Source organism: Erythrolamprus reginae, chromosome 1 (assembly GCF_031021105.1).
Source record: "Erythrolamprus reginae isolate rEryReg1 chromosome 1, rEryReg1.hap1, whole genome shotgun sequence".
Taxonomy (NCBI): Eukaryota; Metazoa; Chordata; class Lepidosauria; order Squamata; family Dipsadidae; genus Erythrolamprus; species Erythrolamprus reginae.
Genome location: NC_091950.1, coordinates 16947435 through 17018430, shown reverse-complemented (window position 1 = coordinate 17018430; position 70996 = coordinate 16947435). Strand labels below are relative to the sequence as shown.

The following is a 70996-nucleotide window of genomic DNA, read 5'->3' as shown; positions in this document are numbered from 1 at the left end:
TGAGGTGTACTGTGAGTATGTCCAGCAACTTTGTGAATGTTCTGGGTGCTGATGACAGACCGAAGGGCATGGCCCTGTACTGGAAATGTTGGTTGTCGAGGCAAAAGCGAAGGTATTTCCTGTAGTCCTGATGTACTGGGATATGTAGGTATGCCTCTTTGAGGTCGATTGACGTCAGCCAATCCCCCTGTCGTATTGCTGCTAATATTGTCTTTAGCGAATGCATTTTGAATCGCCTGTATCTGATATACATGTTTAGTTGTTTCAAGTTTAGTATGAGGCGGCAGCCACCGGAGGCCTTGGGTATGATGAACACGATCGAATAGTAGCCCTGTCCCTCCTGATGGACAGGGACCCTCTCGATGGCACCGATGTGGAGTAGGTGGTCGATCTCTTGCTACAGGAGGTTGCGTTTGAGGTTGTTGAGAATTACTGGGCATTGCAGGAATCTGCTGGGAGGTTTCTGGATGAAATCCAGGGTGAGACCCTGGGCTATTGTTTTTAGAGCCCAAGAGTCTGTAGATATAGCTTCCCAGGAGGCGGTGAAGTGTTGTAGCCGTCCTCCTATAGGGAAAGTCTCGATGGAGTCATTTGTTTCTTCGATAGCCTCCCCTGTTAGAACCTCTGTAGGTTTTCCTTGTTTGTTGGAATTGCCTATTCCGATCTCCGAAACCACCCCTGTCTGCTCTGTATGAGGGTTGAGAGTATGACCCCTGGGTGTATGACCTTCCAACCTGGGGTACATTGGAGGAGGTCTCTGCCCGAAAGGGTGGGCGTCTGAAGTACGGGGTGGCCCGTCTCTCCTGCCTTCTATAGGTTCTGGGTAAGACTTTCTTTTTGTCTTTATCCTCTATGAGGACCTTGTCAAGAGATTCGCCGAACAATTTTGTTCCATCAAATGGGGCTGAGGCCAGACGCCATTTGGATTTGGCGTCAGCCTGCCATGTTCGTAGCCAGAGTAAGCGGCGAGCTGACTGATTTGCTGCTAGGGCCCGTGAGGAAAAACGGGATGCCGATAGAGTGGCGTCCGCGGAGAACTCCGCTGCTGCTAATAACTTGTTGAGGTCTTGCCTCAAGCGACCATCTTCCGGTCCTAGCCTCGTGAGCATGTCCTGGAGCCATAGGACCGACGCCCAGTTAAAAATGATGCTGCTGAGGCTGCTTTAAGGGCCCATGCGGTCATCTGATGGGCTTTTTTGTTTATGCCCTCAGCTCTCCGGTCCTCTGGTTTTAGACCGTCCGCCACCTCTGATGGAACGAGCGCATTGGAGACAAGAGCCGCTACAGGGGCATCGACAGATGGAAATTCTAGTAAATTTTCCAATTCTGGTTCAAAGGCGTAGAATTTCCGCTCAGAGGCTGTTGGGCCTAGAGCTCCCGCTGGGTATTGCCAGGGCCTTTTCACATTGTCCAAGAAGAGTTTAGGGGCATGTATGCAGTCTGCATCTCTCTGGGTTTCAGTAAGTACCCTTGAGGCCGGTTGAGTGGCCACTGCTGGGTCTGTGGGCTTGTCAGGTGTGCCCAAGGCGATGGCTAGTTTAGCCTTGTTCAGAAGTACTCGAAAAATGGAGGGCCTAAAGAGGCCAGCATATGCTGGGGGTTCTGTAGGCACTCCCTCATCTTCTGACAGGCCATCATCTGGTTCAGAGCCATGCTCCCTAAAACCCGGATCCTCCTGAAAAGATTCATGCGTGGGAGACGGGGGGGCTGGGGCTGCCCATATATTCCTCTGAAGAGAGGAAGGAGGGCGAGGAGAAGCAGGAGGGGCACTGGACATGTGCTGTTGGACCCCAGCCACTATGCCATGGGAATAGACCGAGGCAATCATGTCCTGCAAGCCAGGTGGAAGGCGTTGCCAGGTGTCTGGGGAGGATCTGAGGCCAGCCGCTGTAGGGGTGAATGTGGCTGTTGGCATTGGTTGGGATGCCATGTGCCATGCAGAGGAAGAAGAAGAAGGCCTGGTGAATTCTGGCCTAGCTGGCTCTGCCACCTGGGATGGTCCCCCAAACCTATCCGGTGACCAGTCCCTGTCAGTAGCTGACCCAATACCCTCCGGGAGTCTCGGGGGGGTAGTACCTGTTGTTGATGGTACATTCTGACTGGGCACTGTTGGCAGGGCAGCTTGTCTTTGTGCCTCCAATTGCTCCTCCAGGGCTTTGATGCGTCTTTCAGCATCTCTCATTGCAGAGGAGGATTGAGAGCTTTTGGATTTGGCCTTGGAAGAGTGAGGCTTCTCCTTGGCCTTTGCAATTGGGGCTTCTGTTGTCCCCTGTTGAGCTGGGTCGGCCATGGCAATGATTTCAGACCTCCATGTGACAAACAAGTAATTATTGCTGCGTTTGTGGCAATTTAGGCCAGCGAAAATGGCCGCCGCTGTTTGAGCTCTGCCTCTTCCTGTGCTAGACAGGACATCCGGCTGTTTGTATGGGTAAATCGGGGTGTGCGTCAACCCCTCAAAATGGCGCTGCCGAGCTGACTCTCAAGATGGCGGCCCCCTGTGTATGGCGCCCTGATTACAATGGCCGCGCCCACTGCTTTGCCGTTACCAACGGCGATCGCAATCCACAGGGCTGCCCGGCCAGGCGCTTCGTTCGCCGCCTCCGTTTCCAAGCGGCGGCTTTTTGCGGGAGATTTGAATCCTGCCGCCTTTCCTCTTGGCGTGGTCGGCTCTCGATGGTCGCTCCGAACGGAGGTATGGCCGCGCAGGCCGGGGACCCCGTTCACTGGGCGACACCCGGTCCTTGGAGCTGTACCCTCGCAGGGAAGAGGCTCCGACCTGGGGGAAGAGAAGTGGGCATTACTCCGCAGAGCAGGGGCCCAAACCGCCGAAGTAGGTCACTCCAGTATCTGAAAACAAAACAGAAAAGAGACTGTTAGTGAATATTTAATATGCTTTATAAGTAAGAAAATAAAATGAAGTAAATTTATAAGCTAAATAACAGTAAGACTACAAGAGTCATAGGAGGAAAAACTCATGAGTCCCTCCACTATGACTGAGTTTTTTTAGACTGACCCAGAGAGGGCAGCATGGGGGTTGGACCGGTTATTTATGCTAATTTTTAACTCAGTCCCTTCCAATAGGCTGTAGATTAACCCATGTTGGACCCTTCGAAGCAGTGCAAGTGGAGAATAACCAATTCGCGAACATCACATACATTAAACCAGCACCATATAAGGCAAACTTCTCTTATGGCTTCTCTATAGATAATTAACGGAAGCTACAATCTTTGCCCCTTTCCTGGAATGTGTATTTACTGGTGATTAACAAAGGAATGTGTAAGGCATATATTTCATTATCATGATTCTGCAGGATGCTTGCTCAGCCTGGACTTTGCTTCCTGCCTTTCCATAGAGGAAAAATAAATATCTTATTCAGCACATAATTTAGGCCTAGAATATCACTCTCCAGTAATATTTTATTCCCAAATTCCAGTGCTTATAAACCTATGATTACAACAAGAGGAGAATCAGAACTGTAGAAAAAACTTGCTGCCAACCTGCCTTCCATTGAGGACCTGTATACTGCATGAGTCAAAAAGAGGGCGGGGAAAATATTTACTGATCCCTCGCATCCTGGACATAAACTGTTTCAACTCCTACCCCAGTGAAGGGCTACCAAAATTTTTACTACCACATTGTGGGCGTGGCTTATGCAGGACACCCTGCATTTTCTTTCATCATCTTTCCGAGCAAATTGAGTGCTCTGTGTTAGAGCTCCATTTTTGCTACCCCATTGTGTCCCCCCCCCCATCCAGGCAGTAGCCCACCCCTGTCCTAACCTCAAAACGTCGCTACAGAACACTCCACACCAAGACAACTAGACACAAGAACATTTTTTCCCGAATGCCATCACTCTACTAAACAAGTAATTCCCTCAACACTGTCAGACTTTCTACTAAATCTGCACTTCTATTCTACTAGTTTTTCTCATCATTCCTATCACCCATTTCCTCCCATGTTGACTGTATGACTGTAACTTGTTGCTTATATCCTAAGATTTTTATTAATATTGATTGTTTCTTCATTGCTTATTTGACCCCTATGACAATCATTAAGTGTTGTACCACATGATTCTTGACAAATGTATATTTTATTTTATGTACGCTGAGAGCATATGCACCAAGAAAAATGCCTTGTTTGTGCAATCACACTTGGCCAATAAAAAATTCTATTCTATTCTTTTCTATAGTAATGATGGGTAGAGAAGGAGGAGAATGATGAGGTGATGATGATGATGATAATGGTGATGTTCATGATAATGGGAGGATAATGACATGGTAATGAAGATGATGCTAGAAAGAGGGGATGGTAGAGGAGGAGGAGGAGTGGTTTCAGACAGTCTGGGTGGGTGGGTGGGTGGGTGGGTGGAAGGAAGGAAGGAAGGAAGGAAGAAAGAAAGAAAGAAAGAAAGAAAGAAAGAAAGTTCTGTGTTAGCAAAAACTTCAGAAGAAAAGGATTTAGGGGTAGTGATTTCTGACAGTCTCAAAATGGGTGAACAGTGCAGTCAGGCGGTAGGGAAAGCAAGTAGGATGCTTGGCTGCATAGCCAGAGGTATAACAAGCAGGAAGAGGGAGATTATGATCCCGCTATACAGAGTGCTGGTGAGACCACATTTGGAATACTGTGTTCAGTTCTGGAGACCTCACCTACAAAAAGATATTGACAAAATTGAACGGGTCCAAAGACGGGCTACAAGAATGGTGGAAGGTCTTAAGCATAAAACGTATCAGGAAAGACTTCATGAACTCAATCTGTAGAGTCTGGAGGACAGAAGGAAAAGGGGGGGACATGATCGAAACATTTAAATATGTTAAAGGGTTAAATAAGGTCCAGGAGGGAAGTGTTTTTAATAGGAAAGTGAACACAAGAACAAGGGGACACAATCTGAAGTTAGTTGGGGGAAAGATCAAAAGCAACATGAGAAAATATTATTTTACTGAAAGAGTAGTAGATCCTTGGAACAAACTTCCAGCAGACGTGGTAGATCAATCCACAGTAACTGAATTTAAACATGCCTGGGATAAACATATATCCATCCTAAGATAAAATACAGAAAATAGTATAAGGGCAGACTAGATGGATCATGAGGTCTTTTTCTGCCGTCATTCTTCTATGTTTCTATGTTTCTATGTGACTCTGGGGTGGCTTAATATCAAATAGATAAAACACTATAAACACATAACAGATTCATTTTTTCTGGGGGGCCACGTTAATTTAATTTGGAGGCCTCGCTTAGGTGGTGACCCTCAACAGCGGTAGAGTGATCTCTGCAAAGCTTGGGAATTGTTAATTAAGCTCTTTTATGGTGACTCTCCAGTTGGTTGGTTTTGCAGCTAGATGGTAGTATTACTTCACGCTATGAAATACACCACAATCACTTGAATTGATGCATTACATTACAGCACTACACACAGTCAGGATTATCCTAAGGTAAATTCAAGGCGCCTGTGTTGCTACTTAGTGTGCTGTGTAGGCAACAGCCTCTTCAGATCAATAAAGCATCCATGTACTGTAGATACAGTTGAATGATAGCTTGCTCTTCCATGGTTTATTAAACTTGTCTGCATTTCACAACTCAAAATTCAATGGTGCCAATTGGCTAAGCTGCTGCCTAAGCCACACACTTCAGTAAAGGGCTGCAAAAAGTTTTACTGCCATACTATGGGCATGGCTTATTGTGTAGGTGTGGCTTGATAGTCATGTGACCGGGTAGGAGTGGCTTGCTGGCCATGTGACCAGGTAGGAGTGGCTTACCTGCCAGAATACCTTCAGGACCATCTTCTGCCGCATGAATCCCAGCGACCGATAGTGTCCCAGAGAGTTGACCTTCTCCAGGTCCCGTCGACTAAACAATGTCATCTGGCAGGCCCCAGGGGAAGAGTAAGATGATTAAAGGCTTGGAGATTAAAACATATGAGGAACAGTTGTAGGAATTGGGTATGGCTGCTCTAGAGAAAAGAAGAATTAAGGGTGACATGATAGCAGTGTTGTAATATCTTGCCACAAAGAAGAGGCGGTCAACTTATTTTCCAAACAATGAGAGGGCAGAACAAGAAATAACAAATGGACAGAAGCAATCTGGAATTAAGGAGAAACTTCCTAACAATTAACCACTGGAACAGTTGGCACCCATCAATCGTGGGCAGTTCATCACTGGAAGTTTTAAAAAAGAGACTGGATGGCCTGAACAGGAATAGGGTCTCCTGCTCAAACAGGGGGATTGGACTAGAAGACCTCCAAGGTCTCTTCCAACTCTATTCTGAATTAATAAATAATAATAATAATAATTTATTAGATTTGTATGCAGTGGAAGTGATGTGCCGGTGCCTGGAGGCTGTTGGGGTCTGGATGGTTGTCAACAGACTCAAACTCAACCCTGATAAGACGGAGTGGCTGTGGGTTCTGCCTCCCAAGGACAATTCCATCTGTCCGTCCATAACCCTGGGGGAGAATCACTGACCTCCTCAGAGAGGGTCTGCAACTTGGGCGTACTCCTCGATGCACAGCACACATTAGAGAAACATCTTTCAGCTGTGGCGAGGGGGGCGTTTGCCCAGGTTCGCCTGGTGCACCAGTTGCGGCCCTATTTGGACCGGGAGTCACTGCTCACAGTCACTCATGCCCTCATCACCTCGAGGCTCGACTACTGTAACACTCTATACATGGGGCTACCTTTGAAGAGTGTTTGGAAACTCCAGATGGTGCAGAATGCAGCTGCGAGAGCAATCATGGGCTTTCACACCAACACTCCGCAGTCTGCATTGGTTGCCAATCAGTTTCCGGTCACAATTCAAAGTGTTGGTTATGACTTATAAAGCCCTTCATGGCACCGGACCAGATTATCTCAGGGACCGCCTTCTGCTGCACAAATCCCAGCGACCAGTTAGGTCCCACAGAGTGGGCCTTCTCCAGGTCCCGTCTACTAAACAATGCCGTTTGGCGGGACCCAGGGGAAGAGCCTTCTCTGTGGTGGCCCCGGCCCTCTGGAACCAACTCCCCCCAGAGATTAGAATAGCCCCCACCCTCCTTGCCTTTCGTAAGCTCCTTAAAACCCACCTCTGCCGTCAGGCATGGGGGAACTGAGATATTCTTTCCCCCTAGGCTTCTAAAATGTATGCATGGTATGTTTGTATGTATGATTGGTTTTATAACAAGGGTTTTTAGCTGTTTTTAGTATTGGATTGTCACATGTTGTTTTTCCCACTGTTGTTAGCCGCCCCGAGTTCACGGAGAGGGGGCGGCATACAAATCCAATCAATCAATCAATCAATCAATCAATCAATCAATCAATCAATAAATAAATACATACATACATACATAAATAAATAAATAAATAAATACATCAATCAATCAATCAATCAATCAACAAACAAACAAACAAACAAACAAAACAAACAAACAAACAAACAAATAATAAACAAACAAACAAACAAACAAACAAACAAACAAATAGATAAATGCTGCCCCTCTCCGCAGACTCGGGGCGGCTCACAACAATAATAACAGCATACAATAGACTTCTTTTCTTCAATTAAATTGAAGAAAAGAAAGAAACCCACCAATATCTCTGCAGGTGGCCTTTAGAAGCCGTCCCAATGCCATCAAGGCTAAAAGCTTTTTGGTGAGTCTGAAATAAATATCAGTTTTGGGGGGAAAAGTATTCATTGAAATGTCATGTGCTAGTTACTAAACAAAAATTGGAATTTTCTCCAAAGTTTGCTTTGCCACATATTTCGTGGCCAGAAAAATAAATTGCAAATTAAAGAACTCATTACATTTTTACTTCTAGAGGCCAAATATGTCATTGCCAAATACAGTAGTACCTCTAGATACGAGTTTAATTCGTTCCAGAAGGGAGCTTGTATGTCGAACAACTCCTATCTGGAACAAATGGCTTTAGACTTTGTTTTTCCCCTCCAAGATAACCAAAAGCAAAGATGCTTGCGCCACCTAGTGGACGTTCGGCTCGTATCCCGAATTTGAGCTCAGGTCTGGAACAGAAATTTCTCTCCCTTCGTGGCTCGTATCTTGGAATACTCGCATGTGGAGCAGCTCCTATCTAGAGGTACTACTGTAACAGAAAGGCCTAATATCTCATCGGATAGATGGGATACGATTTGGTCTATAGCTCCCAGTGGCACAGTGGTAAGACTGCAGTACTTGCAGGCAAACTTTGCCCACAGCCTGGAGTTCGATCCTGTTGGGACTCAAGGTTGACTCAACTTTCCCCCCTTCCCAGGTCAATAAAATGAGGATCCAGATGGTTGAGGACAATATGCTGACATTGCAAAACTCCCGGAGAGTGCTATGGGGTGATTTATAAGCCTAAATAGTATTGCTGTTGCTATAGCTTTGCTTGGAAAAGATAAAATCCACTCAAGCCAAAATAAATGGTGGCATTTCATAATCTATATAAGAGATGAGCATGCTCAAAGTTGCATGTATCCAAAATTATGGGCACATTAAAAGTTACCAATAGTGTGTTAAAAAAATTCAATAAATAAGGTTCTTCTTAACTCAAATATGGAAGATGAATTCGGTTTGTCTCAGCCTGGCCTGTTGATTAAACCAGAATTAAACTGAGGCCAAACATTTCAACTAAAACCATGGTGTGTAAACCGCAAAGCGCATGTAATTGTTTAGCTTAGCACAATACACAGATTAGACCAGCACTCTCCAGCCTTGGCAACTTTTAAGACTGGTGGACTTCAACTCCCAGAATTCCATGGCCGGCTGAGGAATTCTGGGAGTTGAAATCCACCAGTCTAAAAAGTTGCCAAGGCTGGAGAGACCCCTGAAATTAGGCCCTTGTGTCAGGTGACGACATCAGTGGTGGCTTCTAAATTAGATCCCCACTGGTTTGTGTGAATGCTTGCATGTGCACGCAACACGCTGGCGAGTGAGCTGCGCGCCCAGGAGAATCTCCCTTACACAGCCTGGTGCCAGCTGGCGGTGGCGCGTTGCGTAAGGGAGACTCAAGCGAAGGACGGCGCTGGTCCAAAGCGAGCTGAGCGGACTCCCTTTCCCTGCCCCCGCCGTCCCGAGGCCATGTCCACGGGCTCGCTGAGCGATGCCGAAGACCTCCACGAGGCGGAGATCCTGGGCAGCCTGAAAATGGACCGCTGCCGCTCGCCGGCCGCTCCACGCCACAGCCCTGCGCAAGGCTCGGCCGGCGAGCGGGGCTCCCCGGGCAAAGGCTGGGGTGTGGCGGCGGGCAAGGCGCGTAAGAAAACCCCGGGCAAGAAGAGCCCTCCGGGAACGGCTCCCCCCCCCCCCGGCAATACCCCCTGTGTTTCCCCGAAAGTAAGACATATGTCTTACTTTCGGGGTACGGCTTATATTAGCCGACCCCCCTGAAACCCCCGATACATCTTACAATGGGGGGTGTCTTACTATCGGGGAAACATGGTAGATAGATAGATTAGATAGATAGATAGATATAGTTATAGATAGAGAGAGAGAGAGATAGAAAGGTAGGTAGGTAGATAGATAGATAGATAGATAGATAGATAGATAGATAGATAGATAGATAGATAGAGTTATAGATAGATAGAGATAGAAAGGTAGGTAGGTAGATAGATAGATATAGTTATAGATAGAGAGAGAGATAGAAAGGTAGGTAGATAGATAGATAGATAGATAGATAGATAGATAGATGGATAGATATAGTTATAGAGAGAGAGATAGAAAGGTAGATAGGTAGGTAGGTAGATAGATAGATAGATAGATATAGTTATAGAGAGATAGAGATAGAAAGGTAGGTAGGTAGGTAGATAGATAGATAGATAGATATAGTTATAGATAGATAGAGAGAGAGATAGAAAGGTAGGTAGATAGATAGATAGATAGATAGATAGATAGATAGATAGATAGATGATAGATAGATATAGTTATAGAGAGAGAGAGAGAGAGAGATAGAAAGGTAGATAGGTAGGTAAATAGATAGATAGATAGATAGATAGATAGATAGATAGATATAGTTATAGATAGAGAGAGAGAGAGAGAGAGATAGAAAGGTAGGTAGATACCGTGTTTCCCCGAAAGTAAGACAGTGTCTTACTTTCTTTTTACCCCCAAAAGCCCCACTACGTCTTACTTTCGGGGTATGTCTTACATTGGAAAAAAATTGAAAGGGTCGCGTTTCCGAAGGCATCGCCCCAGAGTCCAGAAGGGCAGCCGCGGGACAGGAGCCTCGTGTGGCCTTTTCCAAGTTCAACCTCAGGGCTCCAACCGGCGTGCACACGTGGAGCCGCAGATGCGTGTCGGGGAAGCGTGTGTCTGGAGGGGAGGAGCCGCTCTGCGCAGTTGGGCAGCCCCACCTGCCTGCCGGAAAGGAGGCAGGCGAAGGAGGGCGCAGCTCCGGCCGCTCGCTTCGGAGCCGGTCGGCCTCGCCGGCCGCTTGCAGCCGAGCCTCAGCAGGACTCGGTTGCTGGGACGAGCGCCTTCGCTGCAAGCCGCCGCCCACTCGGCTCGCGGTGGCGCCGCGGCGAGGCAAAGGCGCGCGCGGGGAGCTTGGAAGCGAGGTCATCGGGCTCCCCCCCCGGCAATTCCCCTTGTTTCCCCGAAAGTAAGACATATGTCTTACTTTCGGGGTACGGCTTATATTAGCCGACCCCCTTGAAACCCCCGATACGTCTTACAATCGGGGAAACAGGATAGATAGATAGATAGATAGATAGATAGATAGATAGATAGATAGAGTTATAGATAGAGAGAGAGAGAGAGAGAGATAGAAAGGTAGGTAGGTAGGTAGATAGATAGATAGATAGATAGATAGATAGATAGATAGATAGATAGAGATAGATAGATAGATAGATAGATAGATTATAGATAGATATAGAGGTAGGTAGGTAAGTAGGTAGGTAGATAGGTAGGTACGTAGGTAGGTAGATATAGAGATATAGAGGTAGATAGGTAGGGAGGGAGGGAGGGAGAGATATTAGGTAGGTAGGTAGATAGATAGATAGATAGATAGATAGATAGATAGATAGATAGATAGAGTTATAGATAGAGAGAGAGATAGAAAGGTAGGTAGGTAGGTAGATAGATAGATAGATAGATGATAGATAGATATAGAGGTAGGTAGGTAGGTAAGTAGGTAGGTAGGTAGGTAGATATAGAGGTAGATAGGGAGGGAGGGAGGGAGGGAGAGATATTAGGTAGGTAGGTAGATATATAGAGATAGAGATACCTAGCTAGCTGGCTAGCTAGCTAGCTAGATAGGTAGGTAGGTAAGTAGATAGATAGAGAGAGAGAGATAGCTAGATAGAGAGAAAGAGAGAGAGAGAGAGGGAGAGATGATAGATAGATAGATAGATAGATAGATATAGTTATAGATAGAGAGATAGATAGAAAGGTAGGTAGGTAGGTAGGTAGATAGATATAGAGGGAGGGAGGGAGGTAAGTAGGTAGGTAGATAGGTAGGTGGGTAGATAGGTAGATAGGTATTTGGGTAGGTACATAGGTAGGTAGATATAGAGATATAGAGGTAGATAGATAGGTAGGTAGGTAGGGAGGGAGGGAGGGAGGGAGAGATATTAGGTAGGTAGGTAGATAGATATATAGAGATAGAGATACCTAGCTAGCTAGCTAGCTAGTTAGTTAGATAGGTAGGTAAGTAGATATATATATATAGAGAGAGAGAAAGATAGCTAGAGAGAGAGAGAGAAAGATAGAGAGAGAGAGAGAGGGAGAGATGATAGATAGATAGATAGATAGATAGATGATAGATAGATATAGTTATAGAGAGATAGAAAGGTAGGTAGGTAGGTAGATAGATATAGAGGTAGGTAGGTAGGTAAGTTGGTAGGTAGATAGGTAGGTAGGTGGGTGGGTAGGTAGATATAGAGATATAGAGGTAGGTAGGTAGGTAGGTATAGATATTAGGTAGGTAGTTAGATAGATATATAGAGATAGAGATACCTAGCTAGCTAGCTAGCTAGGTAGGTAAGTATATACAGTGATACCTCGTCTTACAAACGCCTCGTCATACAAACTTTTCGAGATACAAACCCGGGATTTAAGATTTTTTTGCCTCTTCTTACAAACTATTTTCACCTTACAAACCCACCGCCACCGCTGGGATACCCCGCCTCCGGACTTTCGTTGCCAGCGAAGCACCCGTTTTTGCGCTGCTGGGATTCCCCTGAGGCTCCCCTCCCTGGGAAACCCTACCTCTGGACTTCCGTGTTTTTGTGATGCTGCAGGGGAATCCCAGCAGGGGAATACAGCAGCGCAAAAACGAGTGCTTCGCTGGCAACGGAAGTCCGTAGGTGGGGTTTCCCAGCGAGGGGAGCCTCAGTGAAATTGCAGCATCGCAAAAACACAGAGGTCCAGAGGTGGGGTTTCGAGGACGTCGGTGTTTTTGCAATGCTGCGATTTCACTGATGCTCCCTTCGCTGGGAAACCCCACCTTCAGACTTCCGTTGCCAGCAAAGTGCTCATTTTTGCGATGCTGGGATTCCCCTGCTGGGATTCCCCTGCAGCATTGCAAAAACATGGAAGTCCGGAGGTGGGGTTTCCTATGGAGGGGAGCCTCAGGGGAATCCCAGCAGTGCAAAAATGGGCGTTTCGGCTGGCAAAAGGGGTGAATTTTGGGCTTGCACGCATTAATCGCTTTTCACTTTTCACCTTAAGAACCTCATCACAGAACCAATTAAGTTTGTAAGACAAGGTATCACTGTATGTATGTGTGTGTGTGTGTATATATATATATATATAGGGAGAGAGAGAGATTGCTAGAGAGAGAGAGAGAGAGAGAGGGAGAGATGATAGATAGATAGATAGATAGATAGATAGGCAGACAGACAGACAGACAGACGGATAGAGGGAGAGAGAGAGAGATGAATAGATAGATAGGTAGATAGATAGATAGATAGAGAGAAAGATAGATAGAGAGAGAGATAGAGAGAGAGATAGGTAGGTAGGTAGGTAGGTAGGTAGGTAGATAGATAGATAGATAGATAGATAGATAGATAGATAGATAGATAGATAGATAGATAGATAGATAGAGGGAAAACACCAGCGGATTAGTTTAAAACCTGATTGCTTTTAAATGTTTTTTAACTTTTATGCTTGCCAGTGTTTTCTCAATAGTGTTTAATTTTAAGACGTGTCGACTTCCAACTCCCAGAATTCCCCTGCCAGCATTTTGGCTTAGGAATTCTGGGAGTTGAAGTCCACGCCTCTTAAAAGTCACCGAGTTTGAAAAATACTTATTTAGCCTACCTGGTGTGCCTTTAACCAAGCTGGCTGAGGAATTCTGAGAGTTGGAAGTCCCCAAGTCTCAAAATTGCCAAAGTTGGAGACCCCTGATCTATATAATATCTCCCACCCTTGGAATTTTAAGGTCTTTTTATGTTTTTGGACTTGATGTTATTGCAGATTCTTCCACAGAGGTTGAAAAAACAGTCGGCATCCATATCCCCTTCCAATCCAACAAGAGTATACAGTGGTACCTCTACTTACAAACTTAATTCATTCCATGAACAGGTTCTTAAGTAGAAAGGTTTGTAACAAGAAGCCATTTTTCCCATAGGAATCAATGTAAAAGTAAATAATGTGTGCGATTGGGAAAACCACAGGGGAGGTGGAGGCCCCGTTTCCTCCTAGGAGATTCCTAGAGAAGCCCCACAGAGGCTTCTCCCTGCCTTTTCCATCCGTTTCCTCCCAGGAGATTCCTATAGAGGCCCCATGGAGCCTTTTCCCGCCATTTCCACCCATTTCCTCCCAGGAGATTCCTAGAGAGACCCCATAGAGGCTTCTCTCCACCTTTTCTGCCCGTTTCTTCCCAGGAGATTCCTACAGAGGCCCCATGGAGGCTTCTCTCTGCCTTTTCCGGCTTTGTTTCCTCCCTGGAGATTCCTAGAGAGGCCCCATGGAGCCTTTTCCCGCCGTTTCCACCCATTTCCTCCCAGGAAATTCCTAGAGAGGCTCCATGGAGGCTTCTCCCTGCCTTTTCCGGCCTTGTTTCCTCCCAGGAGATTCCTCAAGAGGCCCCACGGAGGCTTCTCCCTGCCTTTTCCGGTTACAGTTTTGGAGGCTCGGGTTTGTAAGTGGAAAATGGTTCTTGAGAAGAAGCAAAAAAATCTTGAACACCCGGTTCTTATCTAGAAAAGTTCATAAGTAGAGGCGTTCATAGGTAGAGGTACCACTGTAGTTTGCCCAGGAAGCTCGAGACGGAGACAGCTCACACGTTCAAAAGTTGTCCAAAAACTGCTTTTTAATAAGAGCTCCTTAAATTAAGTCAAGTATCACAACCAGCAGTCTTGGGAACCTGGCTTGGCTTTCTATACCGACCCTCCACCCTTTAGTAGCAGACAGAAAAACGAACCACCATCCCCCTCCCCTTCCCTTCCTCTCTTCCCAAAACAGCTAAAAGTTTGTTTATGAGGGCCTTCTTACAGATCAGATCTAGGTGCTACTACTACAACTATGGGGGGTTTTCCCCCCCATTTTTATGGTTATCACCCACGACACGATGAGGGGGCCTTATGTCAAACACCAAAATGAATCGGATACACTTCTGGTGATGGTCCAAATGGAATGACCAAGCTAGCCTCGGCCATCTCCCCTCCCGCCCGACCACCCGCTCCCCAAGTCTAGGTCTCGTGTCCCATCAGAATCCCAATGGTGCTTTTAGCCTGTGGTGCTGGGACCGCACGGTGGCCTGGTCTTCTTCAAGCTGTCGATCAGCCGCTTCCTGAAGAACCTCTCGCTGTATTTGAGTCCGGTCAGGTGTCTCAACATGAGAGGCATTTGTTCCGGAGTAATGTCCACATAAACCGGGATGACCTTCGCCCCTTTCTGGTGTACGGTGTGGGCCAGGTTCCATTCCAAAATGCGCTGGCACCAAGGGTCAGTCATTGAATGGGAGGTCAAGAGGACGATGGCCAGGCGGCTGCTTTGGATGATCTCGCTCACGGAAGCCAACACGGGCTTCCCGGCCACGTGGTCCTGATGCTCGACGTAGCCATGGAAACCGCAGGCGTCCAGCATCTCGCGGATAGAGGTGGCAATGGCATCGTCTTCCATGCAGTACCAGAGAGAGAAATCGTATTGGAGCGAAGGAGAGGTCATGGCATAAAAATTACGCGGAGGGGGGGAATTGCCCCTGGGGGCAAGTGGCGATTTTTTTTTTCTCACCCCACCCCTCCCACAAAGAACCACAGCCTACCCGTGTGTATGTGCGTGAACTCTGCGGAAACTCCCCGTCGGCTTTCCCCCAATTTGAGGTGTTTTGTTCTGAACGTCTGTGCGCGGGAAATAAAACGAGGGCCGACGGAGCCGCGGAAAACTAAGAACAACAGGGAATCTAGGGCCAAAAAAATGAAAACGACGCTAACTGCACTGCTGGGCCTACCAACGTGAGCCCAGCGAAGAGATCCAGACAATTCACGGAACCTAAAAACACAGACGGTGCCGGAGGTGTGTAGCGTAGGCATGCTGGAGTCACATCACAATGGCGAGTCTTTAGTTCAAGCATGGCATGGATCCTGCAAAGGAGGTGGGGCGGTGGAAACTCGACCGTGGTCACTTCCCTGCCCACCCCCACCCAAAAAGAGTTATCTTCACAAAGCCCTCTGCTTCATCTCCAGAATGCCCTGCTCCAGGGTTGCTCCAGCCAGTTTCAGCTCCTCGCACTTCTCCTTGAGCAAACTGCAGGCCTTCTGCAAGCGGTGGTTCATCTCCACGTAGGACTGGGTCAGCCGGTAGAGGCGTTCCCGCTTGGCCTCCGGATCTTCATTCTTCGTCGGGGTGGGCAAATCTGAAGGCAGGCGAAAGCGGGGTGGGGTTGGGAGGGAGGAAAGAGAGACAGAGACAACAATGTTGAAACGAGAGGTCCTTGGTGCTCTCTGAGCTTGGCTTGTTTTGTGGCAGGCTTTTATAGAAACATAGAAGATTGACGGCAGAAAAAGACTGTTAGTACATGGTACGTGGTTATTTGGGATTGCCATGTCTGTTAAACTGCCTATTGGAGTTTATATATTTACAGTTGTAACATCAGTTTAATGTTTCCAAATGTAAAATAATGCACTTGGGGAAAAGGAATCCTCAATCTGAGTATTGCATTGGCAGTTCTGTGTTAGCAAAAACTTCAGAAGAGAAGGATTTAGGGGTAGTGATTTCTGACAGTCTCAAAATGGGTGAGCAGTGTAGTCGGGCGGTAGGAAAAGCAAGTAGGATGCTTAGCTGCATAGCTAGAGGTATAACAAGCAGGAAGAGGGCGATTGTGATCCCCTTATATAGAGCGCTGGTGAGACCACATTTGGAGTACTGTGTTCAGTTCTGGAGACCTCACCTACAAAAAGATATTGGCAAAATTGAACGGGTCCAAAGACGGGCTACAAGAATGGTGGAAGGTCTTAAGCATAAAACGTATCAGGAAAGACTTAATGAACTCCATCTGTATAGTCTGGAGGACAGAAGGAAAAGGGGGGACATGATCGAAACATTTAAATAGGTTAAAGGGTTAAATAAGGTTCAGGAGGGAAGTGTTTTTAATAGGAAAGTGAACACAAGAACAAGGGGACACAATCTGAAGTTAGTTGGGGGAATGATCAAAGGCAACATGAGAAAATATTATTTTACTGAAAGAGTAGTAGATCCTTGGAACAAACTTCCAGCAGACGTGGTTGGTTAATCCACAGTAACTGAATTTAAACATGCCTGGGATAAACATATATCCATTGTAAGATAAAATACAGGAAATAGTATAAGGGCAAACTAGATGGACCATGAGGTCTTTTTCTGCTGTCAGTCTTCTATATTTCTATGTTTCTATCACTTTAAGGTTTTTGGCTGCTTAGCCATAAGAGGGCGCCAGTACTCCCTCCTGACAATGATGCTGGGTTGCTCATTCACCTTTTGCCTTTAGATTAGATTAGATTAGATTTATTGGATTTATATGCCGCCCCTCTCCGCAGACTCGGGGCGGCTCACAACAATGGCAATAACAGTACATAGTAACAAATCTAATATTTAGCAATCTAAATTACAGTTTTAAGTTAAAAAGTCCATAAAAGCAACCCCAATATATATAAAAAAACAAGCACACAATCAATCATAGATCAAAACTACATGGGCAAGGGTGAGATGTTTCAATTCCACCTTGCCTGACGGCAGAGGTGGGTTTTAAGGAGTTTACGAATCTCTAATCTCTGGGGGGAGCTGGTTCCAGAGGGTCGGAGTCACCACAGAGAAGGCTCTTCCCCTGGGTCCCGCCAGACGACATTGTTTAGTCGAACGGGACCCGGAGAAGGCCTAACCGGTTGCTGGGATTTGTGCGGCAGAAGGCGGTCCCGGAGACATTCTGGTCCGGTGCCATGAAGGGGGGGAGTGTATTTTGCTTAGTGCTTGCTATGTGCAGTTTGTAAATTATTTCTGCTTTATGTATGTATGTAAATAATAATTACTCAGCATACTAAGTCTGTGTCCTTATTGGCTGTATCACACATCCACACTCATCCTTAACCTCTGCTCAGTGTATGTCGAAGGTCTCATAGCCTAGCTATACCAAGACATACCAACAAAGACCTAGTGGTCCTTCCAGTCTGCCCTTAAACTATTTCCTGTATTTTATCTTAGGATGGATATACTGCTTATCCCAGGCATGTTTAAATTCAGTGACTGTGGATTTACCAACCATGTCTGCTGGAAGTTTGTTCCAAGCATCTACTACTCTTTCAGTAAAATAATATTTTTTCATGTTGCTTCTGATCTCATGCAGATGAGAATCCAAACCAGAGGTGGGGTTTTCCATGGAGGGGAGCCTCAGGGGAATCCCAGCAGTGCAAAAACGGGCGCTTCGGCTACCGCACGAATCCCAGTGACTGATAAGGTCCTGCAGAGTTGGTCTTCTCCGGGTCCCGTCGACTAAACAATGTCGCTTGGCAGGCCCCAGGGGAAGAGCCTTATCTGTGGCGGCCCCGGCCCTCTGGAATCAACTCCACCCGGAGATTAGAACTGCCCCCACCCTCCTTTGTCTTTCGTAAGCTACTCAAGACCCACCTATACCGCCAGGCATGGGAGAAATGAGACACCTTCTCCAGGCTTTTATACTTTATGTTTGGTATGTATGTGTTGTTTGGTTTTAAATGATAGGGTTTTATATGTCTTTTTCTCTTTTAATATTAGATTTGTTCCACCGTAACATTGTTTTATTATTGTTGTGAGCCGCCCCGAGTCTTCGGAGAGGGGCGGCATACAAATCTAATAAATTATTATTATTATTATTATTATTATTATTATTAATATTAATATTATTGTTAATATTATTATTATTATTAAGAGAGAAGGAGTGGAGGAACGTAGAAAGGGGGAGAGGAGAAAGAAGGTAGAGGGAGGGGATGGAGACAGAGGGAAATGTAAAGAAATGAGGAAAAACAGATTGATAAATAGCAGCATAAAATAGGTGCAAAAACAGGATATTGATTCATGACAGACTGAATAAACATATATAATGATATGTTTTAAGGAAGTGATGGTCGGGTGCCGAAAGTGTGTGTGCCTGGGGATGGTGAAAACGGCCTCCCGCGCCAACCTCGGAGGGACCTCTGGAGGCCTGAAACAGCCATTCCTCTGGTGGGCCCAGTAGGGCTGTTTTTCGCCCTCCTCCATCCCCTTGAGACTCTCCGGAAGCCAAAAATGCCCTCCCAGACCCTCCAGGCGAGCCGAAAATTGGCTGGCACGCACATGGACATTGGAGCTGAGCTAGGGTAACAACTCATGTGCCAGCAGATATGGCTCTGCGTGCTACCTATGGCATCTGTACTTTACTTTACTTTGCTTTGCTTTACTAGATAAATGGTCAAAGCAATGGAAACTGCAGTTTAATGTTTCCAAATGTAAAATAATGCACTTGGGGAAAAGGAATCCTCAATCTGAGTATTGGATTGGCAGTTCTGTGTTAGCAAAAACTTCAGAAGAGAAGGATTTAGGGGTCGTGATTTCTGACAGTCTCAAAAGTGGGTGAACAGTGCAATCAGGCGGTAGGAAAAGCAAGTAGGATGCTTGGCTGCATAGCTAGAGGTATAACAAGCAGGAAGAGGGAGATTGTGATCCCCTTATATAGAGCGCTGGTGAGACCACATTTGGAATACTGTGTTCAGTTCTGGAGACCTCACCTACAAAAAGATATTGACAAAATTGAACAGGTCCAAAGACGGGCTACAAGAATGGTGGAAGGTCTTAAGCATAAAACGTATCAGGAAAGACTTCATGAACTCAATCTGTATAGTCTGGAGGACAGAAGGAAAAGGGGGGACATGATCGAAACATTTAAATATGTCAAAGGGTTAAATAAGGTTCAGGACGGAAGTGTTTTTAATAGGAAAGTGAGCACAAGAACAAGGGGGCACAATCTGAGGTTGGTTGGGGGAAAGATCAAAAGCAACATGAGAAAATATTATTTTACTGAAAGAGTAGTAGATCCTTGGAACAAACTTCCAGCAGACGTGGTTGGCAAATCCACAGTAACTGAATTTAAACATGCCTGGGATAAACATATATCCATGCTAAGATAAAATACAGGAAATAGTATAAGGGCAGACTAGATGGACCATGAGGTCTTTTTCTGCCGTCAGACTTCTATGTTTCTATAAGTTTGCCATCACTGTTTTAAGGTACAGTGGTACATCGAAACATAGAAGACTGACGGCAGAAAAAGACCTCATGGTCCATCTAGTCTGCCCTTATACTGTTTCCTGTATTTTATCATTGGATGGGTATATGTACCTCTACTTACGAACTTAATTCGTTCCGTGACCAGGTTCTTAAGTAGACAAGTTTGTAAGTAAAAGCAATTTTTCCCATAGGAATCAATGTCAAGGGAAATAATGTGTGCAAAGCCATTAGAAAAGAAATAAAAGCTCGGAATTTGGGTGGGAGGAGGAGGAGGAAGAAGAGGAGAAGGACAGTCGCTGCCAAAAAAAGAAGGTGAAAGGAGGTGAATCAAAAAATTCCACAACTTTAAGGCTTTAAAAAAAAAAAGAGGGACTCTGAGGTGGCGAGGAGAAGCACGTGCCTTCTATACACCCGGTGTGAGGTTGCCTCCCATACACTGCGCCAGAGAGAGAAACCCAGGGGGAATGGCAGGAAACTGCCCAGAGCAAAGGGAGCGTTTCTTTTCTCTGAGCGCTGGCAGAGGTTTATTCCCTCTCCAAGTGCCCAGCAAAAGGAAAATGCTTCATTCGCTCTGGGCTGCCAAAGCCTCCTTAAGCGCCACCGAAAGGCTCCTCTGGCAGCCCAGAAAAGCCCGAGGTGGCCGGGATTAAAGGGGGAATGGCAGGAAACTGGCCGGGCCGTCGTGCTGCTCTTAAATTTCCTGGGAAATTTTTCCGGGCTCGGGTTCTTAAGTAGCAAATGGTTCTTAAGTAGAGGCCAAAAAATCTTGAACACCCGGTTCTTATCTTGAAAAGTTCTTAAGCAGAGGCGTTCTTAGGTAGTGGTACCACTGTATATGCATAGATGTATATATGAAAACTGTGGAGAAAAAATTACAAAACAAATTACAATAAAAAGTCAAGAGGGCAGACTGCAGTTAACAGTAAACTCCACTGCTTTGCCCATCGTGCTTAACGCATTCTTTAATGCAGGGGTCCCTTACCCCCAGTCTCTGGACCGCAGCGATGGGTTGCTACCAGCACACCCCAGAGCTCCGTTCCGTTAGCAGCTGGCAGATGGTGCAATTTGCGCCCGACCGCTCCAGTGCCATCTTCACCAGTCAATTGGACGGCGCCATCTTTTCCCCCCTCCCAAATGTTTGGCCCTTTTTGGCTTCCTGAGCATGCGCAGAAGCAAAATCTTCTGATGGGATTTCAGTGTGTTTTTGCTTCTTGCGCATGCACGGAAGGAGAATTGTGTGAGGGGACGCAAGGCAGGCACACACAGTTCCGCAAGTGCCAAAATCACCAGGATGGGCATGCAGCACACCAGGATGACGGTAAATGGAACCTGCCACTGCTGGACCAGCACTGGTCCATGGCATGTCAGTACCTGGTCTGTGCAAATAAGCAAAGTTTATCCTTTCCATGCCTTTTCATCCATGTTAAGTTCTGGTTTGGATTCTCATCTGCCATGAGATCAGAAGCAACATGAGAAAATATTATTTTACTGAAAGAGTAGTAGATGCTTGGAACAAACTTCCAGCAGACGTGGTTGGTAAATCCACAGTCACTCACTGAATTTAAACATGCCTGGGATAAACACATATCCATCCTAAGATAAAATACAGGAAATAGTATAAGGGCAGAATAGATGGACCATGAGGTCTTCTTCTGCCGTCAATCTTCTATGTTTCTATATTTCTATGAGATTTTCCCCCAAGTTATAGTCTTTTTTATTTCAAATTTTTTAAATAAAAAAATTGGGGCAATTTAGTCCCTTTTCTGCATTTTATTTCGCAACCCAAAGTTCGGAAGACAAATATAAGGGCCAGGATCTTCATACCTTCGTTGGGCTCCACCAGGAGGACAAAAACGGGGTCGTTGGGTTGGGCGCGCTGGACATCTTCGAGAATCTGTTCTGTGTTGGGGGGCTCAGGGCGTGTGGGAAGTACCACCCGCTTCTTGGCCTTTGAGGTCATTGCTTGGAAACAGGTGCCAGAGGGCACTGGAACGAGAGAGAAACAAAGAGAGTTGGATCCTTGTTCTGATAAAAGCTCGGATAGAAACGGGCCGGCTCTCCAGGTAGTCCTCAATTTACGGAGCCCAAAATTTATGTTACCAAGTAAGATGTTGAATTTGTGCTTTACTCCCTAAGACTCTTGTTGTCACAGTGTTTAATTATCACAGCTGTTAAAAGTGATTAAACCAGTTGTTATTAAATGAACCTGGTTTCCACATTATTTTTCTCTTGTTAGACGGTAGCAATTGTTTTGATCACCTGACTTTGGGACATCCGCAACTGTCACAAATATGAACCAGTTGCCGAGTGTCTGAATTGTGATCGCGGTGCCATGGGATGCTACAATGGTCATAAGTGTGTGAAGTCATTTTTTTTTTTTACATATGTTTGTAACCAGGCGGGAGTGGCCACTACCGTTGCTACCAGTGCACTGTGCCCGCAGTTTCAGGAAGCAAAAACTTGTGAGAGGATGAGGGTTAGAGAGATTTCAGCAATTTTTTGTTTCTGCGCATGGGCAGGAAGCAAAATCTCATGAGGGGATGGACGTGTGTGAGATTTCTGTGGGGGTTTTTGCTTCCGCACATGCACAGAAGCAAAAAAAAAATTGCCAAAATCTCTCTCACACACGCGTCCCCTCACAAGTTTTTGCTTCCTGAGCACGTGCAGAAGCAAAAGAATTGCCAAACTCTCTCACACACGCGTCCCCTCACAAGTTTTTGCTTTCTGCACATGTGCAGAAGCAAAATAATTGCCGAATTCTCTCTCACACGCGTCCCCCTCACAGGTTTTTGCTTCCTGCGCATGTGCAGAAGCAAAAAAATTGCCGAATTCTCTCTCACACGCGTCCCCCTCGCAGGTTTTTGCTTCCTGGGCATGTGCAGAAGCAAAAAATTGCCGAATTCTCTGTCATGCAGATCCCCTCACAAGTTTTTGCCTCCTGGGCATGTGCAGAAGCAAAAAAATTGCCGAATTCTCTGTCACGCAGGTCCCCTCACAAGTTTTTGCTTCCTGCGCATGTGCAGAAGCAAAAAATTTGCTGAAATCTCTCTCACACGCGCGTCCCCTCATGAGATTTTGTGCAGTAGCAAAATCTCACTGGGACACTTGCGCACACCGGAGAACCAAAGCTGCCCGAACAGCTCCAGTTTTACTACCGGTGCGCTGTGCTCAACCGTACCGGTAGGAACCTGATACTGGTTGTAACTTAATGGCTATTAAATGAACTGTTGTAAAGTTGGGGGATACCTGTACTTCCAATTACAACCACTGCAGTATGGTCCATGGCAGGGGTAGGCAAAGTTGGCTCTTCTATGACTTGTGGACTTCAACTCCCAGAATTCCTAAGCCAATCATGCTAGCTCAGGGAATTCTGGGAGTTGAAGTCCACATGTCATAGAAGAGCCAACTTTGCCTACCCTGGTCCATGGTTAATTTAGACGCTCGGCAATTGGCATGTGTTTATGGCAGCTGCCCTGTCCCGAGGTCACACGATTGTCATTTTCGACCGATTTCCAAAGAGCAGTCAATGAGGGGAAATCAAGATTCGCTTAACTACCTTGTTATTAATAACTGACAGTGATTCGCTTGTCTCAATTGGGGTTGTCAATTGAGGATTACCTCAATGTGAAAAGGAACTCCGTTCTTAAATTACGAGCAGTTCAGGCTGAAGAAACTGTTTAGTCAGGTTTTAAACACCACTGCAGTTTTCCCCCAAATGCCATCACTCTGCTAAAGAAATAATTCCCTCAACACTGTCAAACTATTTATTAAGTCTGCCCTACTATTACTACTAGTTTGTTCTCATCATACCTATCACCAATTTCCTCCCACTTAGGACTGTATGACTGTAACTTATTGCTTGTATCCTTAAAGATTTTTATTAATATTGATTGTTTCCTCATTGCTTATTTGACCCGTGACAATCATTAAATGTTGTACCTCATGATTCTTGACAAATGTATCTTTTCTTTTATGTACACTGAGAGCATACACACCAGCACCAATTCCTTGTGTGTCCAATTAAAGAAAATTGTCCAATAAAGAAATAAAGAATTCTACATCCATCCATCCAATTTATATGGCTGCCTATCTCACTTATGTGACTCTGGGGTGGCTTAATATCAAATAGATAAAACACTATAAACACATAACAGATTCATTTATTCTGGGGGGCCACGTTAATTTAATTTGGAGGCCTCGCTTAGGTGGTGACCCTCAACAGTGGTAGAGTGATCTCTGCAAAGCTTGGGAATTGTTAATTACCGGTAAGCCCTTTTATGGTGACTGTCATTCTCCAGAGTCTCTCCAGTTGGTTGGGTTTGCAGCTAGATGGTAGTATTACTTCACGCTATAAAATACAGTGATACCTCGTCTTACAAACGCCTCATCATACAAACTTTTCGAGAAAACCCGGGGTTTAAGATTTTTTTTGCCTCTTCTTACAAACTATTTTCACCTTACAAACCCACCGCCGCCTCTGGGATGCCCCGCCTCCAGACTTCCGTTGCCAGCGAAGCGCCCGTTTTCGTGCTGCTGGGATTCCCCTGAGGCTCCCCTCTATGGGAAACCCCACCTATGGACTTCCGTGTTTTTGTGATGCTGCAGGGGAATCCCAGCAGCGCAAAAACAGGTGCTTCGCTGGCAATGGAAGTCTGGAGGTGGGGTTTCCCATGGAGGGGAGCCTCAGGGGAATCCCAGCCAGTGTTCCCTCTAATTTTTTGGGGGGGTGGGCGGAAAAGTATAGTGTCTGAGCGGCAGCCCCTTCGGGACTGGGCGGCACAGAAATAATAAGTAAGTAAGTAAGTAAGTAAGTAAGTAAGTAAGTAAGTAAGTAAGTAAACAAACAAACAAACAAACAAACAAACAAACAAATAAAAAAAACCCCACGCTGTTTTGCCTCAGAGAATTTCAAAATAAAATACTGTACTGTGTGTCTATAACAGTGAGCTCATAATAGGGCAAATCTATCAATATCAAAATGCCACTTAAATAGTTGAGCTAGTTTCAAACTAGATTTTGATTTTCTTTCTCTCTTCCTTACTCCCATTCTTTTTTCTTTCTCTTTTCCTTCCTCTCTTTTTTCTATCTGTTTCTCTCTCTTCCTCTCTCTCTCTCCTTCCCTCTCACTCTTTCCCTCTCGGCTTCTGGGCAGGTTTGGAAAACTCTGAGTTGATGATGATTTTTAAGTGAGCGATTGCTCACTGCTCAGCTTAGAGGGAACTATGATCCCAGCAGCGCAAAAATTGGCGTTTCGGCTGGCAAAAGGGGTGAATTTTGGGCTTGCACACATTAATAACTTTTCCATTGATTCCTATGGAAAACATTGTTTAAGTTTGTAATACAAGGTATCACTGTACATCACAATCACCTGAATTGATGCATTACAGCACTAACACAGTCAGGATTATCCTAAGGTAATCCTAAGATACACTGAGTGCATATGCACCAAAGACAAATTCCTTGTGTGTCCAATCAGTTGGCCAATAAAGAATTCTATTCTATTCTATTCTTCCTCTGTATGAACTTGAATCCTGAACACAGTCCTTTCAGCAGTTCCAAAGAGGCTCCACACCCATTTGCAATACTCAGCGGGCCCTGACGACAGATAAACCTAAAGGTGGCCTCAATGACTCTCTAAAGAAATGCAAATAATAATAATAATAATAATAATAATAATAATAATAATAATAATAATATAATAACAACAATAACAACAGAGTTGGAAGGGACCTTGGAAGTCTTCTAGACCAGTGTTTCCCAACCTTGGCAACTTGAAGATATTTGGACTTCAACTCCCAGAATTCCCCAGCCAGCGAATGCTGGCTGGGGAATTCTGGGAGTTGAAGTCCAGATATCTCCAAGTTGCCAAGGTTGGGAGACACTGTTCTAGACCAGTGATGGGCAACCTTTTGAGCTTGGTGTGTCAAAATTCGCCAAAAAACCAAGCATAACTCGGGTGGTGTGTCACCTTGAGAAAAAAAGTTTGGACAAACCCCCCCTCTTTTCCTCCCTTTTGCCCTATTTCTCTCTCTCTCCCTCTTTCTTTCCCCTTCTCTCCCCATCCCTCTTTCTTTCTTCCTTCCTCTCTTTTTTGCTCTTTCTCCCTCCTTTCCTCTTTCTCTCTTTCTTGCTTTCTCTCTCTCTCTCTCTCTTTCTCTGTCTCTCTTGCTATCTCTCTTTTATTCTCTCTTTCTCACTCTCTCTTGCTTTCCTTCTCTTTCTCTTTTGCTTTCTTTCTCTCTCTTGCTTTCTTTCTCTTTCTTTCTCTCTTTCTCTCTTGCTTTCTTTCTCTTTCTCTCTCTCTTCCTCCCTTTCTCTATTTCTTGCTTTCTTTCTCTCCCTTGCTTTCTCTTTCTTGCTTTCTCTCTCTTACTTTCCTTCTTTTTCTCTCTCTTTCTTGCTTTCTTTCTCTCTCTGTTCCTCTCTTTCTTTCTCTCTCTCTCTTGCTTTCTCTCTTTTTCTCTCTTACTTTCCTTCTCTCTTTCTCTTTTTCTCTCTCTTGCTTTCTTTCTCTTTCTCTCTCTCTCTTCCTCTCACACACACACTCTTTCTCTCTCTCTCTCTCCCTTGCTTTCTCTCTCTCTTGCCTCCTCTCTCTCTTTCTCTCTTATTCTCTCTCCTCCTTTTTCTCTCTCTCTTTCTCTCTCGTGCACCACGGCAGCAACAGAGAGAGAAAGAGAGAGGGAGAGTGGAGAGAGAGTGGAGGGCGGCTTGCCAGTCCGTGGCCCCCTGGATCAGCGTCCCTGCGTGGCCCCAGCGCAGACTCCGCCATCACCTTCGCCTCCGCCTAAGAGGCAGCAGCCACATTCACCCCTTTGCCCTCCCAGGTGTCCATGGAGCTCAGCGCCTGGCCACGCGCCGCCTCCGCCTCCCGGTAGCGCGCCAGACATCTACCTGAGGAACGGGTGGTTGGCCGCCACGAAGGGCGACGCTTGAAGGCCACCATGGCGCTGTTGTTGTCATCACGGCGCAAAGCCAGGCAGTCTCAGATCGCTCGCTTCTCCGGCCAGCAAGCCAGCTGCCAGGGAAAGTGGCGCGATTTTTAAACGCGCGCTTTTCAAATGCGGCGCTTTCCTGGGCAGCCGACTTTGCTGGCCGGAGAAGGGAGCAATTCAGGACTGTGTGGCTTTGCACCACTTCAAAAATTTCTGCCGGGGGAGGGGGTTCCTAATGGCTGTGCGGGCACACAATGGCCGGCGCCCTCCCACCGGGGCCCCAAAAGCTTACGTGCCATCACCGCCAGGGAAGCTCCAGCCGGGCCGGGCTCCTATTCTCGCTCTTCGCACGTCCTTTTTTTTTTTTTGTGCTCGGAAAATCAACAACGCGGATCCTTTAAGAACCTGCGCTTGCGCTCTGCCGGCTTTTTCCTTCCCGGGCTGGGTGGGGGGGGAGGCGAAGGAGGCGCGGGCTTCTCCAAGCAGCAATGAAGGTGAAACAGGAGGGAGGGGTGAGAGTGAGGAGGCTTTTTTTTTTTTGGCTCGCGTCGCGTGCGTTTGGCGCATTCTCTCCGAAAGTTTCTCCGGTGGCCGCGTGTCACTAAAAATGGCTACGCGTGTCAGTGCTGACACGCGTGTCATAGGTTCGCCATCACTGTTCTAGACCAACCCCCTGCTTAGGCAGGAGACCCTACACTACTTCAGACAGATAGTTATCCAACATCCTCTTAAAAACTTCCAGTGTTGGAGCATTCACAACTTCTGGAGGCAAGCTGTTCCACTGATCAATTGTTCTAGCTGTCAGGAATTTTCTTTTTAGTTCTACCTTGCTTCTCTCCTCAACTAGTTTCCATCCATTGCTTCTTGTCCTACCCTCAGGTGCTTCGGAAAATAATTTGACTCAGGTGCCGCTACTGCCACTACGGTTGCGCTGAGCCCGCAGCTTTGGGTCTCTGGCGGGCACGCAGGTCACAGCGGGACTTTGCTACTACACATGTGCAGGTAGCAAATCTTACGAGCTGCAACGACTCTGGCATAAGCCCGTGAAAGTGGTCCCAGTGGTACTTGGCACGCTGGGCGCAGTGCCAAAGGATCTCAGCGGACATTTGAAAACCATCGGAATTGACAAAATCTCCATCTGTCAATTGCAAAAGGCCGCTTTACTGGGATCGGCAAACATAATCACGCAGTCCTAGGTGCTTGGGAAGCGCCCGACTGGTGAGAAAATATGAAATCCAGCATAGTGATCTTGTTTGCTGTGTTGTATTGACAAAATAATAATAATAATAATAATAATAATAATAACAACAACAACAACAGCAACAAAAATATTATTATTATTATTATTATTATTATTATAATAATAATAATTATATAATTAATTATAAGCCAAGGATCTCAGCAGACATTTGAAAACTATCGGAATTGACAAAATCTCCATCTGTCAATTGCAAAAGGCCGCTTTACTGGGATCGGCAAACATAATTCGCCGCTACATCACGTAGTCTTAGGTGCTTGGGAAGCGCCCGACTGGTGATGAAATACGAAATCCAGCATAGTGATCTTGTTTGCTGTGTTGTATTGACATAATAATAATAATAATAATAATAATAATAATAATAATAATAATAGCAACAACAAAACAATTATTATTATTATTATTATTATTATTATTATTATATAATTAATTATAAGCCAAAGGATCTCAACGAACATTTGAAAACCATCGGAATTGACAAAATCTCCATCTGTCAATTGCAAAAGGCTGCTTTACTGGGATCAGTAGTAGTAGTAGTAGTAGTAGTAATAATAATAATAATAATAATAATAATAATAATCCTGCCTTTGGGCACCCAGCCAACTGGGGGGATTTTGCGCCGATCCCTCTCCCTCAATCTAAAGAGTGGGAGGCAAAGGCAACGTATTTCTAAAAATATTCTCCACTTAGCCATCAGAAATCCAGTCTCACTTGAAGGTGTGAGTGTGTATACACCCACACACAAGCAATTTTTGTACCTGAGGAAAACACAACTGATCCATCCACTGATCAAATCACTCCCCGATCGACCCAAATTGCCATCATTAGGAGGAATAAATATTCTAAATGAATGCAAGCAGCTCAAAGTATTCTTTGTACAGGTGTGGAGGGAGGAAGGGATACCTGAAATTTAAGAAGGGAAGCTGGGCGCCAGGGTTACCGCTTTTAAGATGGCACGTGCCATAGGGTTTGGGGTTTTAATTTTAATACATAAATCCCATTGAAGATGAACTAGCTGCCGAAATTTACCTTGACAGTGTGCTTATTTTAGAAACATAGAAACATAGAAGTCTGACGGCAGAAAAAGACCTCCTGGTCCATCTAGTCTGCCCTTGTACTATTTTCTGTATTTTATCTTAGGATGGATATATGGTTATCCCAGGCATGTTTAAATTCAGTTACTGTGGATTTATCAACCACGTCTGCTGGAAGTTTGTTCCAAGGATCTACTACTCTTTCAGTAAAATAATATTTTCTCATGTTGCTTTTGATCTTTCCCCCAACTAACTTCAGATTGTGTCCCCTTGTTCTTGTGTTCACTTCCCTATTAAAACACTTCCCTCCTGGACCTTATTTAACCCTTTAATATATTTAAATGTTTCGATCATGTCCCCCGTTTTCCTTCTGTCCTCCAGACTATACAGATTGAGTTCATGAAGTCTTTCCTGGTACGTTTTATGCTTAAGACCTTCCATTTTGCAGCAGAACTTAAGACACCCGAACCCCCAAAATATGAATTCAGCTACTAAATCTCGATTATATTTTTTATTGTATTCTACATATGAATGGGCTTCATCTCAGGGAGATTAAAAAAACCCATTCAGATAATCCCTTGTGATTTTCTGTAACTAGAAAGCAACCTAACTACGTATGGTTAAAAAGTGAAATGAACAGGGGCTAAAGCAGTTTCAATTTAAACAGAAAGGCAACCTAATTTTTTTCCCTTATGTAACTTTAAAAAAAAATAGATTGCAGGTGCCATCTTAGCAACATCGGTACCCTCCCCTCTAGCTTCTCTGCATTAACACAGAACAGAATGTTGCTTTTAAAATAACAATTATTTCAATCCATCAAAAGGTAAAAGAAATATGTTTCCAGAAATGACATTGCCGCAACTCTGCTCTGCTTTGAAACATGATTTTTACAGAAGGAGGCATAACATTATTTTCTATGAAACCCATGTCTTAAACATTGCTTCTATCACCATTTTTTTCCCTTTTAAATTAGAAAAGAAGAAATGGAATACTGTAACACACACAATCTTTTGGCTGTCAACGCTAGACGCTATTCCTTTGAAAGCATTCCAGAAATAGTTTTCGCCTTCCAAAAACACACAATAGTTTTATCAAATGCATGCATGTCAAATGTATATTTTCTTTTATGTGCCCTGAGAGCACATGCACCAAAGACAAATTCCTTGTGTGTCCAATCACACTTTGGCCAATAAAGAATTCTATTCCATTCCATTCCATTCCATTCCATTCCATTCCATTCCATTCCATTCCATTCCATTCTAAACTGTGCCTGATTTACCATAATTAATTGTAGGTAAGGAGGGAAACATAATAAAGAGTAAAAAAAAAATTTGCTTCATTATCAGCCAGCTTCAGGACACACACAAATCTATCCCACAGAATAATAATATAATCACACATTTGAAATACAGTGGCCAATCGCCGAAAATCAAAAGCATCGCGATGCATTTTTAAAAAAGAAATTAAAACAAACGGAGATGCATTATGCCTCCAATAAGCTAAACACACATTTTATATAATAGTTCCTTTTATCATCAACAAAGGGCTCCCCAAAATCCTGATGTGCCCAAGCAAAAAAAAAGCTACTGCATCAATACCATATCCCTTGCAGTCCTCTGAAGGCAAAACTAAAAAAAAATCCCAGTTCCTGTTTGTGTTTTAAAACCACCCTTCCCTCAACACATGCTGCAAGTGGAAAGGATATTGCCCCACAGAAGGAATTATTTAAAACCTGGTAGCTTTTTCTAAAAAATAAAAAATATATAAGAGATGTTTTAAAGAAAATGTCCTATAATTTCTATGGGAATTTTACGTATTCAGATCTCTTTTCCCTGATCCATCATCTGTGCTCCTTAAAAAAACCCAAACACACCTATAAAAATAAAAACTATAAAAAGTCCCAGGGCATCCACTCCGCCGAATTATCTCGGTTAATCCCACCTACCAAGAATGGTTTGCTTCCATCTCAGTTTTGTCTCCATTCAGCACCACCCTCCAGTTCGACAAGGCTCGGAACAACCACAATCAAAACATCCCTTGTTTGTCAATGCCGGAGTGGGGAACCAGGAGGAGTTTTAAAAATTGAATTATCTGGGTCCCTCAGCTTATCTGTGTGTGTGTTTGCGCGCTCTTCTCTTGCACACACACTCGCACCATCCGGAACTGTTACGCTGAAACTGCAGTGCCCGTTTGCAGGTGTAAGTAGTGATGGGGAAGTGAGATGCATTTAAGAGAATGGAAGGAAATTTTTTTGGTTTTTTGGAAGGGGTGGGGGAGCAGAAAGCTCTGATGCTGCTATGAAATTCTGGGGGGAGGGTGTTTTTTTAAGCCCCCCCCCTTTTCCTAGATTTTTTTTAAAAAGCCCCTGGATTCCTTGCGCGGAGCAGGAAGGACGGCCCCTGCATCCCAAACCACGTTCCAGAATATTCACCACTGGCTCTGCAGTCCGGAAGCTGGTGAAGGGGGGTGGGGGGTGTTTGATACAGAATACAACCCCCTTCTGCAGATACCACACCCACTCTATTGCAAGCAGGGACACCCCACCCCCAGGTAGAGCCTGGATTCGACCCCTCCCGGTAGTCGACCTCTTTTGCCCCATCCATCATCTTCCTGGAGCCTTCAGGGTTTTTCCCCTGGCACATTATGCTCCCCCCCCCCCCCACACACAGAGTGGTCGTCCCCCCACTCCCTCTGTCATAACAAGCCTGCTTCAGGATTCCCCCCCCCCCCTCCTCCATTTCTACCAGCATCAGGCTTTGCCTGGAAACCTTCCCTCTCCTCTACGCCTTGCGGGTGAGCATTGGAGGAGGAGGCGGCTGGGAGAATACGCCTTTCTTTCTCCTGGGGATGAATTTCCCTCCCTCCTTTCCTTTCCTTTTTCATCCTCCCTTTTCTTTCTTTTCTCATCTTCCCTTCTTTCTTCCCTTTCCTTTCTTTTTATCCCTCCCTTTCTCCCTTTTTCTTTCTTTCCTTTCTTCATCCTCCCTTCTTTCCCCCCCTTTTCTTTCCTTTCTCATCCTCCCTTCTTTCCTCCCTTTCCTTTCTTTTTATCCCTTTCTCCCTTTTTCTTTCTTTCCTTTCTTACCCTCCCTTCTTTCCTCCCTTTCCTTTCTTTTTATCCCTTTCCTTTCCTTTCTCATCCTCCCTTTTCCTTTTCTTTCTTATCCTCCCCTTCCCCCTTTTCTTTCTTTCCTTTTCTCATCCTCCCTTTTTCTTTCCTTTCTCATCCATCCTTTTCCCTTTTCCCCTTTCTCATCCTCCCTTCTTTTCCCCCCTTTCCTTTCTTATCCGACCTTTTCCCCATTTTCTTTCCTTTCTGACACTTCTTCCCCCCTTTCCTTTCCTTTTTCACCCTCCCTTCTTTTCCCCCTTTTCTTTCCCTTCTCATCATCCCTTCTTTCCCCCTTCTTTCCTTTCTCACTCTCCCTTCTTTTCTCTACTTCTATCTTCCCTTCTCCCCCCCCCCAATGTTAAACTATCCAGGACATGAACACAACCCGCCTGATCCGAGCCCCCTCCCTCCTGGAAGGCTCCTCGCACCTGTCCCGTCTCCCCCCCCCCCCCGCCCCAGGTGGTTCTATGGAAGGATCACCTTCTCCTTCAGCCCTGCTCTCTCCTGCTCCTCTGGAAGGCTCCCGGACCCCTCCCCATCCCCAGATCCTCCTCCTCCCCTCCACCTCCACCGACTCCAGTTCTTCCCCGCTCGGGAAGCAACAACCCACCCACTAACTCCCAGCTCCCCCCCCCCCGTCTTCTCACCACCCACCTCCCTGCTGCTCCGGGCTCTCCCTCTTCCCCACCGTTAGTACCTCCTCCCAGCTCCCCCCCACCCCAATGCCAAGCCTTACACACGCCCTACAGACACGCGCCCTGGCTTTAGCAACAGACCCTCTTTCCCGCGTCACCCGCTTCACACGAGACGGAGCAGTTCCTCCTACGGGTCCTCAATTCTCCATCTCCAAGAGGACGCCAACCCCCCACTTCTTTTCTGCATACCCCCCCTCCAAGATCAGGCTCCCCCCTAAGCTTCCTCTGCATCTGCAGACCCCGCTCTCTTTCCCGCGTCACTCCCTTCACACGAGACGGAGCAGTTCCTCCTACGGGTCCTCAATTCTCCATCTCCAAGAGGACGCCCCCCCCCACCTCTCTCCTGCATACCCTCCCCAACATCAGGTTCCCCCTAAGCTTCCTCTGCATTTGCAGACCCCGATCTCATTCCCGTGTCACCCCGTTCACACGAGACGGAGCAGTTCCTCCAAGTCGCCCCCACCCCTCCGGGTCCCCAACGCCCCTCCCTCTTTTTTCCTGCACAAGCCGGACCCCCCCCCCCCTTCAATATCAGGCTCCCCTTAAGCTTCCTCTGTATCTGCAGGCACCCCTCTCACCTTTTGCCCCCTCCCCAAATTGACCCCCTCCCCTTCCTCGTCTCACCTGCTCGCTCGCCTCTCCACCACCTGATTCCCTCCCTCCTTCCCTTTCCCAAGCCACGCCCCCACGGCAGACCACGCCCCCTCCCTCGTCCTCCCCGTTTTTCCGCTTTCGGATCGACCCCTTCCGGGTTCCGGGCTGACGTGGCGCATGTGCGATGCGGGGGGGTGGGGCGGCCTCTTGACACCCCCCCACCCCCCAGGATTTATTTATTTATTGTTTTATTTATTTGTTTGTTTTGTCCAATGCACAATAATACACAATGAAGGTTATAGAGGATATATTCGAATGTAATATATTAAAGAAAGAATATAACTAGAGAGAATAGCAGAAAAGGTAGAAGCGATAGAAAAAATGGAAGAGAAGATATATTTGTTTGTTAATTAATTAATTAAACAAACAAACAAATAATTAATAAATAAACAAATAATTAGATTTGTATGCCGCCCCTCTCCACAGACTCGGGCAGCTATTTATTTATTTATTTTGTCCAATACACAATGAGGTTTTAGTGGGTGCTGTATATCTATATACACATAGTAAAAAATACACGATGAAGGTTATAGAGGAGATACTCATAGTAAAATATATCTAAGAAATAATAGAAAATAAGGTATAGTAATAGAACATATCAATGAAAGAATAGAAGAAGAGATTTCATTTCATTTCATTTCATTTATTGGATTTATATGCCGCCCCTCTCCGAAAACTCGGGGCGGCTAACAACAGTCATAAACAATATACAGGATATAGGAATAGAAGAAAGGTATAGGAGATATAGGAGAGCAATAGGACAGGGGATGGAAGGCACTCTAGTGCACTTGTACTCGCCCCTTATATGATTTGATTTGAAGATAGAAGATTTGATGTTGAGCTCCAGCAAGATTTGATTCCCATCCTTTGTTTTCTTGCCAATTTTGCAGAAATGGAGTTCCATCACCTAGAAAGCTTAGAACTACAAGCCTTAAACATGATCTAAGTATTGCCCACAAGATCATATGCTGCAACGTCCTGCCTGTCAACGACTACTTCAGCTTCAACCACAACAACACAAGAGCACACAACAGATTTAAACTTAATATCAACCACTCCAAACTTGACTGTAAAAAATACGACTTCAGTAACTGAGTTGTCGAAGCGTGGAACTCATTACCGGACTCTGTAGTATCATCCCCTAACTCCCAATACTTTACCCTTAGATTATTCAAGGTTGACCTCTCCAGATTCCTAAGAGTAAGGGGCGAGTACAAGTGCACTAGAGTGCCTTCCGTTCCCCTGTTCTCTTGCTCTCCTATATCTCCTATACCTTTCTTCTATTCCTATATCTCTTCTTCTATTCATTCATTGATATATTTTATTCCTATATCTTATTATTATTATTATTATTATTATTATTATTATTATTTATTTATTTATTAGATTTGTATGCCGCCCCTCTCCGTAGACTCGGGGCAGCTCATAACAATAACAAGAACAATGTAAGAACAAATCTAATAATTTAAAAAACGCTAAAAAACCCATTCTCTTCTACTCTTTCTTAGATATATTTTACTAGGAGTATATCCTCTATAACTTTCATTATGTATTTTACTATGTGTATACCCACTAAAACCCTCATTGTGTATTGGACAAAATCAATCAATCAAAATAAATAATAATAATCGCCACAGAAATGAATGCATGGATTATAGTTTCCCATTGCAAAGGATGGGATTCTAGGCTTTGCATAATCGTGGAAGTTAGGGCAATGGTCAGATTCATTCTAAACTCTAATTAAAAAAATAAATCGTGTTTTTTTTTTTAAAAAAAAACATGCATGAGAGCTGGGTTTTAGATCTGTATAAAAACTAATCCTGGCCATGACTAGTCGTAGCTGGCTGGAGAATTCTGGGAGTTGAAGTCCACAAGTTTTAATTGCTAAGTTTGGGGACCCCTGTTAAAGTTGGTGGATCAGTAGGTGTCAAACTCGATTTCTTTCTTTTTTTCTAAAAAAAAGCAAAGTTTACAACATATAATATAGAACAATAAAATGCTATGACAAACCCAATTAATTAACTAAATAACTAAGCTAATATACCTAATACATTTAAAAATTAAAAAAATACACATTCAGACCCCAGTCATCCATAACATTCATCAGCCAGGGGGCCTGAGATCTAATTGCCCCAGGTCTGGTGACATAAATGAGTCTTAAGACTCTTATGGAAGGCGAGGAGGTGGGGGCAGTGCGAATTTCTGGCTGGGGGGGGGGGGGCTAGATCCCATAAAGTTGGCCTTCTCCAGGTCCCATTGACTAAGCCAGTGTTTTTCAACCAGTGTGCCGCGGCACACTAGTGTGCCGCGAGACATGGTCAGGTGTGCCGCGAAGCTCAGAGAGAAAGAAAGCAAGAGACGGAGGGAAGGAGAGAAAGAAAGACAGAGGGAGGGAGGGAGGGAGAGAGAGAGCAAAAAAGAGAGGAAGGAAGAGAAAGAAAGAGGGATGGAGAGAGAAAGAAAGAGGAAGGAAGGGAGAGAAAGAGGGAGGGAGAAAGAAATAGAGTGAAGGGGGGGAAGAGAGAGAGAGAGAATTTTTTTGTCCAAACTTTTTTTAGCAGCCCCCCCCCCCGCTCAATGTGCCCCAGGGTTTCGTAAATGTAAAAAATGTGCCGCGGCTCAAAAAAGGTTGAAAATCACTGGACTAAGCAATATCGGTTGGCGGGCCTGCGGGGAGCCTTCTCTGTGGTGTCCCCAGCTCTTTGGAACAAACTCCCCTCCCCCAAGGTCCGTACTGCCCCTATCCTACTGGCCTTCAGAAAAGCCTTGAAGACTTGGTTCTGCCAAAAGGCCTGGGGTGGGGAGGCATGAGAATTAACAAATATGTGTGATGGTATGATTGTATTGTCTAGACCAGTGTTTCCCAACATTGGCAACTTGAAAGATATTTGGACTTCAACTCCCAGAATTCCCCAGCCAGCAAATGCTGGCTGGGGAATTCTGGGAGTTGAAGTCCAGATATCTTCAAATTGCCAAGGTTGGAAAACACTGGTCTAGATCAGGGGTTATTATTATTTTTAATTATTAGGGGTTTTTTATTGTTTATAGTGAGGTTATATTAATGGGGTTTTAATGTTTGAACATTTGAATTTGACTTTTTTACTGTACTGTTTCATTGCTGCGAGCTGCCCTGAGTCCTGTAAGAATGGAGGGCATATAAGTCAAATAATAAAATAAATAAAATAAAATAAAAAATAAAACAAAATAAATTAAAATAAAAAATAAATAAAATAAAAATAAAAAATTAAAATAAAATAATAAAATAAAATAAATTAAATTAAGCTTTCATGGTGTAGTTTGCATGGTGCAAATCTAATCAACCCCATCAGGGCTATGTGCTAAAGAGTTCGAATTCTATAACCCAGTGTTTCTCAACCTTCTCAACTTTATGATACACGGATTTCAATTCCCAGAATCCCATTTTCCTAAAGTTGCCAAGGTCAAAAATTACAGATAGGCCTTGACTTATGACCACAAAATTGCTGTTGCCAAGCGAGACAGTTGTTGAGCTTTGCCCCATTTTTATGACCTTACTTGGCACAGTTAAGTGAATATCTTCGGTTATTACATTAGTTAACGAAGTTGTTAACCACATCTGGCTTTTCCATTGACTTTGCTTGTTAGAAGGTGGCAAAGGGGGAATCACATGAGCTCAGGACATTGCAAGCATCACAAATATGTCAGTCATCAAATGCCTGAATTTTGATCAAGTGACCATGAGTACGTTGCAAGAGTTGTAAGGGTGACAACTTTTCAGTAACTTATAACTTCGAATAGTCACTAAATGAACTGTTGTCAATCAAGAATTACCTGTACTTCTTCTATGATCTTTAAGCAAGAGGCCTTATGAAAACTTGAAATAATGGAAAAATCTACAAATTATAGAGAGCTTTTATTGGTCATTAATTAGAGAGAAGAATAAGAATAACTAAAAAAACAAAACAAAACACAGACTCCCACTTCCTAATATCCCAAGTCCTTCCAGAGGTGGCCTCCACTTCACTTCGTAGTATTAGCATCAAAAGGGTCTTGTCTTCCAAAGCTTTTTCCCTAATTTCGTATTGTGTTTCCGGAGCAGACGCCAGTATGCCATAGTGTCTGGATCCAGTTCTTCCAACTTCTTGGGGGGCCCTAGGTCCATTTTGAAAAGCCTGGGATGAGGAAGACAGGGAGGAGGAGAGAAACAGCCATAATAAAATAAATTGAGTCAAGCAGCATCTTGAAATGTTAATAAACAACAGCTTTCAGTGGAGGAAACAGACTGACTGAAACAGGTAATAGCATTTAAGACTTATATTATAGAAACATAGAAGACTGACGGCAGAAAAAGACCTCATGATCCATCTAGTCTGCCCTTATACTATTTTCTGTATTTTATCTTAGGATGGATATATGTTTATCCCAGGCATGTTTAAATTCAGTTACTGTGGATTTACCAACCACGTCTGCTGGAAGTTTGTTCTAAGGATCTACTACTCTTTCAGTAAAATCATATTTTCTCATGTTGCTTTTGATCTTTCCCCCAACTAACTTCAGATTGTGTCCCCTTGTTCTTGTGTTCACTTTCCTATTAAAAACACTTCCCTCCTGAACCTTATTTAACCCTTTGACATATTTAAATGTTTCAATCATGTCCCCCCTTTTCCTTCTGTCCTCCAGACTCTACAGATTGAGTTCATGAAGTCTTTCCTGATACATTTTATGCTTAAGACCTTCCACCATTTTTGTAACCCGTCTTTGGACCTGTTCAATTTTGTCATTATCTTTTTGTAGGTGAGGTCTCCAGAACTGAACACAGTATTCCAAATGTGGTCTCACCAGCGCTCTATATAAGGGGATCACAATCTCCCTCTTCCTGCTTGTTATACCTCTAGCTATGCAGCCAAGCATCCTACTTGCTTTTCCTACTGCCCGACCACACTGCTCACCCATTTTGAGACTGTCAGAAATCACGACCCCTAAATCCTTCTCTTCTGAAGTTTTTGCTAACACAGAACTGCCAATCCAATACTCAGATTGAGGATTCCTTTTCCCCAAGTGCATTATTTTACATTTGGAAACATTAAACTACTGGGCATGGGATAATTTCCTCCCAGATGCCAGACATAACAGCAATAAGTCTCGTGGGAATCAAGTTTTCTCAACAAGTGCTCGTAATGGCTGGAGGGAGTAGCTGAGTAGCCTGCTATCCACCTGGTTGGTTAATGTGAGCAGTTTCTACCCATTGCTTCTTGGTCTACCCTCATGTGGTTTGGAGAATAGCCTGACTCCCTCTTCTTTGTGGCAACCCCTGAGATATTGGAAGACTGCTATCATGTCTCCCCTGGTCCTTCTTAAGAACGTAAGAAGAGCCAGGCTGAATCAGGCCAAAGCCCATCGAGTCCATCATTCTGTGTCCCACAGGGACCCACCAATTGTCCATGGGGATCTTGAGCAGAAAGAGAAGGCAAGACCCTCCCTTTCCCTCGACCCCCAACAAGTGATACTCAAGGGAACCCTGCCTGCCTCAACCAACATAGAGGCGGCACATGGACATCTGTTTCAATAACCACCGATATACTTGGCATCCATGAATCTGTCTAATCCTGCCTTGAAGCTATCCAGGCTGACAGCTGTCACGACCTCTTCTGGAAGGGAATTCCATAAACCAAGGACCTTCTGGGTGAAGAAATATTTCCCTTGATTTGTCCTCACTTTCTTACCTATGAGCTTTAGGGAGTGGCCCCTTGTCCTAGTATTGTGTGATAGAGAAAAGAATTTTTCTCGATCCACCTTTTCTATCCCATGCATTATTTTATACACTTCAATCAAGTCACCCCTTAAATACTGTCTTTCAAGGCTGAAGAGACCAAGGCGTTGCAACCTAGTTTCATAAGGGAGGTGCTCCATTCCCTTGATCATTCTTGTTGCCCTTTTTTGCACCAGTTCCATTATATCCTTCTTGAGGTGCAGTTCTTTTCATTAAACTAGCCATGCCCAATTCCTGCAACCGTTCTCCGAGTTCGCGGAGAGGGGCGGCATACAAATCTAAATAAATAAATAAATAAATAAATAAATAAATAAATAAATAAATAAATAAATAAATAAATAAATAAATAAATAAATAAATAAATAAATAAATAAATAAATAAATAATAAACAGACAGACAGACAAACAAACAAACAAACAAACAAATATGTTTTAGCCTCCAGTCCCCTAATCATAAAAGCATAAAAGTCCCATAAATAAATAAATAAAATAATAAACCATCTTTGTTGCTCTTCTCTGTACTCTTTCTAGAGTCTCAACATACTTTTTTGCATAGGGTTTTGGGGTTTTTTTTGCATTTTGATGGACAATTGGCAAAGGGCTTTCAAACTTGAAACAAGAAGTGACATTCGGAAGCAATGGAAATTTTAATCATGATGGTCGTTAAGTTGAGTCCTTCACTTACCCAAAACAACACAACAGCAAAGAGGAAGGAAAAGACTTCTGTGGCCCCAATCTCATTCCTCTTTTGCCCACAATCATAACCGAAAAGGGCCACTGCTCACCATTCAGGATACTCGGAGTCGGGCTTCAGCTCTACGTCGGTCCCTTCCTTGTAGATATTCACCCCCATCGCGTGAGTGCAGAGCTTAACTGGGTCCTTGCATATTTCAGGGCCTTTCAGTTCTTCTTTGGAAAGACCTTTCGTTTTGCCTTTCACTGCTAAATATAAATAATATAAATATAAATATAAATATACAGTGATCCCTCAAATATAAATAATATAAATATAAATATAAATATACAGTGATCCCTCGATTTTCGCGATCTCGTTCTTCGCGAAACGCTATATCGCGATTTTTCCCACCCGATGACGTCACTCTCTTCCTTTCTCATCTTTCTTTCTCTCTCTCTTTCTCTATCTTGCTTCTTCCTCTCTCACACTCTCTTCCTCCCTCTCTCATCTCTTTCTTTCCTTCTCTCTCTTTCTCTATCTCTCCCCCTCTTGCTGGCGGGCGGGCGGGCGGCGGGCGGGCGAGCAGGGGCATCAGCGAGGAAGACCCAGGGAAGGTTCCTTCGGCCGCCCAGCAGCTGATCTGCTTGGCAGCGCAGCGAGGAGCCGAATCGGGGTTTCCCCTTTGCGTGGGCGGCGGGGAAACCCCGATCTTCGTCTGCTCGCTGCTGCTGCGCTGCCGAGCAGATCAGCTGCTGGGCGGCCGAAGGAACCTTCCCTGGGTCTTCCCCGCCGCCCACACAAACTCCACCATCTGCGCATGCGCGGCCATGAAAAAAGGGCGCGCATGCGCAGATGGTGTTTTTACTTCCGCAACCCTACATCGCGAAAAATCGATTATCGCGAGGGGTCTTGGAACGGAACCCTTGCGATAATCGAGGGATCACTGTAAATATAAATACAATGACGTTTGGTGGGCCCCAGGGGAAGAGCCTTCTCTGTGGCGGCCCCGGCCCTCTGGAATCAACTTCCCCCAGAGATTAGAACGGCCCCCACCCTCCTTGTCTTTCGCAAATTACTCAAGACCCACCTTTGTCGCCAGGCATGGGGGAATTAGGATATTCCTTCCCCTATGGTATGTTTGTGTGTATGTTTGGTTTTTATAATAAGGGTTTTCAGTTGTTTTATTAATTGGATTGTTGCATGTTGTTTTTTATCATTGTTGTTAGCCGCCCCGAGTCTGCAGAGAGGGGTGGCATACAAATCCAATGAATGAATGAATGAATGAATGAATGAATGAATGAATGAATATAAATTAAATATAAATATAAATTAAATATAAATTAAATATAAATTAAATATAAATATAAATATGTATCACATGTTTTTGCTGAATTTTTAAATATATATATATTTAAATATATATATTTCAGAAGCTGCTTTGGCGTATACATAAAATGTGAGTTCTACGTAAGTTCAGGAGTAGAGGGAAAAGGGGATCACTCTGGAAATCAATATATCTCTGGGGATATGGAAAATAGCTGTTTTTACATTCTTTTTTCAAACTCTAAGGTAGGGGGTCTCCAACCTTGGCAACTTTAAGACTTGTGGACTTCAACTCCCAGAATTCCTCAGCCAGCTTGGATGGCTGAGGAATTTTGGGAGTTGAAGTCCACAAGTCTTAAAGTTGCCAAGGTTGGAGACCCCTGCTCTAAGGAACTCAGGCTAATACTCCCAGAAAAAAATACTGTACTTTCAAGAAGCAGTTCAGAGAAAAGGGTGTTTTTTTTGTGCTACAAGCACTGTGGACATCGCTATCATGAGGACTAGCTACTTTCCATACAGCCATCTGATTTACACTACCCTTAAAAGCTATACTGTATCCTGATAGTCCTTGAGTTACAACCGTTCATTTAGTGACCATTCAAAGTGACAGTGGCATTGGGGGAAAAAACCCATTTATGCTCATTTTTCACACTTCTGGACCACGACAAAGTCTCCATGTCACGTGATTAAAACTCAGATGCTTTGGCAATTCACTCCCAGTTAAGAAGGATTGCAGTGTCATGGGATCCCCTTTTGCGATCTTCTGACCAGCAAAGTTAATGGGGAAGACATGTTCACTTCACAACCATGTAACTTAACAACCGCCGCGATTCACTTCTGTGGCAAGAGAGGTTTTAAAGTGGAGCAAAATTCACTTACTGTAACTGTCTCATTTAGCAACAGAAATGTTGGGCCAATTGTGGCCATAAGTCAAGGACTACCAGTATTTGGATTAATTTGGGCTTAATGTATGTCATGGTTAGCTCTGGCCCAGCTCCTGCCCCAAGGACTGTGGATGTGGGGGAGACATCCACATGCTGCAGGCCTGTTTTGCCCCCGGTGGAATCTGCTGATGAAGGCTCCTCTGACCAAGAAGACATGAGTGACAGGGAGGAGGAGAGTGGGGCAGACAGCTCAGAAGGAGATCAATTATCTAGCTCCTCCTTAGATTCAGAACAAGAGTTAATGATACAGCCCCGCATGCGGAGAGCGATGCATAGGCAACAACAACTGAGAGATTATTATCAAAGAAAATGAGGCCACCTGTGGTTGGGTGGGGCTGGGGTAATTAGTGAGGCTGCTATAAAGAGCAGCCTGTGTGTGCTCTTGTGGAGGATTATCTGATTTGTTGTGTTTCGTGACTGGTTTACTGACTTTGACCTTTTGTGTGCTGCTTTGTCCCCGCTTTGAAACTAAACCAGGGCAAAGTGTGTTTCACTTTGTGAAAGAAGGACTGTGAATTGCCTCACAGCTGCAAGCTAGGTATCACAGAACTGATAAGGGACTTGTACAAATTACCAGTTTGTTTGGAGACGAGTGCTCTTGGCTATACCAAAAGAGGGCTTGGTTTAAGTGAATTTTCATTATAAAGAACATTGTTTTGAATTTTCAAACGTGTGTGTGTCTGAAATTGTATCTGTGCATTTTTGGGAGGATTCTACCAGAGAGCTCAACAGAACAGTGTATTGCCTGGACTTCCACTTATGTAGTATATATACTGCTCAAAAAAATAAAGGGAACACTCAGAGAACACATCCTAGATCTGAATGAATGAAATACTGTATTCTCATTGAATACTTTGTTCCATACAAAGTTGAATGTGATGACAACATGTGAAATTGATTGTCAATCAGTGTTGCTTCCTAAGTGGACAGTTTGATTTGCTTGGAGTTATATTGTGTTGTTTAAGTGTTCCCTTTATTTTTTTTGAGCAGTGTGTATATATATCCAGATTCAGTCATAGTTTTGTTCCATACAGTATCAACCCTGTGAACTCTTTCAAGTTTCCTCTTTCTCAGTGGTTCTCAACCTGGGGATCGGGACCCCTTTGGGGGTCAAACGACCGTTTCACAGGAGTCGCCTAAGACCCTGGGAAAAGACAAATTTCCCCATGTGTTAGGAACTAAAGCTTCTATTCTGGCGCCTTGGAACATATTTTTACAATCCGACCAATCAGGCGTTTACAGTGGGGGTGTCCCTCTGACCTTCCTGCCAATCAGCTTAAAGCTCTGTTGGGAGAATTGGGGCTAGACTTATGGTTGGGGGTCACTACAACATGAGGAACTGTATTCAGGGATCGCGGCATTAGAAAGGTTGAGAACCACTACGCTATGTATTCATCATGGACAGTGATTAATATTTATATGTATGCATATTTTATGGTATAGGTATATACATATGTATGTACCGTATATAACATATCTATGTGTATGTTATGTATGTGTATATTTTTGAGAACAGACAATAGAATTTCATTTTTAATGTGTGCCAGAGTGCCCACAAGGGGAGGGGGGGGAAATGACAATAAAGATTATCTTGATGAGCCGGGGTGGCGCAGCAGGTAGAGTGCTGTATTGCAGGCCACTGAAGCTGACTGTAGATCTGAAGGTCAGCGGTTCAAATCTCATCACCGGCTCAAGGTTGATTCAGCCTTCCATCCTTCCGAGGTGGGTAAAATGAGGACCCGGATTGTGGGGGCAATAGCCTAGCTCTGTTAAAAAGTGTTATTGCCAACATGTTGTAAGCCGCCCTGAGTCTAAGGAGAAGGGCGGCATAAAAATCGAATAAATGAATGAATGAATGAATGAATAATAAATAAATAATAAATAAATAAATAAATATAAAATATACACTGCTCAAAAAAATAAAGGGAACACTTAAACAACACAATATAACTCCAAGTAAATCAAACGTCTGAAAAATCAAACTGTTCACTTAGGAAGTAACACTGATTGACAATCAATTTCACATGCTGTCGTGCACATTCAACTTTGTACAGAACAAAGTATTCAATGAGAATATTTCATTCATTCAGATCTAGGATGTGTTATTTGTGTGTTCACTTTATTTTTTTAAGCAGTATATAATAAAGCTTAGAATAACACAACTAAGAGACAGTTTGCTGTAGCGGGCAAAAGGCAGGTTGGCTAAATCAGCATTTTTCAATCTCTAAGAGGCGTGGACTTCAAATCCCAGAATTCCTCAGACCAAAATGCTGGCAGGGGAATTCTGGGAGATGAAGTCCACCCATCTTAAAACTGAACAGCGTTCAGAAACACCGGCAAGCATAAAAGTTTAAAAAAACCTTTAAAAGCAATAGGTTTTTAAACTAATCCACTGGAGCTTTCCCTGTTAAAATAGGTGTCTCCAACCTTGGCTACTTTAAGACTGGTGGACTTCAACACCCAGAATTCCTCAGCCAGCAAAGCTGGCTCAGGAATTCTGGGAGTTGAAGTCCACGAGTCGTAAAGCTGCCAAGGTTGGAGACCCCCTGCTTTAAAAGGCTGGGGTGACAGCACCAGGCAAGAAGAGCAATCTTCCAAAAATAAACAAAGTTGGAAGGGACCTTGGAGGTTTTCTAGTCCAATCCCCTGCTCAGGCAAGAAAACCCATAGCACCATTTCAGATCAATGGTGCAAAGCTCTTCTTAGATGCCCCCGCCCCTCCATCCGACCATGGAAGACGCCCAGGGCCTTCCCTTCCAGTCTGGCGTACCCGTTTTTTTGGCAGCATAGTTTCTGACCGTCAGCCGCGACCGCGAGAGGCTGGAGAGCGAGGAGCAGACGGCAGCCCGCAGCTGCAGCCCAACCAAAGCCATGCGACCTCGAATCCTACCCTCTTGCTGGGTCTGGAGGCTTCCGACGCACGGAGTCGACGCAGAATCAGAGAGTATTCTGGGAAACGTAGTCCATCTGCCTCCTCCCCGCGTTTCCTTTTGCCGTCGCCGAGCGCCGATTACAAAGGACGACTGGATATCTTCCTTCCCCAACCGGACGCCCGCCTCCAACGTGCTGCATCGCCGTCTGGACAAATGTTTTATAGGCTGCAATAGGTTTCTTCTGTCTGTCTGTCTGCCTGTCTGTCTGTCTCTATCATCTATCTATCTATCTATCTATCTATCTATCTATCTATCTATCTATCTATCTATCTATCTATCTATCTATCTATCTATCTATCTATGTAACCCACCCACCCACATACCCACCCACCCTGTCTGTCTGTCTGTCTGTCTGTCTGTCTACCTAACCGACCCACCCACCTATCTACCTACCTACCCCACCCACCCACCTAACCCACCCTATCTATCTATCTATCTATCTATCTATCTATCTATCTATCTATCTATCTATCTATCTATCTATCTACGTAACCCACCCACCCACCCTGTCTGTCTATCTGTCTACCTACCTACCTACCTACCTAACCGACCCACCCACCTATCTACCTACCCCACCCACCCACCTAACCCACCCACTCTATCTATCTATCTATCTATCTATCTATCTATCTATCTATCTATCTATCTATCTATCTATCTATCTGATTTTCAAATTTACCCATACTTACTTTGCTTTTGTTTATGTTTATAACATATCTATTATCTTGTACACGTTTTGACAAACAAACAAACAAATAAATTTTAATAAATAAAAAATGGGAGCACTAAGAACTTTTGATATCCCTGGCCCATGAATGAAGAATAAAGAAGAGGAATGTGGATGTTTGTTTCTTAAATGTGTAGATTATTCTGATTTTTCATGATAGCCTATCTTAGTTTACATTATTTTTTAAAACTTCATTATATCTTAGATGATTTTCTTAGGGAACTTGGACAACTTACAACTATGTGGAATTTCTGGTATTCAGTCAACAAATAATAATTTGTGGGTTGATGCCTACACACCTGGTCATTTTTTTAAAGTTAGAACCCACTCGTTTAAGATCGCCGATTTAAAAAATTTAAACTAGAAGCTGTTGAATTTTACTCCACATCCCTCTGTAATCAGTAAACTTTATAATAAATAAATATAAATATAGATAAATATAAATAAATAAAGATAAAAGCAATTTATCCTCATTGCTTATTTGACCCCTATGACAATCATTAAGTGTTGCACCTCATGAATCTTTACAAATGTATCTTTTCTTTCTTTTATGTACACTGAGAGCATATGCACCAAAGACAAATTCCTTGTGTGTGCAATCACACTTGGCCAATAAAGAATAAAGAATTCTAATATATTTATTAGGAGTGAGAATAAGGTTCTGGAAAGCAGTATTTTCAACATTAAGGAAAAATGAAGGACACGAGAGCATAACCTCAAACTGACAAGATTAAAGTTCACAAGTAATGTTAGAACAGTGTTTCCCAACCTTGGCACCTTGAAGATATTTGGACTTCAACTCCCAGAATTCCCCAGCCAGCATTTGCTGGCTGGGGAATTCTGGGAGTTGAAGTCCAAATATCTTCAAGGTGCCAAGGTTGGGAAACACTGTGTTAGAAAGTGTTCCTTCACAGAAAGAGGAGTGGAACTTTCGAACTAACTCCCAAGGGAGGTTGTGAGTCAGTCATCAGTAACTGAATAACAGACTTGGAAGGAATGTCTTCTAGAGGTCTTCTAGTCTGACCCCTTGCTCAAGCTGGAAACCTTATACCAGTGATGGCAAACCTATGGCATAAGAACCTAAGAGGAGCCATGCTGAATCAGGCCAAAGCCCATTGAGTCCAGGATTCTGTGTCCCACAGTGGCCCACCAATTGTCCATGGGGATCTTGAGTAGAAAGAGAAGGCAAGACCTTCCCTTTTCCTCGACACCCAACAAATGGGACCCAAGGGAACCCTGCCTACCTCAACCAACATGTTATGCACATTATTTTCTATAGCTTTTATAATCAGTACATTCATCATTATAGCTTTAGATATTCATAAGATTCATAAGTACAGTGGTACCTCTACTTATGAACTTAATTCATTCTGTGACCAGGTTCTTAAGTAGAAAAGTTTGTATGAAGAAGCAATTTTTCCCATAGGAATCAATGTAAAAAGCAAATAATGTGTGTGATTGGGGAAACCACAGGGAGGGTGGAGGCCCTCTTTCCTCCCAGGAGATTCCTAGAAAGGCCCCACGGAAGCTTCTTCCGCCTTTTCCAGCCCTGTTTCCTCCATGGAGATTCCTAGAGAGGCCCCACGGAGGCTTCTACCTGCCTTTTCTGGCCCTGTTTCCTCCCAGGAGATTCCTAGAGAGGCCTCACAGAGGCTTCTTTCCTACTTTTCGGGCCCTGTTTCCTCCCAGAGATTCCTAGAGAGGCCCCACGGAGGCTTCTACCTGCCTTTTCTGGCCCTGTTTCCTCCCAGGAGATTCCTAGAGAGGCCCCACGACAGCTTCTCCCCACCTTTTCCAGTCCTGTTTCCTCCCAGGAGATTCCTAGAGATGCCCTACGGAGGCTACTTCCTGCCTTTTCCAGTCCTGTTTCCTCCTAGGAGATTCCTAGAGAGGCCCCACGGAGGCTTCTCCCTGCCTTTCCCGGTTACAGTTTCTGAGGCTCGGGTTTGTAAGTGGAAAGTGGTTCTTGAGAAGAGGCAAAAGAGTCTTGAACACCCGGTTCTTATCTAGAAAAGTTCGTAAGTAGAGGCATTCATAGGTAGAGGTACCACTGTACTAAAACTTCCACTTTCTACACCTAAAGTAAAGCTTGCATCCTTACTTCCCTTTTGTACACCTCACTAACCTCTGAATTAACCTCTTCGCTTATTGTAACATGCAAAAGCCAATGTCACAAGACACAGAGAGTTTTAGATGGTGTAACCCTGCCAGTTTGAACCTACTTTTTCCTGTATTTGTTAACGTCTCCTTTTTTTCTGTATAAGGTCATGATATTACCCTGTTTCCCCGAAAATAAGACGTACCCCGAAAGTAAGGCATGTCAGAGGTTTTGCAGAATTTGCTAATATAAGGCACCCCCCGAAAATAAGGCGTAGTCAAGTTTACATACAGTACGGTGGAAAAACATAAGGTACCATTCAAAGCTGTTCATAGCGGTACCGTAATAATGTGGCGTCCCTTGCTGGCCCCTTCCATCGCTTTGTACCGTCCAGTACAGCAGACACAGTCTGCTGCTGTCTCACCGCCATTACAGTCTCCACTACAGTGCGTAGACTGTAGTTCCTCTGGTGGCCGGAAGCTGCAATAGCGGGAGTATACTGTTGTACCATATAAGTGCCATCGTTTGTGTGGGTGGGTGCCATACTGATAGGTACCGTAGCGTAATCAGTGTACTGTATGGTACACTTTCTTTGGGGGTGTCAGCTTTTCTGCCTGTGAATTTGTCTTATTTGAGAAATATAAGGCACCCCCCAAAAATAAGACGTAGCACAACTTTTGGAGCAAAAATTAATATAAGACAGTGTCTTATTTTCGGGGAAACACGGTATCCACTGTAATTGGTAGATATGATGACATGCCTTGATCACTCTGCATTTTCTGTAAAAGTATAAAAGTACTTCCTCAGCCCCAAGCCAGCGTTCAGACTTTGCCTTTTTATCTGTAACTCTGGCCCTGGGCTCAGGTTGCTGCTGCTTAATGCCAGGTCGGTGGTAAATAAAGCTCTCCTCATCCGGGACTTAATCCTGGATGAGGAGGCCGACCTGACATGTATTACTGAAACCTGGCTGGGCCCAGAGGGAGGAGTTCCTCTCTCTGAAATCTGCCCAGCTGGGTTTCAGATATGGCATCAACCTCGACCCCAGGGAAGGGGGGGAGGAGTGGCTATTATAGCCAGGGAGAGCCTTTGCCTACGTGGACTCATTGCTCCGGAAATTGCGGGTTGCGAGTCACTCTTGATGAAGTTGGACTTAGGGGTTCAGGTGGGCTTATTTCTCACGTACCTGCCTCCCAGCTGCGTGTCAAAAGCCCTGCCTGTGCTACTCGAGGAGGTAGCCGGGTTGGCGGTGGAGTTCCCCAGACTTATTGTCTTGGGGGACTTCAACCTGCCGTCACTCGGCGAAACCTCTGGGTTGGCACAGGAGTTCATGGCCACCATGACAGCCATGGACCTGACTCAAGTAGTACAGGGTCCGACTCATGAGGGGGGGGCACGCACCCGACATGGTATTCCTTTCCGAGCAATTGAGTAATGGTCTGAGACTAAGGGGCTTAGAAGCAGTGCCTTTGTCATGGTCAGACCATTTTCTACTATGGCTTGACTTCCTGGCTCCAATCCTTCCCCGCAGGGAGGCGGAACCAATTAAGATGTTCCGCCCCAGACGCCTGATGGACCCAGAGGGCTTTCAGACGGCGCTTGGGGTTATTCCAGAGGCACTTGTCCACAGTTCGGCAGAGTCTCTTGCGAAAGCCTGGAACGAGGCTGCAGCAGAGGCTCTTGACCGGATTGCGCCTTTGCGACCTCTCCGTGGCGCTAGACCCCGTAGAGCTCCATGGTTCAACGAGGAGCTCCGGGAGTTGAAACGCCAGAAGAGATGTCTAGAGAAGCGATGGAGGAAGAGTAGGTCTGAATCTGATCGAACACTTGTAAGAGCTTTTATTAAGACTTACAAAGTGGCGCTCAAGGCGGCAAGATGCGCGTACCATGCCGCCTTGATTGCATCAGCGGAATCCCGCCCGGCCGCTCTGTTTAGGGTGACCCGCTCCCTTCTTAATCAGGGGGGAGTTGGGGAGCCCTTGCAGAGTAGTGCCGAGGACTTTAACACGTTTTTCGCTGATAAAGTCGCTCAGATCCGGGCCGACCTCGACTCCAATTGTAAAACAGAGTCGACTGACAACGAGTCAGTCGAGGTGACTGGGGCACGTACTTGTCCACCTGTCTGGGAAGAGTTTAATCTGGTGACACCTGATGAAGTGGACAAGGCCATTGGAGCTGTGAGTTCCGCCACCTGTTTACTGGATCCGTGTCCCTCCTGGTTGGTTTCGGCCAGCAGGGAGGTGACACGGAGCTGGGCCCAGGAGATTACCAACGCTTCCTTGGGGAGGGGAGTTTTTCCATCACTCTATAAAGAAGCGCTTGTGCGCCCCCTCCTCAAGAAGCCCTCCCTGGACCCAGCTGTGCTTAATAACTACCGTCCAGTCTCCAACCTTCCCTTTATGGGGAAGGTTGTTGAGAAGGTGGTGGCACTCCAAGTCCAGCGGTCCTTGGAAGAAGCCGATTATCTAGGTCCCCGGCAGTCGGGTTTCAGGCCCGGTTACAGCACGGAAACTGCTTTGGTCGCGTTGATGGATGATCTCTGGCGGGCCCGGGACAGGGGTTTATCCTCTGTCCTGGTGCTCCTTGACCTCTCAGCGGCTTTCGATACCATCGACCATGGTATCCTTCTGCACCGGCTGGAGGGGTTGGGAGTGGGAGGCACTGTGCTTCAGTGGTTCTCCTCCTACCTCTCTGGCCGGTCGCAGTCGGTGTTAGTGGGGGGACAGAGGTCGACTCCTAGGTCTCTCCCTTGTGGGGTGCCTCAGGGGTCGGTGCTCTCCCCCCTGCTATTTAACATCTACATGAAACCGCTGGGCGAGATCATCCAAGGACATGGGGTGAGGTATCATCAATATGCGGATGATACCCAGCTTTACATCTCCACCCCATGCCCAGTCAACGAAGCGGTGGAAGTGATGTGCCGGTGCCTGGAGGCTGTTGGGGCCTGGATGGGTGTCAACAGACTCAAGCTCAACCCGGATAAGACGGAGTGGCTGTGGGTTTTGCCTCCCAAGGACAACTCCATCTGTCCGTCCATTACCCTGGGGGGGGAATTATTGACCCCCTCAGAGAGGGTCCGCAACTTGGGCGTCCTCCTCGATCCACAGCTCACATTGGAACAACATCTCTCAGCTGTGGCGAGGGGGGCGTTTGCCCAGGTTCGCCTGGTGCACCAGTTGCGGCCCTATCTGGACCGGGACTCATTGCTCACAGTCACTCATGCCCTCATCACCTCGAGGTTCGACTACTGTAATGCTCTCTACATGGGGCTACCTTTGAAAAGTGTTCGGAAACTTCAGATCGTGCAAAATGCAGCTGCGAGAGCAGTCATGGGTTTACCTAGGTATGCCCATGTTTCTCCATCACTCCGCAGTCTGCATTGGCTGCCGATCAGTTTCCGGTCACAATTCAAAGTGTTGGTTATGACCTTTAAAGCCCTTCATGGCACTGGACCAGAATATCTCCGAGACCGCCTCCTGCCGCACGAATCCCAGCGACCAATTAGGTCCCACAGAGTGGGCCTTCTCCAGGTCCCATCAGCTAAGCAATGTCGGTTGGCGGGCCCCAGGGGAAGAGCCTTCTCTGTGGCGGCACCGGCCCTCTGGAACCAACTCCCCCCGGAGATTAGAACTGCCCCTACTCTTCCTGCCTTCCGTAAACTTCTTAAAACCCACCTTTGCCGTCAGGCATGGGGGAATTGAAACATCTCCCCCTGGGCACGTTTAATTTATATATGGTATGCTTGTGTGTGTGTCTGTTAGTATATGGGGTTTTTTAAATCTTTAAAATTTTAAATTGTTTGATTACTTATGATTTGTTTCTACATGTTGTGAGCCGCCCCGAGTCTTCGGAGAGGGGCGGCATACAAATCCAAGTAATAAATAAATAAAATAAATCTTCTGAACCTGCTTGTGTGCATGCAATAAAGCCCGAGTTACTCAATCTCTTTGTGGTCTCCATTGAAGGCTGTGTTTGAGCCTTCCTTCCTTCCTTCCTTCCTTCCTTCCTTCCCTCCCTCCCTCCCTCCCTCCCTCCCTCCTTCCTTCCTTCCCTCCCTTCCTCCCTGTTGCAACTATCTAAAAAATGAAATCTGGACTAAAAAAAAAAAGATAAATTTCAATTTTGTACACCACTGCATTACATCTCTGAGCAAACAGCAATCTTGTAAGCCACCCAAGAGTTACCTTCTGGTAAAATAAGCGGCCAATAAATTTAGAATAGAATATAATAGAATTCTTTATTGGCCAAGTGTAATTGGACACACAAGGAATTTGTCTTTGGTGCATAAACTCTCAGTGTACATAAAAGAAAAGACATTTGTCAATAATCATGAGGTACAACCCTTAATGATCGTCATAGGGGACAAATAAGCAATGAGGAATCAATAAATAAAATAAAATAAAAATTGTAGAGTTAAGGCGGGCCCTGACACAAACTACAGTGGTACCTCTACCTAAGAACGCCTCTACTTAAGAACTTATCTAGCTAAGAACAGGTGTTCAAGATTTTTTTGCCTCTTCTTAAGAACCATTTTCTACTTAAGAACCCGAGCCCGGAAAAATTTCCCAGGAAATTTAAGAGCGGCATGAAGGTCCATTCTTAGAAACGTAGAAACATAGAAGATTGACAGCAGAAAAAGACCCCATGGTCCATCTAGTCTGCCCTTATACAATTTCCCTTATTTTATTTTAGGATGGATATATGTTTATTCATAAATTTCAATTTTGTACTACACTGCATTACATCTCTGAGCAAACCACAATCTTGTAAGCCACCCAAGAATTACCTTCTGGTAAAATAAGCAGCCAATCAATTAATATTGATTGTTTCTTCATTGCTTATTTGACTCCTATGACACATGATTCTTGACAAATGTCTCTTCTTCTTTTATGTACACTGAGAGCATCTGCACCAAAGACAAATTCCTTGTGTGTCCAATCACACTTGGCCAAGTGTGTCTAGTTGTCTTGGTGTGCAATGCTCTGTAGCGACGGAAATTTCAGAGTGGCACAAAGGCCCAGCCAGTTTCCTGCCATTCCCCCATTAATCCCGGCCATCTCGGGCTTTTCTGGGCTGCCAGAGGAGCCTTTCGGTGGGGCTTAAGGAGGCTTTGGCAGCCCAGAGCGAACGAAGCATTTTCCTTTCTCTGGGCGCTTGGAGAGGGAATGAACCTCTACCAGCACCCAGAGAAAAGAAACGCTCCCTTCGCTCTGGGCAGCGACTGTCCTCCTCCTCTTCCTCCTCTTCCTCCTCCTCCTCTTCCTCCCACCCAAATTCCGAGCTTTTATTTCTTTCCTAATGGGTTTGCACCCATTATTTGCTTTTACATTGATTCCTATGGGGAAAATTGCTTCTTCTTACAAACTTTTCTACTTAAGAACCTGGTCTGGAAGCACTATTTAGGGAGGAGATAGAGTTAGAGAAAATAATAAGAGAAAAAAGTGAGGGTACAAAGGCGCAAGCAAGCAATATATATAAGATGTTAGTGCAGTCAGACGGGGATGTGATCCAAGGATTGACTAAATGGTGGCAAAATGAGATACAAGTAGAGGCACAAGAGATGAAAAATATACTAGAGAATATCAGGAAAACTAAGAATACAAGAGTTAGGGAAATGAGAAGGAAAATATTACATGTGGTATTACACACCCGTTCAACTTGCACATTTTCAGCAGAAGGTTAAAGGTATTTGTTGGCATGGGTGCCAAGATAAAGGAGTGTTTATGCATATGTTTTGGGCAATCTCGGAACGCATCCGCTGCGAAAATCGAGGGAACACTGTAGTTTTAGGTTGGAAAGACGCGACAAAATGGACAATGCAAAATTGGTATAGGTACATCATGGTGGACCACATTCAATTTGAGATTATGGACAAAAGGATGAATTTGACTAATGAAACTAAATTGCAACAACTGATAGGGCGATGTGAAGACGATATATGGTGAGTAGGATCCGAGACCAAGCTATAAGAAACAAGTTGGAATCACTTTATAATATGCAAATAAATATTTCGCTCTTGGGTTAAAACGATTTATATAAGAAACACCCCTGATTGGTGGTGGGGTACGAATGTTTGTCTGGTGGTGGGCACAATCACTGAGCACTTGTTATATGTTGTGTGTGTGTTTGTCTTATATTATAAAAATCAATAAAAAAATTTTTTTTTAAAAGAACCTGGTCACGAAACGAATTAAGTTTTTAAGTAGAGGTACCACTGTAGTTATTATTTTATTTATTTATTATTTTATTTATTTTATTTATTCATTTGTCCAATACACAATACATATGGAAGAGAATAGACATGAAGTAATATATATAAAGATAATATGTAAAAATAGAGGAGAAGATATATGAAAGGAAAAAAATATATATGAGATAAAGGAAAGACAATTGGACAGGGGATGAAAGGCACACCAGTGCACTTATGTACGCCCCTTACTGGCCTCTTAGGAACCTGGAGAGGTCAATCGTGGATAGTCTAAGGGAGAAATGTTGGGGGTTAGGGATTGACACTATTGAGTCCGGTAAAGAGTTCCACGCTTTGACAACTCGATTGTTAAAGTCATATTTTTTACAATCAAGTTTGGAGCGGTTAATATTAAGTTTGAATCTGTTGCATGCTCTTGTGTTGTTGCAGTTGAAGCTGAAGTAGTCATTGACCGGTAGGACGTTGCAGCATATGATCTTGTGGACAATACTTAAATCATGTTTTAGGCATCATAGTTCTAAGCTTTCAAGACCCAGGATTGTAAGTCTAGTCTCGTAGGGTATTCTGTTTCGAGTGGAGGAGTGAAGGGCTCTTCTGGTGAAATATCTTTGGACGTTTTCAAGGGTGTTGATGTCCGAGATGTGGTATGGGTTCCAGACAGATGAGCTGTATTCAAGGATGGGTCTGGCAAAAGTTTTGTAGGCTCTTGTGAGTAGTGTGAGATTGCCGGAGCAGAAGCTACGTAGGATCAGGTTAACAACTCTAGAAGCCTTTTTGGCGATATTGTTGCAGTGGGCTTTAGCACGTAGGTCATTTGATATTAGTATTCCAAGGTCTTTTACTGAGTGTGGGTTGCCAGAGACCAGCCACTCACTCGGAAATCCAATTTTTATTTATTCTGGATCTGTGACAAAAAGCAGAGCAGCATCATAGATTTTTAAAGGCAATTCAATCCGCATCTTCAGAAAGGCAACCTGATCAGCGAATCACAGGCCGTTCCAGTCTCTGCTTCATTTGACAAAGAAAACAGGTGAAACATGAGCCAGGTTTTGCATTACATCAGCAAACAGGATGGCAATGTCTGGTTTGTACAGTTAGGAAACCAAATGCTTCAGGTTGAAAAAGGAAATAAACTCTGCAACAACTACATTTTTTGGGGGGGAGGGAATGCAATTATTATTTTTTTTAAAAAAAATTCTACCATTTTGTGACTTGGTAAAGAAATTGAAAACTTCTGAATAACACAGAAATCCGCCCCGTTCTGGAAAGCCAGGCAAACACTCGTTTTTTTCAAATGGAAAGCTAAACCTTCCTGACACGACAAAACTACGTCTCCCAGAATCCTCTCTGAGCACATGCTCAATCCTAATGGGAACGAGCGAGCGGGCGGGCGAGCGAGAGCGAACCCCAGGAAGAAAAATACGTGATTGAATATTTATATACAGTATCTGTCTATCTATGTTCAGTTCTAATCGGCAGTTTGCCGGCCTAATCCTGGCTGGGTGTTGGATCCCGGCCCGCAAGGGATTCCGAAGAGCTTGCGACTCCCAAAAGGGTTCATCTTCCTCTTCAAACTTGAGAGCCAAACTTTTCTTAGAAGTAAGTTTTGTCCAAGGGGGATGCTTTTGTGTTAAGTCTTGCACTCGCCCACCCACCCAAATAAATACAAATCTATTAAATTAAATTAATTAAATTAAATAAGGGGGAGAGTTTTTCCTACAGTGTGCAAATTTAGTTTTGTTCTCTTTAAAATAAAACGTATACAGTATTGGTGGAAACTTTTAAAGCCCCTTGCTAGATGAGTTTTATTTATTTTATTTTATTTATTTTGTCCAATACATAATACATATTGGAGAGAATAGACATGAAGTATTATATATAAAGAAAAGATATGAAAATAGAGGAGAAGATATATGAAAGGGAGAAAAGATATATGATATATGGGATAAGGAGAGACAATTGGACAGAGGACGAAAGGCACACTGGTGCACTTAGGCGCGCCCCTTACTGACCTCTTAGGAACCTGGAGAGGTCAATTGTGGCTAGTCTAAGGGGAAAATGTTGGGGGTTAAGGGTTGACACTACTGAGTCCGGTAATGAGTTCCACGCTTTGACAACTCGATTGCTAAAGTCATATTTTTTACAGTCAAGCTTGGAGCGATTAATATTAAGTTTGAATTTGTTGCGTGCTCTTGTGTTGTTGCGGTTAAATAAATAAATCAATAGATCTTTAGGGACTTTTTTAAAAAGGGGGAATCTTTTGTAAAAGGGGCAAATTTTGATTTCCTAAGGTTGCTTCTTTATTTTCGAAATCTGTAAAGTTTCCCATATATGGAGGGGGAGAGAAATAAAAACATAAATTGAAAATAGAAAAGCATCAGAATAGAATAGAATTTTTTATTAGCCAAGTGTGATTGGACACACAAGGAATTTGTCTTTGGTGCAGATGCTCTCAGTGTACATAAAAGAAGAAGAGACATTTGTCAAGAATCATGTGTCATAGGGGTCAAATAAGCAATGAAGAAACAATCAATATTAATAAAAATCTTAGGATACAAGCAACAAGTTACAGTCATACAGTCCTAAGTGGGAGGAAAAGGATGATAGGAATGATGAGAAAAACTAGTAGAAATAGACGTGCAGATTTAGTAAAAAGTCTGACAGTGTTGAGGGAATGATTTGTTTAGTAGAGTGATGGCATTCGGGGAAAAACTGTTCTTTATTTTATTTATTTTTATTTATTTATTTATTTAGTCCAATACACAATGTATTGTCTTGTGTCTAGTTGTCTTGGTAGATAATGACATCAGAGGAGTAATGAAAGCGAGAAGGATCAGACTGAACAAAAGTGGAAAATAAATTCAGAATAATTTGTGCAGAAGACCTGAGCATTCTGCCCAAATTTAAACCTACATATTTTCTTTCAAGTAAGAGGTCTGTAAGGGGCGAGTATAAGTGCACCACTGTGCCTACCATCCTATTGTCCTATTGACCTCTTTTATCATTACTTTTTATTTATCTTATGTTTATACAATCTACTACTATCCTATACATGTTTGACAAACCAATTAGAAACATAGAAACATAGAAGACTGACGGCAGAAAAAGACCTCATGGTCCATTTAATCTGCCCTTATACTATTTCCTGTATTTTATCTTAGGATGGATATATGTTTATCCCAGGCATGTTTAAATTCAGTTACTGTGGATTTAATTAAATAAATAAAATAAAATATACATGCTAAGAATTTCTTTGTCTATAAAATGGAGCAAAAAAAAAAGAAAGTTCGCTCTCTTTCACACTGCATAGCTGTTGTTCTCTCCCCTCTTTTAAATTTAATTTGGGAGGATCATTGCATTTCCGTGGTCAAGGCTTGCTGAATCTTTAGCAGTAGCAATAAACCAGCTATGTGGTACTTTTCTTAAGCAACCAAGCCACAGTGTATGTATCTCCTTTGTTTTTTTTGTTTTTTTAAAAGCAGGCATTGCATAATTTCCTGCCTATTTGGAAGCAAATAAGTGTCAGCCAGATTCTTGGTTGGTGGCTTTTTAAATCGATCCCGTCAGCCGATGCAGCATAAAACTGCAGCATAACAATCCTAACCAACCAAGTTTTGTGAAAGGACGATTCTGGTTTTTTTTAATGTTTTCACATAAAAATTCCTATTCTGCAGCATATGTGCTGCAATTGCTATACAATACAGGATGGGTTTCAAGGTTTGCTCTTTCTACAAACAAGGTCACTGAAAAGCCCAGGAGAAAAATGTCCCTCATATTTATTATCTATCTCTATCTCTATCTCTATCTATTGATCTATCTATCGATTTATCGAATCTATCTATCTATCTATCTATCTATCTATCTATCTATCTATCTATCTATCTATCATCTTTCTTTCTTTCTACCTACCTACCTACCTACCTACCTTCCTATCTATCTATCTATCTATCTATCTATCTATCTACCTTTCTTTCTTTCTTTCTACCTACCTACTTACCTACCTTTCTTTTTATCTATCTATCTATCTATCTATCTATCTATCTATCTATCTTCCTTCCTTCCTTCCTTCCTACCTACCTTTCTGTCTGTCTTTCTTTCTACCTACCTGTCTGTCTGTCTGTCTGTCTGTCTGTCTGTCTGTCTGTCTGTCTATCTATCTATCTAACATGTACAGGATAGTACTTCGTTTAAAAAAACATAACATAAGTAAAAACTAAACGGTTACTAAAGTCGTATTTCCTACAGTCGAGCTTAGATCGGTTTAAGTTTATATCTGTTGTGAGCTCGTGTGTTGTTGTGGTTGAAGCTGAACTAGTAGTTGACAGAAAGCATTAAAATCAGCATTAAGGTCAAAACTTCTTTAAAACTAAACACAGTAAAACAAAATGGGGCAGTCAACTTTTTTTGAAAGGCAGAGATGACTGAGCATGCTCAAATAACCCATGGAACTGTCAATTTTATTAAAAAAATATTGAGTGGGTGGAATGAAAGCGAATTCAGCTGGCAGGGACTTTGAACAGACTTTCTTAGTGGGTGTTATGCTTTAGCACAATTGCTGTGTAGTTTCAGTGCACTTTGCCTAGGAAGGACGATGGCCTTGGAGATTGAGTCAAGGTATTTCTCTTTGGCAAGCATGCTGCTTTTAATCCACCTTTTTTCCCTCAGTGAAGCATGCCGCCAAGGTTGCAACCATGTTTTCTATATCCTGGAAAATTCTCACTGCAATAAAACTTGCCAGTTTTTAAACAGGGTCTTACCTGTGTTTGCTTTGAAAAAAATAAAACTGGTTTCATTTAATGCAGGGGTCTCCAAATTCGGCCACTTTAAGACTTGTGGACTTCAACTCCCAGAATTCCCCAGTCAGTTTTGTTGGCTGGGGAATTCTGGGAATTGAAGTCCAAAAGTCTTAAAAGTGACCGAGTTTGGAGATCCCTGATTTAATGAATCTTGCCCTTAAATCAAATACATGTGTTTGCCTGTCTGTCTGTCTGTCTGTCTGTCTGTCTGTCTGTCTGTCTGTCTGTCTGTCTGTCTGTTTATCTATCTATCTATCTATCTATCTATCTATCTATCTATCTATCTATCTACAGTGTTCCCTCGATTTTCGTGGGTTCGAACTTCACAAAAAGTTTTTCAAAAATATTAATTAAAAAATAGTTCACGGGTTTTTTCCCTATACCACGGTTTTCCCCGCCTGATGATGTCATATGTCATCGCCAAACTTTCATCTGCCTTTAATAAATATTTTTTTAATAAACTTAAATAAATAAACATGGTGAGTAATAATCTAAATGGTTGCTAAGGGAATGGGAAATTGCAATTTAGGGGTTTAAAGTGATACTGTTCATAGCCAAAAATAGTGTATTTACTTCCTCATCTCTACTTCGCGGAAATTCGACTTTCGCGGGCAGTCTCGGAATGCATCCCCTGCGAAAATCGAGGGAACTCTGTATCTATCTATCTATCTGTCTGTCTGTCTGTCTGTCTGTCTGTCTGTCTGTCTGTCTGTCTGTCTGTCTGTCTGTCTGTCTATCTATCGATCTATCGATCTATCGATCTATCGATCTATCTATCTATCTAATCACATTTATATGATTGTATGAGATTTTAATGTCATGTTTTGTTTCTTCCTCCCTTTACATTATGGTAGTTTCATTTTCCATTTTCTTTCTTTTATTTTTAGTTTGCAAAATTCAAACTTTTGTCAGGATTTAAAATTCTTTCCTGAGTTGGAAAAAAGATTTTTTGTAAAAAGAAAACAATTAACAGGATGATGCCTTAAAAGCCCCCTCTATTTTTGTAATCCATCTCAAGCCCCCTGGTCTGCCAACCTTTGTAGATAAAAAGCAAAATTTATCCTACCGCAATGTTACAAGTTCACCTTTTTTTAAAAAAACCCACCAGATTACACTATTGTTAGAAACACAGGGCAAGCACTTCATTTCTGCTGAGTTGGAAGCTTTAAACTATAAGATAAAGAGGAGTCTGGTTGCTAACTTTGGCTTTAACCCAAATTTGTGTGTACCAATGGACTGGCTGTTACTAAAAATGGCGGATCCTCTTGTCCTTCAAGCTGAACAAAGTGTTGACTCTATCTGATGCTTTCAGGAACATGTTGTATATTAAAAACACACAACGTCTCTGGTTTCTGAAAATTTAAAGTTTCGCATTCGTACCATTACTGTAGGCTGAGAGAAAAAAATCTCGTGCATTGCATTTTGGGCGACCCTCGTAATATATACTACGGTGATCCAAACGGACAACTGTGGCAAGACAGGGCCATAAAACAGGGCAAACTTAACAAATGTTTTGCTTAGCAACTGAAATTTTGGGGCCGAATTGCGGTCATAAGTCAAGGACTCCCTGGATTTAACTACCCTGAGACCTGCCTCAGCATTCATTTAGAAGAATATCATTATTATTATTATTATTATTATTATTATTATTATTATTATTATTATTTCAGTACAACTCAGCAAACGAGATCACTATGCTGGATTTCATATTTCATCACCAGTCGGGCGCTTCCCAAGCACCTAGGACTGTGTGATGTAGCGGCGAACTATGTTTGCCAATCCCAGTAAAGCGGCGTTTTGCAATTGACAGATGGAGATTTTGTCAATTCCGATGGTTTTCAAATGTCCGCTGAGATCCTTTGACACTGCGCCCAGCGTGCCAAGTACCACTGGGACCACTTTCACTGGCTTATGCCAGAGTCATTGCAGCTCGATTTTTAGATCTTCGTATTTCACTAATTTCTCTAGCTGCTTCTCAATTCTGCTGTCTCCTGGGATTGCGATGTCGATGATCCTTACTTTCTTTTTCTCCACAATCAGGATGTCTGGTGTGTTATGCTTCAGAATTCGGTCAGTCTGAAGTCGGAAGTCCCACAGTAGTTTTGCTTGCTCATTTTCAACCACTTTTTCGGGCTTATGATCCCACCAGTTCTTTGCCACTGGTAAATGGTAGTTCCGGCACAAGTTCCAGTGGATCATCTGTGCCACAGCATCGTGTCTATGCTTGTAGTCAGTCTGTGCGATCTTTTTGCAGCAGCTGAGTATGTGATCGATTGTTTCATCTGTTTCTTTACAGTCTATTATTTTTATTTTTATTAATATTTTACAGAGATTATTATTATTATTATTATTATTATTATTATTATTATTATTATTATTATTATTATTATTATTATGTCAGTACAACACAGCAAACGAGATCACTATGCTGGATTTCATATTTCATCACCAGTTGGGCGCTTCCCAAGCACCTAGGGCTGCGTGATGTAGCGGCAAATTATGTTTGTCGATCCCAGTAAAGCGGCCTTTTGCAATTGACAATCCCGATGGTTTTCAAAAAATTATTATTATTATTATTATTATTATTATTATTATTATTACTATTATTATTACTATTATTTATTAGATTTGTATGCTGCCCCTCTCCGAGGACCTGGAGCGGCTCATAACAAGAAAACAGTACAAATCCAATACTTAAAACAATATAAAACCCTTAATATAAAAACAATCATTATCATTATTATTATTGTTATTATTGTTATTATTGTTATTATTGTTATTATTGTTATTATTGTTATTATTATTATTTATTAGATTTGTATGCTGCCCCTCTCCACAGACTCGGGGCGGCATACATCATACAGACCATACAGACCATACATAAAGCGGAAACGGCCCAGGGGAATCAATTTCCTCATGCCTGACGACAGAGGTGGGTTTTTAGGAGTTTGCGAAAGGCAAGGAGGGTGGGGGCAGTCCTAATCTCCGGGGGGAGTTGATTCCAGAGGGTTGGGGCCACCACAGAGAAGGCTCTTCCCCTGGGTCCCGCCAGACGACATTGTTTCGTCGACGGGACCTGGAGAAGGCCAACTCTGTGGGACCCTACCGGTCGCTGGGATTCGTGTGGCAGAAGGCGGTCCCGGAGATATTCTGGTCTGATGCCATGAAGAGCTTTATAGGTCATAACCAACACTTTGACTTGTGACCGGAAACTGATCGGCAACCAATTATAAATACTGCCATTTTGTTTCCAAGTGTAGGGTCATTGTTGCTGCGACCTGGAGGAGCGATCATGATGGACAGTGCCATGGATGTTAAGGAAGAGACAACCGAGGAGTTTGGGAACCCCTTGGACTCTCTAGTGCCTCCCTCTACGGATTTGGAAGGCGAGATGGAGGCTCCTGTTGATTCTGGAGAAGATGCTTCTGTTATCCAACAACTGCCCACTTTTCCTGGTGACAACCAGGTCTTCCCGAAACTGCCAGATTTGGATTCAGGACCCTGCTACCCTGGAACTGAAGAAATCAGTATTGGCTTGGATGGGGATGGTGAGGGTGAAAGATGTTTGGAACTACAAGATGCCACTTCTTTGGATCCTGAGGTCTCCAGGTAAACTGTCTCTCTCTCCCTTTCGAAGTTTATGTATGCATAGAATTATGGGTGTGGGGGTCCTGCATGGAATTATGGGTGTGGGCAAGCAGGCATGTGACACCTCCCCTGCAACCCCCCCCCCTTTGGCATGCGAACCAAAAAATGTTCACCATCACTTGTTCCTGTACCATTTCAAACAATTGGTGTCCAGTCTCTTCTTTAAAAACCTCCAGTGATAAATACCTACAATTTTTATATAATATAAATTATATATATATATATATAAATTTTTTAATTAATTTTTAACAAATTTATATATCACACAACATAAAACAGTGCATAGTGAAATGTGCCCACCACCCAGACACACGCACATTCCCCACCACCAAATTGGGGGTGTTTCTTGTATAGTCCACTTGACCCAAGAGCAATATATCTATTTACATATTATAGAGTGATTCCAATTTATTTCTTGTAGCTTGGTCTCGGATTCTGCTCGTCATATATTGTCTTACCCTGTCCCACCGTCCCATCAGTTGTCCCAACTCAGTTTCATTATCCCAATTTATCCTTTTATCCATAATTTCAAATTGAATATGGTCCACCATGTACCTATACCAATTTTGCATATATAGACGGAATCGGCTGTGGGTTCTGCCCCCCAAGGACAATTCCATCTGCCCGTCCATTGCCCTGGGGGGGAATTATTGACCCCTCGGAGAGGGTCCACAACTTGGGTGTCCTCCTCGATCCACAGCTGACTTTAGAACACCACCTTTCAGCTGTGGCAAGGGGGGCGTTTGCCAGGTGCACCAGTTGCGGCCCTATCTGGACAAGGAGTTTCTACTCATGGTCACTCATGACCTTAAGAGCATAAGAGGAGCCATGCTGAATCAGGCCAGCATTCTGTGTCCCACAGTGGCCCACCAATTGTCCATGGGGATCTTGAGCAGAAAGAGAAGGCAAGAGCCTCCCTTTCCCTTGACCCCCAACAAATGGGACCCAAGGGAACCCTGCCTGCCTCAACCAACATAGAGGAGGCACTTGGACATCCGTTTCAATAACCACCGATACACTTGGCATCCATGAATCTGTCTAATCCTGCCTTGAAGCTATCCAGATTGACAGCTGTCACGACCTCTTCTGGAAGGGAATCCCATAAACCAACGACCCTCTGGGTGAAGAAATATTTCCCTTGATTTGTCCTCGCTTTCTTACCTATGAGCTTTAGGGAGGGCCCCCTCGTCCTAGTATTGTGTGATAGAGAAAATATTTTTTCTCTATCCACCTTTTCTATCCCATGCATGATTTTATACACTTCGATCAAGTCACCCCTTATCACCTCGAGGTTCGACTACTGCAATGCTCTTTACATGGGGCTACCTTTAAAGAGGGGTTCGGAAACTGCAAATTGTGCAGTATGCAGCCGTGCGGGCAGTTTAAGGGCTTGCCCAGACACGTACATATCTCTCCAACACTCTGTGGTCTGCGCTGGCTGCCAATTGGTTTCCGGACAATTCAAAATGTTGATTGTGACCTATAAAGCCCTATATGGCATCGGGCCAGAATACCTGTGGGACCGCCTTCTGCCGCATGTATCCCAGTGACCGGTCGGGTCCCACAGAGTCGGCCTTCTCCAGGTTCTGTCAACTAGACAATGTCATTTGGCGGACCTAGGGGAAGAGCCTTCTCTGTGGGGGCCCCAACCGTCTGGAATCAGTTCCCCCCAGAGATTTATACTGCCCCCACTCTCTCGCCTTCTGTCTTAAGACTCATTTATGCCGCCAGGCTTGGGACCATTAGATAAGAACATAAGAAGAGCTATGCTGAATCCTGCCAAAGCCCATCGAGTCCAGCATTCTGTGTTCCACAGTGGCCCACCAATTGTCCTTGGGGATCTTGAGCAGAAAGAGAAGGCAAGACCCTCCCTTTCCCTTGACCCCCATCAAATGGGACTCAAGGGAACCCTGCCTGCCTCAACCAACATAGAGGCGGCACATGGACATCCATTTCAATAACCACGGATACACTTGGCATCCATGAATCTGTCTAATCCTGCCTTGATTCTTGCCCCCTGGCTGATGAATGTGTTGAGTGAATGTTGAGCGAATGGAATGACTGTTTTTTAATAGGGTTTTTTTTTGGAGGGTGTATGTGTTAGACTTTTAAATTAATTAATTGGATCTAAAATATTGTATATTGTTTATTATATGCTGTAAGCCGCCCCGAATCCTCAGAAAAGGGCGGCATAAAAGTCCTAATTAGATTAGATTAGATTTATTGGATTTATATGCCGCCCCTCTCCGCACTCAGGGTGGCTCACAACAATGGCAAAAACAGTACATAGTGACAAATCTAATATTTACCAATCTAATTACAGTTTTAGGTTAAAAAATTCATAAAAGCAACCCCAATATACAGTGATCTCTCGATTAGCGCGGGGGTTACGTTCCAAGACCTCCCGCACTAACCGATTTCCGCGTTATACTGGATGCGGAAGTAAAAAACCTTCTGCGCATGTGCGCCATTTTTTTTCATGGCCGCACATGCGCAGATGGTGGAGTTTGCGTGTGGGCGGCGGGGAAGACCAAGGGAAGATTCCTTCAGCCGCCCAACAGCTGATCTGCTCCGCAGCGCGGAAGCAGCGAGGAGCCGAAGATGGGGTAAAGGCAAAGGGGAAACCCCATCTTCGGCTCCTCGCTGCTGCCGCGCTGCGGAGCGGATCAGGTGTTGGGCGGCTGAAGGAACCTTCCCTTGGTCTTCCCGCTTGCCGCTTGCCAGTCCACACACGCCCCCCTGGATGAGCCGGCCACAGGGGCGAGGGGTGGGGATGAAGGGGCAGGACTTCCCGGGCGGAAGGCATGCTCGGCTCTGCCGCTCCAGCCCCTTTCGGCCGAGCAGCCAGGGAAGTCGAGCCAGGCGTGGCGGCGGCCTGCGCCGATGTTCCCCGCTGCGACGGAAGGCAGTCGCTTGGCTAGGGAGGCTCGGCCGAAAGCGGCTGGAGCGGCAGAGCCGAGCACGCCTTCCGCCCGGGAAGTCCTGCCCCTTCATCCCCACCCCTCGCCCCTGTGGTCGGCGGGAATGAAAGGGCAGGACTCCCTGGGTGGAAGGCGTGCTCGGCTCTGCCGCTCCAGCCGCTTTCGGCCGAGCCTCCCTAGCCAAGCGACTGCCTTCCGTCGCAGCGGGGAACATCGGCGCAGGAGGCAGGAGAGGACCGGGCGACCGGAGAAGCAGCGCTGCCGCCGCCACGCCTGGCTCGACTTCCCTGGCTGCTTGGCCGGGGAGGCTCGGCCGAAAGCGGCTGGAGCGGCAGAGCCGAGCACGCCTTCCACCCAGCGATTGTTCCGCTGCCGCCAGCATGGCCTGGCTGGCAGCGGAAAATGTAACGGAGCCCACGGGGGATTCGCCTTCCTCCCACCCGCAGCCGAGACTGATTGTGGGCTCCTTCGCAACCTCGGAGAGCTTCCGGGGCATGAAAGCTCACGAAAACCAGGAAGCTCTCCGAGGTTGCGAAGGAGCCCACGATCAGTCGGCTGCCGGCGGGAGGAAAGCGAATGCCACGGGGCTGGGCTCGGCTCCCCCCTCGGCTCCCCCCCTTACCAGCCCCGCCGCGGAAGGCTCCATTCTGTTCCCTGCCGGCCCGATTGAGCGGCCGGCGGTCTCCATTCAGGGAACAGAATAAAAAAAAAATTTAAAAAAAAAATTTTTTTTTTTTAAAATAATATTTTAATATTTTATTTTTTAAATAATATTTTTTGAAAAACCGCGTTGCAGCGTTTCGCGCTAATCGAGAACGCGCAAGTCGAGGGACCACTGTATATAAAAAACAAGGACACAATCAATCATACATCAAAACAACATGGGCAAGGGGGAGATGTTTCAATTCCCCCATGCCTGACGGCAGAGGTGGGTTTTGAGGAGTTTTACGAAAGGCAAGGAGGGTGGGGGCAATCCTAATCTCAGGGGGGAGCTGGTTCCAGAGGGTCGGAGCCACCACAGAGAAGGCTCTTCCCCTGGGTCCTGCCAGACGACATTGTTTAGTCAACCGGACCCGGAGAAGGCCAACTCTGTGGGACCTAACCGGTTGCTGGGATTCGTATATAAATAATAATTCGTGTATAAATAATAATTCGTATATAAATAATAAATAAATATGAATGTGAATATATTTTGTGTTCACTTTCCCTCTTGGGGCAGGGAGCCTCTCTTGGACTTGGAAAAATGTTTAAATGTTTGGGTTTCCTCAGCAGGGATGGTACAGCCCAGGAAGAGAACCTATGCTGGACATCCAAATCAGACCAAGTCTCCTCAGAGGCAGAGAATAACCTCAAGATCGCTCTTGACCAGACTGAGGAGAGGGATGTGGAAGAGGAGATTCCAGAGGCTGACCAGGCCGAGTTCTTACAGCTCTTTGCCCGTCTGCAGAGACTTAACAAGCTGCCCACTTCTGAAGATGAGTCCTTGGCTGCCTCCGACGGCGAAGAAGGCCACGGGTTAGGCGATGGAGACAGGCGACCCCTCCTCGAGCATCCCGAGGACCTCCAGGCATCTCCAGACAAATCTGGCCCTTCTTTACTCCACGTGGCCACAGGGCAGGGCCTCCGGGCAGCCGCTCAACACCTCCTGAGATCTGTCCAGGGACAGAGAAGCGGCGAATGGCTTTCTTCAGAAACCGACCAGGAGAACTCGCTCAGTCTCCTCCATTACGAAGGGGGCGTTTCCACGGATGATCAGGATGACCGGATAGCCCAGGCCCGCTCGGATGCGATGTTCAGGGCTGACTGTCAGATAATGGAAGTTGGAGGAAAGGTTGTGGCCCCAGAGAAGGTTGCTCCCGATCCAGCCTGTGATGGTCTGGAAGAGAGGAGAAGGAAAGGACGTAGGCCCAGATCGAGGCCGCCAAAAGAGTCCATTGGCTTGGAAGCAGCTGCCACTTCTGACTCCAACTTGGGGGCCCACAACTCGGAAGGTTCCCCAGATCCAGTGGGAGAACCTGCCCTGAACCGCACGAAGGATTCCTCTGCTGCCTCCGATCGAGTGGTGAGTATCTTTGCAGGACAGCGTTCACATGTTGCTCTGAAATTTTTTTGACTTAGCACCAGGTGGGTTATTGCAAACCACGATTTAGGGTTTAGCCGGTTGGGTTATTGCAAAGCACGATTTAGGGTTTAACCGGTTGGGTTATTGCAAAGCACGATTTAGGGTTTAGCCGGTTGGGTTATTGCAAACCACAATTTAGGGTTTAGCCGGTTGGGTTATTGCAAACCACGATTTAGGGTTTAGCCGGTTGGGTTATTGCAAACCACGATTTAGGGTTTAGCCGGTTGGGTTATTACAAACCATGATTTAGGGTTTAGCCGGTTGGGTTATTGCAAACCACGATTTAGGGTTTAGCTATTTGGGTTATTGCAAACCATGATTTAGGGTTTAGCCAGTTGGGTTATTGCAAACCACGATTTAGGGTTTAGCCGGTTGGGTTATTGCAAACCACGATTTAGGGTTTAGCCGGTTGGGTTATTGCAAACCACGATTTAGGGTTTAGCCGGTTGGGTTATTGCAAACCACGATTTAGGGTTTAGCCGGTTGGGTTATTGCAAACCACGATTTAGGGTTTATTGCCAACCATGATTTAGCACCAACGCTGCTGTGGCTTGTTTAAAGCAAGCTTGGTTTGCATTGATGGGGTGATGAAATCATCATAAATCATAATGTGGTTTCCTTGGTTTGGTGTTCGCTTGTTCTTTGTTTGTGCGAGTCCTGTCAATTGAGAAGTTATACAGTCATCATCGCCCTTTAATAGAATAGAATAGAATTTTATTGTCCAAGTGTGATTGGACACACAAGAAATTTGTCTTGGTGCAGATGCTCTCAGCGTACATAAAAGAAAAAGAGACATGTGTCAAGAATCATGTGGTACAACACTTAACGATTGTCAAAGGGGTCAAATAAGCAATGGAAGAAACAATCCATATTAATAAAAATCTTAGGATACAAACAACAAGTTACAGTCATACAGCCCTAAGTGGGAGGAAAAGGATGATAGAAATGATGAGAAAAAACTAGTAGAAATATAAGTGTAGATTTAGTAAAAAGTCTGACAGTATTGAGGGAATTATTTGTTTAGTAGAGTGATGGTGTTTGAGAAAAAACTGTTCTTGTGTCTAGTTGTCTTGGTGTGCAGTGCTCTGTAGCGTCATTTTGAGGGTAGGAGTTGAAACAGTTTGTGTCCAGGATGCGAGAGGTCAGTAAATATTTTCCCCGCCCTCTTTTTGACTCGTGCAGTATACAGGTCCTCAATGGAAGGCAGGTTGGCAGCAATTGTTTTTTCTGCAGTTCTGATTGTCCTCTGAAGTCTGTGTCAGTCCTGTTGGGTTGCAGCACCAAACCAGACAGTTATGGAGGTGCAGATGACAGACTCAATGATTCCTCTGTAGAACTGTATCATCAGCTCCCTGGACAGTTTGAGCTTCCTGAGCTGGCGCAGAAAGAACATTCTTTGTTGTGATTTTTTGATAATGTTTTTGATGTTAGGTGAGCATTTTAGGTCTTGAGATATGATAGAAGCTAGAAATGTGAAGGTCTCTACTGTTGATACTGTGTTGTCTAATATTGTGAGAGGTGGAAGGGTGGAAGGGTTTCTCTTAAAGTCTACCACCATTTCTATGGTTTTGAGTGTGTTCAGTTCTAGGTTGTCCCGGTCACACCACAAGGATAGTTGTTCAACCTCTCGTCTGTATGCGGATTCATCATAATGACCCCATAATCCCTAGCAGTGTGAAGTCTGGGCAACTGCTTAGAGCGGAGTGATTCCTGGCCAGATGCCCTTCCTGTTGCCAATGTGGAATTATATTTAGCTGATATATTCTCATTGTGTCCAGAGAGAGAGAGAAATATCTGCCTCTACCTAGGTTTGAACTCGCAGCCTCCTGTTTGTAAGGAAAGAGCTCCACCTCTAGGCCATCACAACCACTCAATTGGAATAGTTATACAGGAATAGGAATTAAATCATGCACAATACTGAAATGCACCACTTTATGATTTTATGAATTCATTACAATGGGTATCCTGCCACAAATCAAATCTGGGAGATTTTCTCCAGAAATTTAGTATTGATTGATTGATTGATTGATTGATTGATTGTTAGAGTTGGAAGGGACCATGCGGGTCATCAAGTCCAACCCCCCTGCCTAAGCAGGAACCCTATAGCATCCCAGCCAAATGGCAGCCCAATTTCCTCTTTAAAATGTCCAGAGTACAGTAGTCCCTCGCTATACCGCGCTTCGCCTACTGCGGCTTCACTTCATCGCGGGTTTCTGAGGAAGCCGATCGGCAGATTTAAACAGCCTGCCGAACTCGATCGGCAGGTTTTTCAAAAAAAAAATAAAATCTAAAATTGTAAATACTGTATTTAAATACTGTATCTAAAATAAATACTGTGTGGGAAGGGTTTATAAACACTTAAAACAATGAAAACTTACCAAACAATTACAATATAAATACTTAAATAAGTACTATCAGTCGATAAATTCCCCATCGCGGATTTCACCTATCGCGGCGAGGTCTGGAACGTAACACCAGCAATAGGTGAGGGACTACTGTATTGGAGTTCACGACGTCCGCTGGTAGGTTGTTCCATTGGTTGATCGCTCTGACCGTCAGGAAGTTCTTCCTTATTTCCAGGTTGAATCTCTCCTTGGTCAGCTTCCAGCCGTTGTTCCTCATCCGGCCCTCCGGTGCCCTGGAGAATAAAGTGATCCCCTCCTCTCTGTGGCAACCCCTCGTATACTTGTAGACTTCTATCATGTCCGCTCTGGCCCTCCTTTTCTCTAGGCTACCCATGCCCAGTTCCCGCAGTCTCTCTTCGTAGGTCTTGGTTTCTAGACCCCTGATCATTTTGGTTGCTCTTTTTTGCACCTTCTCCAGAGTTTCAATGTCTTTTTTGAAGTGTGGTGAGCAGAACTGAATACAGTACTCCAGGTGTGGTCTAACCAGGGCGTAGTAGAGTGGTATTAAGACTTCCCTGGTCTTAGAGTGTATTCCCCTGTTGATGCAGCTTAGGATTGTGTTGGCTTTTTTGGCTGCTGCAGCACATTGTTGGCTCATGATTAGCTGATTACCCACCAAGACTCCGAGTTCTCTTTCGCCGTCGCTGCTGCTAAGAGGGGTTTCTCCCAGGCTGTATGTGTGTCCAGGTTTTTTTTTTACCTATCTGAAAGACTTTGCTCTTGTCGATGTTGAACATCATTTTGTTGATGTGGGCCCACTGTGTTAGTCTGTCCAGGTCTTTCTGTATTTTGAGCCTGTCTTCAAGGGTATTGGCTACCCCCGCCAGCTTGGTGTCGTCTGCGAATTTAAGCGGCTACCTTTTCTCCAGAAATTTAGTATAAGCATAGCTTAAAGTTCCCATGTTTAAAGACAGAGGTCTTCAAACTTGGGAACCTTAAGCTATGCTAGCTGGAGAATTCTGGGAGCTGAAGTCCACAAGTCTTAAAGTTGCCAAGTTCGAAGACCTCTGGGTTAGATTGATCGCCTTACTGTAAAACCCCCAGTGATATCAGGTGTGCATTGAGACATCTATGCACACTCGACGTTTATTGCAGCCAGCGGAAAAAATGATAACAAAAATTTACAAATACAGTGGTA

At 44.4% G+C, this 70996-nt stretch overlaps 3 protein-coding genes across 12 annotated transcripts in view; 1 reads left to right on the top strand and 2 right to left on the bottom strand.

Annotated features, from left to right (window-relative positions):
- Positions 1-14201: 14201 nt before the first annotated feature.
- On the bottom strand, positions 14202-33390 carry C1H19orf25 (chromosome 1 C19orf25 homolog). 4 transcript variants are annotated; one of them, XM_070745370.1, is made up of 3 exons: positions 33282-33390; positions 21448-21609; positions 14202-15766 (listed from the first exon to the last, which is right to left on the bottom strand). In XM_070745370.1, the coding sequence occupies exons 2-3, from the start codon at positions 21581-21583 to the stop codon at positions 15570-15572; spliced, it is 333 nt and encodes a 110-aa protein (XP_070601471.1). In that variant the 5' UTR covers positions 21584-21609; positions 33282-33390; the 3' UTR covers positions 14202-15569. The 4 variants fall into 4 exon arrangements, with proteins under 4 accessions (XP_070601471.1, XP_070601481.1, XP_070601491.1 ...); XM_070745380.1 differs by lacking the exon at positions 33282-33390 and adding an exon at positions 32443-32467; XM_070745390.1 differs by lacking the exon at positions 33282-33390 and adding an exon at positions 31595-31686.
- A 3789-nt stretch (positions 33391-37179) lies between these two features.
- On the bottom strand, positions 37180-44946 carry MRPL54 (mitochondrial ribosomal protein L54). Its single transcript, XM_070732345.1, has 3 exons — positions 44774-44946; positions 39846-40002; positions 37180-37462 (listed from the first exon to the last, which is right to left on the bottom strand). Exons 1-3 carry the CDS (start codon positions 44874-44876, stop codon positions 37330-37332), a joined length of 393 nt encoding a protein of 130 aa, XP_070588446.1. The 5' UTR covers positions 44877-44946; the 3' UTR covers positions 37180-37329.
- Positions 44947-55309: 10363 nt separating this feature from the next.
- LOC139164031 (amyloid-beta A4 precursor protein-binding family A member 3-like) overlaps positions 55310-70996 on the top strand; it is a 43458-nt gene continuing 27771 nt past the window's right edge. For 2 of the 7 annotated variants that reach the window (XR_011558570.1, XM_070745603.1), the window contains exons 1-4: positions 55349-55565; positions 61577-61694; positions 62023-62371; positions 66601-67393. Coding sequence is in view for 6 of the 7 variants with exons in the window: in XM_070745603.1 (XP_070601704.1) it covers positions 55425-55565; positions 61577-61694; positions 62023-62371; positions 66601-67393 (1401 nt within the window). In the remaining variant the exon portion in view is untranslated. Of the gene's footprint in view, positions 55566-61576; positions 61695-62017; positions 62372-66600; positions 67394-70996 lie in introns of all 7 variants that reach the window. The other 5 variants (XM_070745621.1, XM_070745636.1, XM_070745612.1 and 2 more) reach the window with 5 other exon arrangements.

Bases quoted from the DNA above. Each gene is read 5' to 3' on its own strand.
- C1H19orf25 (XM_070745359.1), bottom strand. From the start codon at position 30,832: ATGGAGACAAAACTGAGATGGAAGCAAACCATTCTTG. The intron at 21,610-30,795 runs GTAGGTGGGATT...CTCTCGTTCCAG, and splicing joins ATGGAAGCAAACCATTCTTG to TGCCCTCTGGCACCTGTTTC. The intron at 15,767-21,447 runs GTATGAAGATCC...GCCTGCCTTCAG, and splicing joins CCTGGTGGAGCCCAACGAAG to ATTTGCCCACCCCGACGAAG.
- MRPL54 (XM_070732345.1), bottom strand. From the start codon at position 44,876: ATGGCTTTGGTTGGGCTGCAGCTGCGGGCTGCCGTCTGCTCCTCGCTC. The intron at 40,003-44,773 runs GTACGCCAGACT...ATTTATATTTAG, and splicing joins CTATGCTGCCAAAAAAACGG to CAGTGAAAGGCAAAACGAAA. The intron at 37,463-39,845 runs GTGAGCAGTGGC...TCCTCATCCCAG, and splicing joins GACTCCGAGTATCCTGAATG to GCTTTTCAAAATGGACCTAG.